This window comes from Telmatherina bonti (genome assembly GCF_933228915.1).
Source record: "Telmatherina bonti genome assembly, chromosome: 9".
Lineage (NCBI taxonomy): Eukaryota > Metazoa > Chordata > Actinopteri > Atheriniformes > Telmatherinidae > Telmatherina > Telmatherina bonti.
Window position 1 is genome coordinate 4,178,718 of NC_136627.1, and position 71,748 is coordinate 4,250,465.

A 71,748-nucleotide genomic window follows, 5' to 3' on the forward strand; every position below is an offset into this window, starting at 1 on the left:
TATTTCCGGAGAGGGTGGCTGGAAGATGTTCAGGCCTGTTAGAGAGCATGACGCAGCACTGGTGTGTGTGTGTGTGTGTGTGTGTGTGTGTGTGTGTGTGTGTGTGTGTGTGTGTGTGTCTCGGTTTAAAGGGTTAAGCAGGGGGAGTTTAGGGCAGCAGACAGCCTTTTGTCCGGGACCCGGCGCCTGTCGCCTGCCTGCCGGCCACAGCCTCCACACCGCCCCGCTTCCTAATTAGAGAGCCCACCCTCCTCCTCCTCCTCCTCCTCCTCCTCTTCCTCCCCTTCGTCTTCATTTTCTTTTCTTTCTACCGCGACAATCAGAAAACTCTCATTCTATAACGGGGACCATTGTTGCCACTCTGTTATCTTCAATTAACCAGGAGAGAGACTCGACCTCGCGCTCTGGGAGAAAAAGTATTTGTCTAAATCAATCAGTCAATGAGTGATCAATAGGCTCCCGTGGAGGCCCCGTGGATCATGACTAATGAGTGGTGACGGCGTGGGCTAAAAAGACCAAGATTATTCACAACTTGTTGAAATGATCAGTGCGGCTCTGCGTTGTTGTTGAAGCGGATTGTAGGCCAACAGCAAACAGCATCTCCCTGCGTGGACAGTGTGAAGCCTTCATGATGGATCTCCTGGTCTGCAGGACTCTGCTGGATCTGGTCACACACACACACACACACACACACACACACACACACACCCCGCGGCCTCTGGGTGGAAGGTTACTTATGTAACTACAGGCGTGGAAACATTTACTGCCTCCATTCAGATTCACACTTTAAATAGTTTCAAATAATTCAAATAATTTATTTTATTTACATTTCCGCGTTATGATACCAAAAAATACATGTACAAATATTACGTACAAATATTATAGAACTGCATTTTGTATTATTTACTTTTTTCCGACACAAAGATGCAAAAAAAATTCTGTTATTTTTTATTAGTTAACATGAAAAAATAGCTCCACGTGCAATCACCTGGCCATATATATATATATATATACACACACACACATACATATATATATATATATATATATATATATATATATATATATATATATATATATATATATATATATATATATATATTTAAGTTTTTTATAAACTTATCATTACTTTTGTTGAACTATTAAATTATTACATAAATTAAAAGATCAGTTAAACCAGCAAACATCCTGCTGAATCTGATTCCCTCTCTGCTGTAAAAAGCTCAACAAACCATTTTTATTACAGTATGAAACTTCTGGGAAACATCCTACAAGCATGGTGTCTACTGTCTATTATTATGCTCTCTCTCGCTCTCTCTCTCTCTCTCTCTCTGCGCGTGACAGCGCAGGCTGCCTATTGGCTGCTCGGCTCAGGTGCAGCCATGACACTGGTCCACAGCCGAGCAGGAAGGATCCAATCACGGAGCGCGTTTGTCCTTCGGGACGTGCAGGGAGGAGAAAGCAGAAACCCACAGCTGTACCTCTCTCCAATACTCACAGGAGTCTGAAACTAGATCAGAAACAAGTTTCCAGACTATATGTAAATAAATTAGCTGAAGAATTTCAGAGTTAAATGGTGAGAGCAGAAAATCCACAGCAACACCTGATAAACTGTGTGATAATGGAGTTCAGGGGGTGTCACAAGCTCCCAGCTGCTCTTTTCCACCTGCAGAACATCTTTTAGTCATCATCAATGATCACAGAGGAGAGAATGAGGCTTCCAGAAGAGCCAGAACAGCATGCAACAAGTCCTCAGAGTGAGTGGATCCTGGAGGGGGGCAGGACTGCAGCATGTCAGCAGGCTTCCGTACCGGTCGCCCCCTCCTGGACACAGAGGCAGGAAAACACTGAAACAGTTCAGGATTTCTCTCTTTTTAATATAAATAAAGTGAATAAAAAGGAACAGAAATCTGTTTCATAGTTTTCCTCACATTGGTTTGTAAGTTTTTCTGACTATGAAACCAGCCTGAAGCTGATGAAGCAGAACAACAAGGTGCTTTATGTGCAGAAATAACCAGCTTTGACCTTTTCTTACTGAAACAGTTATTTTGCATTTGTTTGATTTTTATCTGGTCAAATCAGGTTGCATGTTTAGGATGCACAGCAGATCAACACCCTTCTGAAGTTCATATTTCCCTTTCTTGTGTTTGGTGTTTTCATCCGCGTGCATTTCAGGCACGAGGCATCTGTTTCAGCTATTGTCAAAGCCATACTGATGTTGTCCGCTGCAGATGGGTCCTCTCAGCACTGACCACTAGGTGGCAGGCTAACCCACTCTACAATATTATACATGAGATAAATAAATCATGTCCACATCTCAGGTAAAGGCTTACCTTTCCTGATATCAGGAACCATGAATTAATATTCTGTTGTTAATCTGAAACCATGTAACAGAAAATGTGAACAGAACAGAAGAATATTTTGCATCACACACAGTTTTAAAGGAAAATAGTCTCAAACCATTATTAAAGACAAATCAAACTGTGAAGTCCAGTTTTCATTGCTGTTGATATAAATATTATATTAAACACGTGACCAACTACATGACATAACATGACAGGAAGCAACCATCTGGAAACAATGCATAAAATTAGTCTATTAGACCAGTTGATGAAACAGTAAAAACAACATGATGTTCATACTGTTGCATGCAAACAGATCCCTTTGAGCATCAGCAAACAGATGAGCAGAAACTGACATGCAAGCTCAACTTTTATTCCAGTAAACATTAACATGTACAAGGAGAACAAATCCCATGTGTGAAGACATGTTTTCAGTGTGTGGAGCTCCACGCTGAGGTGATAAAGAGTCACCTCGGTCGGGTCAGGATGCTGAGAGTAAACCCAGAAACACACAACCTCATTTCAAACACACACACTGCTGCTGAGATAACCTGTCAGCTGCTTCAGTGTTGTGTCTTCTGACTGGAGATGATTGATCAGTTGATCATATCTCCATGACTACGGCTAAGATGAGCGTCATCATACTGTACTCAGCATGGACAATAACCCCCGACTGAGGCCTGGAGAATGGGGCGGGGTTGGACGTCCAATGGGTGGGGTTGGATGTCAGTTAGGCGTGGTTAGGGTTAGAGTTTGGGTGGGGTTAATCCAATCAACATGTCGAGGGGTCGGGGTTGGACGTCCAACCCCTGGACCAATATCCAGCCCCGCCTCATTCTCCAAGCTGTAGCCAAGAACCTCTCAACATGGAGGATCCCTCAGGTTGTTTCTGACTTTCTGGGGAAGGACCAAGCAGCAGCATCCGGCGGTTAAAAGTGAAGCCGATGCAAAGTGAATAAAACTGCAGTTCCCCCTTCATCCACTAGGGGCTCCAAAACAGAGCAAATCCCCATAGACTCCCATGTTAAAAAGACCAACTTCACAGCAGAAATAAACATGTTTACAGCAGAAATAAACATGTTTACAGCAGAAATAGGGCTGCACGATGACACAGTGGTTAGCACTGTGGCCTCACAGCAAGGTGGTCACTGGTTTGATCCTTGGCTGGGGAGGGGTTTGGTCAGTGGACTTTCTGTGTGGAGTTTGCATGTTCTCCCTGTGTATGCGTGGGTTCTCTCCAGGTTCTCCAGCTTCCTCCCACCATCCAAAGACATGCATGTTAGGTTAATTGGTTCCTCTAAATTTGCCCATAGGAGTGAGTGTGCATGTGTGCATTGTTTGTCTCTGTGTGGCCCTGCGATGGACTGGCGAGCTGTCCAGGGTGTACCCTGCCTGTCGCCCAAAAGCCAGCTGGGATAGGCTCCAGCTCCAGGTTCAGAAAATGAAGAATGAATACAGCAGAAATAAACATGTTTACAGCAGAAATAAACATGTTTACAGCAGGAATAAACATGTTTACAGCAGAAATACACACGTTTACATCAGGAATAAACATGTTTACAGCAGAAATAAACATGTTTACAGCAGGAATAAACATGTTTACAGCAGGAATAAACATGTTTACAGCAGAAATAAACGTGTTTACAGCAGGAATAAACATGTTTACAGCAGAAATAAACGTGTTTACAGCAGGAATAAACATGTTTACAGCAGAAATAAACGTGTTTACAGCAGGAATAAACATGTTTACAGCAGGAATAAACGTGTTTACAGCAGGAATAAACATGTTTACAGCAGAAATAAACATGTTTGCAGCAGAAATAAACATGTTTACAGCCTGGTTCAAAAATCCATTTTAGGTTTAATATGTCAGGTTTACCTTCATGACAGCTGTGGGGGAAGTGAATTTTTTTCTAACTCGCCCGTTTAAAAGTAATTTAATCTCGAAGTTCTGCATATTTAGGGGCGTGTCATTTTGATTGACAGGTACCCGATCTCCCGCTTCAAGTCAGAAGAACGTAGAACAACCGCGGTTTTTAGCCGGTTAACAACGTGACTTAGCTTTAGCCCGCTTACCTCCGTTAGCTGGTTAGCTCCTGTTATCTCCGGGTTAGCTCAGTTAGCTCTTAGCCACAGAAAGCTCGGAGTTCACTCGATGTCAATCATCCACCATGACGCTCACAGCCCCCCTCTCAGCTCCACCTCTTTGCCCATATTTGTATTTTCCGGGTGAGACGACACGCATGCCCCTGCCAAGATGGTGATGGTAGGAACCGCCCACCGAGCTTCAATTCAGCTCTTCAGAAACCTACGGGTGACGTCACGGAGGCTCCTCCCATCTTTTTATAAACAGTCTATGGGAGGGACGGTCCACTGGCACCGTGTACCTGAGGATAAGTTCTTGAATATTCTTACATGCATGTTTCCTGAAGCGTTAGTCGTGGCAGCTGGTGAACAACCTGTTTTAACTCTACAGCTGCCATCATCACATCATGTGAGGTTTTAACATGTTGTCGCAACATCTTATTTGAAATCTTTTAGTCAGGCGTCGTCTCGCCATCCATTAGTTATGCAGCCATATGGACATCCCATGATGCACTGAGCTCTTCCTCTTCATCTCTCTGCTCCTCATCCTCCATGTAGAATCATTAATATATTTCTCCTCTCCATGCAGGTCTTCCTGTATAAAAGCTGCAGTGCATGCTGGTCTCTCTGTCCTCTCCACCACAACCAGTCCAGTTAGATGACCATCCTCCCTGAGCCGGTTCTGCTGCAGGTTTTTCCTTCCCACTGTCACCGCATGCAGCTCAGGATGGTGGACTGGATCCAAGTCCAGATTTGATCAATCTGTTGGTTTCTAATAACTAGGTTTTTTATTACTTACAGGCTTGAACTGATGTGTCTGTAAAGTGTCCTGAGACAACGCTGTCGTGAAGTGGCGCTGTACAAATAAAGCCGGATTGAACTGAATATATTCTACATCTCCAACTTCAGCCTTAATGGCCCAAGATTCAAACTATCATTTAACTTTTGTTTGTTTGTTTTTCTTTCATTGTTTAACTGACGAGTTACCGGCGGCCAGGATGAAGTGGTTCCCTTCTCAGGTGATGTAATGTTGTCTTCATCTCATTTGGTTTATGATAATGAAGTCATGCATACATGTAGGTGTATCTGACAGGTTAGTAGCCTGTTCAAGCCCTTAAATGCAACTTCTAAAAGTTTCCCGTAAAAAGAACAAACCCTGCATGTGTTGGTGGAGAAACATAAAGATTACAGATCGGAGTCCTGGGAGACTCCTCCTCAGTATCCCAGCTGTTCCTACACTGCAAAAACTCAGCCTTAAAAAACAAGAAAAAAATATACAAAAATTAGGTAAATGTTGCTTAAAATAAGACTTGTCAAGACTTCCCAAAACAAGTAAAAATACTCTTAAAACAAGAGGAATTCTCTGGCATAAAATCTAAGAATTATCTTACCTTTAGAAAAATAAGCATGTGTCTACTCAATTTAAGATTTTGAATCTTAGATTTCAGTTTTTGCAGTGTAGGACCGATCTCCTCTGGACGGAGATTCAAATCAATTCAGTTCAATTCAACTTTATTTATATAGCGTCAAATCATGGCAATGCCATCTCAAGACACTTTACAGACAGAGAAAGAATAGAATGAAAGCCAATTCATAACAGCCTATATAAGGAAACCAACTCAATCTCCCATCCTGAGCAAGCACACTGGCGACAGTGGGAAGGAAAAAACTCCCTTTTAACAGGAAGGAAACCTCCGGCAGAACCCGGCTCAGGACAGGCAGCCATCTGCCTCTGCTGTGTAGAGGTCTGATGTTTCACCAGGTATCTGTTGGAGCCACTTCTCCAGTGTGGGGGACACGGCCCCCAGTGCTCCCATCACTATGGTACTACTGCTGCTTTCACCCTCCAGACCTTCTCCAGGTCTTCCTTGAGGTCTTGGTACTTCTCCAGTTTCTCCTTTTTCCTGATATTTCCATCATTGGGGATGGATCCATCGATCACTGCGGCTTTCCTCTGCTGCTTCTCCATGATCACTATGTCTGCTTGGTTGGCCACCACCATTTTATCTGTCTGGATCTGGAAGTCCCAGAGGATCTTAGTTCCCAACAAAGCAGGGATCCTTGCTGGAGAGGTAGACCTGGTCCTCTGTGTCTCCTGCCATGATTAGAGCCTCTGTGCTGTCCTTTAGTCCAGGTAATCAATCCAGCAGAGCACAGGTTTGTCTGTCTGGTTTTGCAGTGTCAGGCGACCGTTCTGTCAACCAGCAGCTGGAGTTTGGCTCCTCTGGTTCCTTTAGCAAAGCCTTCTGTGTTTCTGTGTCACTGATCCATGTGATAATGGCGCCAACAACCTCTCAGAGCACCATGCAGACATTCATACACATTCATACATCAGTGATGCCGACACAGCAGGGAAAGTGCCTTGTCCAAAAACACAACAGAAGAGCCACCGCTGCCCCCCCTACATGCCCATTTACCCCGGCCACTACAACGCTGCTTCATGCAAAACTATTTATTAAAACAAAAGCTAACAGCAGTGATGTCTGAACGTGTACGACTCCCTAAAAGTAGGAGATGTGCAGCTTTCTGCATGCTAGGAATGAACCTACAATCCATTACTACCTTTATAGGTGGACTTAGTTGGACTTTCTCTAAACTTCTGAATGTACATGTACACTTCATATATTTATCACACAATATGCTCTAACAAGATGACATTAGTCCAGTCCTGGAGATCTACCATCCTGCAACCCTTCTGCACCTGAATCATGTGATCGGCTTGTTACCGGGCCTCTGCAGAGCAGGAAGACGTGCGCACGAGGAAATCCAGACGTCTGGTTCAGAAGTGTTGGAGAAGAGAGGCATCTAACGTTGCAGGAGGGTAGCTCAGGACTGGACTGGGACAGTGCTGAGCTAGTTCCTCATCCTCTCCACATGCAGACATCATCAGACTGAGACCACCGAACACATGACAAGTTTCTGACACATTGAACCATGTTGGCAGATTTTGCTTCTGCACATCGAGATGAAGGAGTTACCATCATATTATCCTACTTAAAGTCCAACATTCATGATAAAATATCAGCGTAGCTTCAGCCTTTCACGTTTTCTGTAAATCCCACCAGAAAGTTGAACATCTGTAACGTTTTGTGACTCCAGACCCAGCCAGCTGCAGGGTGCAAGCAGCTGGTCAGCGCTGGCACCAGGTTTTCAGACAACAGGAGATGTAACAGGGCCGAAGGTGGGCTTGTTTAGTTTCAGATCAGCGTGGTCGTCATTACCAGGGACTTTTTGTTTTTCTGATCTGTGAGCCACACAGAGACAGAGGAGAACTTCAGATACAGTTTCCAAAGATGATGGCAGCTGTAGGCGGCGTCAGGCCAGATCCAGATGTAAGGTGACACCTTCTCACCTCTCCTTCAGCTTAGATGGGATGAGACCAGGGTGCGATTTGTTGGGGGGGATGAGGGGGATTTACCCCCCTCTACTGCTGATGTTCCCCCCTCTGGTCATTCATTTTTTATCCCGGGGTGCGGGGGGGGGGGGGGGGGGGGGGGGGGGGTGTCATATAAAAGGCTATATAGACGGGGAAAAGGTCAAAGAAAGCGGAGATCCCTCCCCACACCAGACTGTTCTGTTAAGTTTAGGTAAGGGCATTAAAAAATAATCTTTTAAAATTTTGGGAACATTATACTGACTTTTAGCTTTATTTTCCAGATTTTTCTTCCAGTTTGGAATGAGGAAACCCGTGTGAAAGATAACGTGTTGCCAGTTATTTTATAAATAAAAGATGCTTTAAAATTTTTTAAAATGTCCCCCCCTCTGGTTTTTTCCTAAATCCCACACTGGATGAGACGATGACGTCTTGCTCTGCTGCGCTTTAATGTTGTTGCTTGTGCTGAATCCTTTGCAGACATGAAACTTTTTAAGCCGGAGCCTGTGATGTGTGAAGCGTTTCACACAAACTGCTCATGTTCATGTTTTACTTGCACTGCTGTCACGGAGCACACGTATGTCCGCTTCATGTTTTCTTCACATCTCTTCCTTGTTTTGAGTTACTATTTACCTCTTTTTGTTTGTTTATTTAGGAACATTTTTGTGCAACTGTGTCAGATTTCAGCCTGTTGTTCCTGAGCAGGTTGATGTCACTTAAATGCATAAAATAACATCATGTACACTTAATACATATAGTTGTACCTTTACCTTTATAACATGCAGTAGACCAGTTGATAAAATAAGTAGAAATGGTGTTTAAAGTTTAAATAAAGCTTTCTCTGAAAACCAGGCAGTCTGGAACGTCCTCTGACTGGTTTGGTTCTTCATGTTTCCGTGTTTTCGGCCAGTTTTTCTCAGTTCAGGTTGTTTAAGTTTCGCTTTTCGCTGTTTCTACAGGCGACTGCTTTGATCAGGCTTTTATATTTTCTATTTATAATTAGAGTTTTGTGTTTGATAAAAACCCAGTTTTTGCTTGTTGCTTCACCGCTTGGTCCCTGACAAATGCTGCCACCTTCTCCACACATGTGGCGCTACAGGAGCACAAACCTGCTCTCCATTTGCATGTTCATAGACGTGCACGTCATCTTCAAGCAGACGAGGGTTCAGATTCAGACATGAAGCATCTTTTTCACCTGATATACAGCAGGTGTTTGCACAGATAGGAAGCCATGATGAGCTCCCAGAATCGTGCATGTGACCCGCAGTTTGCCATATGTCTGAGCATATGAAGAAAACCACCTGTGGAAACTAAACACCAGATAAAATGAGACAAACTCAATGAAATAAAGCCAAAAAAAGCAGCAAGCAGTGAACTGAACGGACATATTTACTGTGTAAAGGGGATGGGGTCAACTGTGTCCCCGCCAAAGGCTCAAAGGCTCTGCGGTAGATGACACAAACGTTTGTGACAGGCCAGAAGAGCTTCCAACGCTTCGCCCACCGCCGGACTGACCCGGTGACTCCGCATGGCCGAGTCAAACCTTCCTTCAAACGGTGGCGAAAAGTTTTAATGCTGAATCAGGACCTGATGAAAGAGCGTGTAAATGCAACACGCCGTGAAATATGCTGTTATTAACTGAACAAGGAAAGGTTCAGAGTGAGTGTTTTAAAGCAAAGTGCATCTTTCCTTCAGCATTTATAAAAGCAGAAGTTTGGTCCGTTTTACGATGAGAGACGACGGTTTTTCACATGTGAACAGTTTCTAATATTCCCAGTAGAGGAATCACAGTGAAGGCAAATAGGAAGTACATCTCAGACTCTACTGGAGTCAGATAAACTTAATGAGATTTCAGTTAGAAAAATTATTTTTATTTAGCTTTTTTTCTGAAGTTTTGACTGGAAAACCCCCCGAAAAACCAGTTTCCAACCCCCATTACTGTCTTCTTCTATGGTGCATTACTGATCCCATCAAATGAAGCTGCTACTGCAGGTTTGCAGCTTGTTTGTCCATTCAGAGACACCGTAGTAAAAACGGCGGCAGCTGCATGTCTGTGGAGCCACGGTGAGCAGAAACAAATGCTTCATTCTGACAGAATAAAAACATTACAGCTCTTTAAAGTTGTTAGAAACCAAATGAAAACCAGTTTTTAATGATTTCTGTTATTGAACTTTGATTTTTTTTTTCCAAACTGAAGTTTTAATGAACTAAAATGTTGTAAAGAAGCTTCCTGTTTCAGGAGCTTCTGAAGCTGCAGGAACATGAAGTAAACTTAGTTTTTTCTGCATTTTGCCTTTGTTTTGCTTTAAATAAACAATGTGTATGTGTTTAAAGAAACCCAGTAAAGTAACTGAATATTTGATAAATAAATAAAGAGAATTCAGGAGCTGAATTTGAACCGCAGAGCTGGAGTTGTTGGAGTCAGCAGCGCTCTGACAACTCGTCTTCCTCATGCAGTGATTTTCTGTCATAAACACAGAAAAACTGCAGAACATCACAGATACAGCTGACAAACTGAAACACATTTCTCTGGCTTGATTTAATCACAGCACTTCCTGGAAAAGTAAAGTGCATTAATCTGTGAAAAATAAGTGGATTACAGTCGGAACACGGGTCCAGCTTCGGCCTCCAGCTTCGGAGTAAAAAACAGCGGGAAAGGGAATTCTTCTGGTCTGAAAGACGGTCAGGAGGAGCTGTGTGCAGCCTCACATCCGACCAGCGCGGAGGTCAAAGGGCAGATCCGTCAGCGCTGGAAGATTCATCCCTGGAAGGAAGCGCAGCAGAGGGGCAGCCTCACAGGCGCTCGTACCTTCTGAGAGTCGCTCGGGGAAGAAAGGATGCATTCACCTCACAAGTTACTTTCTCTGTGTAAGAAGTCGCACAACTTGCCTCTGATTTAGTCCTTGTTAGTAAAGAAGTTCAGATAAAGGGCAGCACAGACATGGTGATGTATGGAACTGGGTTAGTGGAACCAGTTCAGCCCAGTCGGCCTGTTTAAGCCCTGGAAATATTACTACAATTAAATACAAAACAGCAGGACGATACTGTTTAAATTCATGTTTAGGCCCATTATGTTCACAAAAACACAACTAAAATGTATTTTAGTGTAAATCTTGACACATATGCAGAAGAAATGATTTATCTAAAATGAGACCCAGACAAACTTTTGTCGTTCTATAAAAAGAGAAGCGATTAAATGAAAACATTTTAAACCATGATATCCAAAATCACTCCTAAATGTTGACCTGTTGGCTGCTGTTTCAATTCCTTTAAATTTAGTATATTTTGTATTTTTTTAAAATTATTTCTAATTTATTTTAGGGGAAAAAAATAACAGAGAAGTCTTTTTTCTGCTCCGTGTGATTGCAGTTTATTCAGGCATAAAACAGACATTTCTGACGTCCTCACATACCAGGAACATGCAAGCCTCTTACCGTGGAGCTGTTCTTCATTTATATCTACTTAGCAGTTTTTCTGAAAATATGGATTAAGGCTTAAATCTATGCAGAAGAAGGAGGAAAATGTTTTGCTTTGTGTTAATTCATGCAGGGATGTTATTATGGCCAGAGATGAGGATTCACAAGACGACTGCTGGATATTTTCTGCTTGACAACAACAAAGTCTGAGCACCAGAAGAGAAGAAAAACCTTTTCAAACACATCTTAGATGACTGCTAACAAGTCACTCACACCCAATAAAAGCAGAGATATAGTGGAGTGCAGCATGACAAATGAGCGCCAGCAGCAGAGTGGAGCTGGCGGCGCACCACTGGGATGAACTGGTTCCTAAAATCCCACTGCTCCTTTTAACTTTAATAAGCTCTCAGACAAGCAGGGAAAAGGAAAACAGAGGGGCTTGTTGTTGTCATGGATGTCTGTATTTTATGAGTTTGTTTCAGATGTATCTTACAGTGACTCGGGTGACGCCAGGGGGGGTTTCAGGGACACCACAACCTGAACCTCTCAGGGAAGAAACCGGAAATACCAACATGCCTGATGAGGAAAATGCTGAACGAAGGTGACGAATGTGGCACGAAATGACGAGGAACTCAGTTCAGCTGAAGCTCAGCTTCCTCCTGAATGGAAGTTTTGATCTACATCTGCTGTAGATACCACATAAAAGGCAGCTCAGAAAGTCCAAATGCATCCCTTGTGCAGTGTGCACGTGACGAAGCCATTTCTTCTCCAACACACAGATAAAACAGTCTGAAGCTGCGGTGTACTGATGAGCTGGGAAGGAAGGGGAAGGCTGGGGATTTGGAAGGGGCTGTCATGGGAGATCCGAGCTGCAACTCGGCCTGTGAAGTCTGCAGGATAACCAGGTCCCATGTCTGCCCTGTCACATGTTCAGGGATCAGGGACTGGAAGGGCTGCAGTGTGTACGTGAGTGTAACTAAGACTATGGGCTTGACCAGATCCTGAACTGAGCAGCACATGATGCCTACATACCGCCAGCCAGGCAGCCTCTAAAGTCCAGCTGAAATCAGCAATTAACCCTGACACTAATATCATCAAGCTGCGCTCCCAATTAAATGGTCACAGTGCAAACATGGCGCCCACTTCAAAGAGTGCGGGGGCTTACCTAGGAGAAAACAAAAGGGCATGACACTTAAATACGAGCTCTGTGAAACCTGGGAGACGCCAGAGCTGATGAGGCGGAGCCGAGAGAAGGAGGCCAGATAAACAGGAGCGCTTTTATAGAAGCTGTAAAAGCAGAAAGACTCCTGGCTTCCTTTTATTCACCTAGAAGGAGATAAAGTCTCTTATTTCTGCACAAAAACCATCTTAAAGTTCTCACCAAGAAAACAGCACGTAAAATTATCTTTTATTTATTTATTTTCCTTTCAGCTACAGTGATATTATTTTAACTGTTTATTGAAAAATGAATTATTTGGTCAAAGTATGGATTATAAAACAGCCAAAGATGCCAGGCTGCTTCAGTTCCACCTAATTTATTTTATTATCAGCAAACTGTCTAAATTAAAAACCATTTAGATGAAATAAAATCAGCAGAAAGTAAATACTGACTTAATTAAAAGCAGCATAAAGTAGAAAAATATTACTGCTACTCATGTACTAATATACTCAATAGAAAAATAATACTTCGCTGTAAGAAAATCACCACAATCTTATAATAAAATTAAATAATCAAAACACCTTAAAAAGATGCTAAATAATCGGTTTTCTTGTTTGTATTCTTCAGTGATAAACTTTAAAGTTTTTTTTTTTTGTTCTAATACATAACAGGTTGTGTTTCTAAAAACAAACAAAAGCAGAAAGATATTTTATTATTTTATAATTATTACATAGAAAACTTTTCCACCGTTTATGGACATAAAGCATTTATTTAAATGGAACTTTTAGGCACTAAATCATTCGACTGACTGGTCAGATTCAGTGTTGGTGTGTGAGAAACTGTCTGTGCAGCTTCTGCACATCTGCTGCTCCATGAACCCTGCAGAGCCGTGAATAAAAAGAAGAACTATCTCCAGGCACGGTTTACAATGAAAACGACTGACCACACAGTGACGCTGGCTCGGCCGCTTGTTCCCCCCCGCTGTAAGCGGGGGAAACACCCAGACAGCCTCCCTGCGTGTCGAAGCCATGTTTGTGACTGCATTTAAATGCCTTTGTGGAAACCCAAACCACCACTCTTCCATTAATTGGCCACAGAGGATTTAGGGCTTGATCTAATGTGACCACAGCGCTTAATCCCTGCACATAACTAAGACGTTTTCTGTGACATATTCCAAACAAGACTATTACACAACACATCCTGCATTTACACAAATAAAGACTGGACCAACCACTTCCTACCAAACCATAACTGTCATCTAGAAAGTTTTTCCACTGAAGCTGCATCACTTCTCAGAGATTTTCTATCATTTTTACAGGACTTGCATGTTTTACAAGAATATAAATATTCAGACATGCAGCAGGATATTTTCTCTGAGTATCCTGATCTCACTCTGAAAAAGCTGCACAAAATCTACCCAAAAGGATCTTTTCCAAAAAGGCTCCAGCCAGCAGTCTTAAAAAAGCCATGAATTTTACTGTAACTTCTGCCGAGTTCAGCCGTCAACACGTCATCTGAGCTGCAAATAATGAGAAAGAAAAGCTGCCGTCAGCTTCAAATAAAGATGATTTGTAAAACCTACGCTTGAGTTGTGACAGGAAACCACTCAGACATGAGAAGACTGAAGCAAAAGTAGTCATTAATAATATCCACAAAGCAGCGTTAAAGGGCTTTCTTCCTCTCACACACACCGACCCGTAACAATGCAGGGTCAAAATGATGCATCCTTTCCACAGCTGCATGCAGACACTGCTGCTCTGCTGCAACGAGCTGCCGGAAAGCAAAACAACTGGAGAAACTCACACTCTTCAGAATAAGTCCATAACTCTGAAATCTAGATAATAATGAGTAATCCTGAGAAGGCTGATTTAATTTGTTTTCCTCTTTAACCCAACATGCAGTTCCTGAGACATGTGGCATCACTTCATGGTACAAACTTTGCTCAGAAACTTGTTGAACACAAAAGGATTTTTGTCTTCTGTCCCTGAATGGACACCAGAAAGATTACATTATAAAAATATTTACATGTCATGTGGTAATAAATTATAAATATCCACCCAAAGATTTGGTCTTTTTATATTTTACAGTTTTTTAAAGGGATAAATAAAAACTCATATTTAATTAACTGGACATTCCTAAACATATTTAATTGAGTTCTTATGGGTTAATGAGTAACCTGAAGTTTTTAAAAAAAAACAAAACTTTTTATAATGACAATTGTACTACAAATAACAAGTCATATTCACATTTCTCATATTAGATATAATTAGATACAATATATTAGCATAATTATAATAAATACAATAAAGCACCTGTATTAATGCAGTAAAATAAAACAACACAGCACCATCGTGACATCATGACGTCTGACAGAATAACGTAATGGAAGAAAACGTAAACCCTGGCCAGGGGTGTATCTAGGAAATTTCCACCGGGGGCCAAGAAACCAGTTGGTGTGGGACGGCCAGGAATGAAGTTTGATAAATAGCTGATTGATCCTGCAAACACAAAATTCTGCATCTCAGAGGAGAAAATAGATTTAAATATTACTTATGATTCAGATTAAACACACATACAGACCAATGATGAAGTTAACGCTTGTTGAGAAGTTCTTGTTCTGGGTCGGAATTATGGATCTGCTTTTAACAGGTTAGCTACCAAACCCTCAACCCGCCCCCCCCCCCCGCTTATATTTCTCACACAATTATCCACAGAACTGACTCCACAGACACATCTGGAACATCTGTCTTCTTTCATTTGTTAGAAAACAGCTTTATATTTTACAACAATATTCAACTCAACACAGTTTTATTTAGTCCATTATCGTGCACATAAAAGCAATGCAACATGGTTTACAGGGACACAAATCAAAGATACGCAACAACTGAAATTACAATATTAAAAATATCAATAATAAAAGCAAATTGCTAATAATAAATAATATAGACTGTGATTTAAAAAAAAAAAAAAAAAAAAAAAAGCGGGGACGCTACAACCAGCAACTTTCCCTGAATAGCATGCTAGTGCTAGCGCTAGTGCTAGTGTTTAACGCCGAGTCGTTTCTGTGTTTAATAACCTCAGTTTTTAAAATGACTTCACATATAAATAAGCTAAATGTTGAAAAGGTTTTTTTTTTTTATCTGCAAACAATGTGAGAATTTTTTTTTTAAAAAATTTCCTTTAAAACCAACACAAATTTAGAATTTACAACAATTTAAAGATTAAAACTGGTGGGAATTTCAGGACATCATGTCATATCATGGCTACCTTTATCCTGCAGGGTTATTTTTACAACACGAATGCGTCTTTATTCTTCTACAGGGTGATTTTACAGACATGAAACCAAAGCTGCAGCTGGATGTCGAAGAGCCTCTGCTGCAGCATGCAAACCTACAACGTGCGACAGAAAGGGACTTACATTCTGGACAATCTGCAAGCAGAACGTTTACATTATGCGGCTGTTTCATCCAGAGACCCCCGCCTGTTTTAACAGGAAAACGTGCTCCGCTCTGTTCGCCATATCCTGCTGGACACTTAGAAAATGGCCTGTTTACAGATTTGTGGGAGAAAAAGCTGCTGAGAGCAGAAAGAGTGAGCAGAAACGGTAACATGTGCTGCAAAGGCGAAACAATAACCTGAGATATGCTGAGAGGCTCTGCAGAGGCGAGAGAAGCTGCTGGTGTTTGCAGGTGACACTAACACGTGCACAGACATGCTGGAAAATCTCAACTTAAAGCAATCTTTAGGATGCACATCTGTCAAACTAAACAGGAAAAGGTTATTGATCAGATCCTCCATACGTGTGATGCTCAGCAGTGGAGGTCGGCCATGAGGCGAGACGTAGCTCCACCTTGTCTCCAGCTACTGTAACGCTCAACATTGGCCAGGAGGAGTGAAAATGACCAATGACTGATAAGACATAAAGTGGTGTTGAAGAGCTGGGAGGGCTGTCTCCAGCTTCTAAAAAAACACCAGCCTCCGCCATTTTAAATGCAGAAGAAACCAGAGCAGACTGCAGGAAAAATGCAGGGCTGCTCGCCAGGCACCCCCCTCCCCCCAAATTCCCCACCTCCTCCGAGTTGCACGAAAACAGAGTTTTGTTTGGGAGAATAAAGAGCAGAATAAATCCAGCTTCCCCTGAATCTCATCACCTCATCACGTCGGAGTTTAAAACACGCAGCTTCAGATTTCTGGATGAAATGATCTGCAGGTTGTTTTCCAGCAAAAAGCTGACAGAAACCCTGAAACCAGTCTGGTCCCTGAAGCAGCACGCTGACCTGCTTTCCTGCTGGATCATGCAACACGTGCACAGCAGCGAGCTTTCCTACCGTTGCCATGGAGCTGAAGCTGCTTCTCTTTTCATTAAGTATGAATATGTCAGGACTGATTTGGATGTTTAGGGTTGAACATCACGCACCACGTGTTCCCAAAACGAGAAGACGCCTGAAAACACGTTGAGAGAAAAGCTACTCCGACCAAACCTGCTGCTGTGGGTCCGCTTTTAGCAAATGGAAGCCCCATTTTCCGGCTGAAACCTCCTCCTGCCCCCACCACGTGACAGTGGGAGTGTGTGTGGAGGTTCAATTCCCCAGCAACAATCTCAGCTCAATTCTAACTGCTATAAAGAAAAATGTAACTGTGTGGGTTTTTTTGTTGTTGCAGAGAGGGGCAGCAGGACCAAGGACTGTCCCACCCCCCCAGAGGAGACGGAGGGAGCCAGAGGTCTGGACTGCAGGGAGCGGAGCGCTTCAGCAGGTAGGAACTGACTCCAGTTCTAACCAGGAAAATCTCATTTGGTTTGTTTGAGAAGCATTTATGTCACCAGAGAGACTTTTAGTATAAAAATAAGAATTATTTTGATTTAAAAAAAAAAAAAAAATCTTTTCTTCTGTTTTTCCTGAAAGAAAAAGCAGTAAAAACAACAGATTTGCCAGCATGTCCCACAGCCTGCTGGGAACTTTGGCATCGCTCAGTCAGTCCAGGAAATAATGTCTGGGAAACATGGAAGCATATGAGTTTTATATCACACACCGTCTCACCCAGGGGCTGGGGGGGGGGGAGAATAACTGAACTGATTGTCTAATTGGCTCTGACGGAATAAGGGCGTTTTTACTGACAGAAATGCAGCCACAACATGCTGAAAGCTGCTGCAGACTTTCTGTGGCTTCAGCCAAACATGGAGGCTTGTGAAGATCCAGCCAGCAGGAAGATGATGGAAGCACGCGCAGCATCACGAGCCTGGGTGGCATGTTGGGGTGGCATGGCGCGGAGGGTGTGTGGTTAGAGGGAACAACCTGCAGCTACTGAGAGAAAACTCGGAGTTCAGAGTCTGTCAGAAACCAGGCAAAGCTGCGTGCATGTGCACGCGCAGGCGCAACTGAGCGACAAATGGTGTCCACTTGTTGCGCACATGTCACCAAGCAGATATTTTAAGTCAAGCTGGCATCTGATTTATAGACTCACGCTTCATTTAGTGCAAAAATACCCGCAAACAGCGCGTGGCGCGGCGTGGCGTGGCGCGGAGCGGCCTTCTTCCCAGTCTCCACATCTGCTGGGATGGAGCTGAGTTCAGGCCTGCTGACACCAGATTATCCGTTTCCCTTTCAGGTAAGTCCACATTCAGACCGTCCCGTGCCCGTGGGGGGTGACGTGATCCTAATAAACCACGCGGCGGGAAAACTGCGTCATTTCCACCAACAAATCCCCACAAAATAATTAAACCACGGATTAATTTTTACAAATAATAACCGAGTTTGTGTTTTAACATGACGAAGAAAATAAATAAATCAACCGAAGTTTAAGTTGAACTCATTAAAAATAAGATGGAATAAAAACGCATCGAAATATGGAAAATTTACTGGTGGAGCAGACAGACATATAGACATATAGATAGACATATAGACAGACAGACATATAGACATATAGATAGACATATAGACAGACAGACATATAGACATATAGATAGACATATAGACAGACAGACATATAGGCACATTGATAGACATATAGACAGACAGACATATAGACATATAGATAGACATATAGACAGACAGACATATAGACATATAGATAGACATATAGACAGACAGACATATAGGCACATTGATAGACATATAGACAGACAGACATATAGACATATAGATAGACATATAGACAGACAGACATATAGACATATAGATAGACATATAGACAGACAGACATATAGGCACATTGATAGACATATAGACAGACAGACATATAGACACATTGATAGACATATAGACAGACAGACATATAGACACATTGATAGACATATAGACAGACAGACATATAGGCACATTGATAGACATATAGACAGACAGACATATAGGCACATTGATAGACATATAGACAGACATACTTATAGACATATAGATAGATAGACATATAGACAGACATTTAGACATATAGATAGACATATAGACAGACATATAGACATATAGACAGACATATAGATAGACATATAGACAGACATATAGGCAGACATACTTATAGACATATAGACAGACATATAGACATACTTATAGACATATAGACAGACAGACATATAGACATATAAAACATTTGGGTCACAATTACCTCAACCTCATCAGATCAATTTGTTTATGTGCAGTTAAAACAGTTAGTTAGTTAGTTAGTTAGTTAGTTAATTAGTTAGTTAGTTATATCTACTAAACCATCCCTTAATAAAAAGAGTTTGTTACAGAATGAGTATTTCCTCCCCGCAGAGCGTGCGAGGCCTGATGGTGTTTACCTCCAGCTCAGGTGAAAATGAAGACAACTAACCAAGTTAAAGGGGATCAAATGAATTAACTAGCAGGGCTGGTTAGTGATTCGTAAGGTGTGAAAAGTGATGAGAAGAGCCTCATGGCCCTCCCGGTAAACCGGAACACGGGGAGGACAGATCTCTCTCTCTCTCTCCGTTGCTTTCACACATGGAGGAGGCTCGGTGTGTGTGCGCGCGCGTGTGTGTGTGTGATTTTAAGAAAACACTCCAGTGAGTTCCCCCTCAGAGCTCAGAGAGCGTGCACTGCACAGGCGCAGAAGGCAGCCCGACACTGGAGAGGCTGAAAGGCGCTTTGGGGACCGGAACGCACCGACACGCGGAGCCTTCCAGCGGGGAAGGGCCCCTGCTGCAGCCACAGACCCCCGCCGGAGAGCCGGGTCCCTGCAGCCAGGTGCAGCCGCCGTGGGACGGGGAAACACCCGCTGTGTGCAGGCCGAGGGACACGCGCGATGCGCGGGATGGATCTAAGCAGATGATAGGTGACTGCGTGTGAGGTAGGCGCGTGCCCGCCGCTGATTAGCTGAACTGCAAATTGATTATCTGCTGATGATCAGCTTTGGTTGCTTTAGTTAATAGAATGCGAGAAGAAGAGGAACCAATCAGCTGTGAGCATCAGGCTGGATGTGACGTTGTTTGCACGCGCTGTTGTTGTTGTTTATCTGCTGCAAAATAACAACAAAAATGCCACAAATATCTGCTTTAATTCAGTTTATTACGCAGATTTATTATTATTATTATTATTATTATTATTATTATTATTATTATTATTATTATTATTATCTGGGCCAAATTACAGTGATTTTAACATAGTTTTACTAGTATTTAATTTGCACAAATAGTTTCTATTTTTAATTTAACTAATGGAATAAAAGAATATCAGGCGACTAGTTAAATAATAAGATGTAAATAATCTGTAACTGGTTGATTATTAATGCAAAACTTTTACACAAGAAATGAGATGAGGCTTTTTTTTTTTACAGATGTTCAGCTTGAAACTACAGAAACTACCGCACAACAACAACAACAAAAGGTTTTAATGCTTTATTTTATTTTATTTTATTTTAATTTACTTCATTTTATTTTATTTTAATTTACTTCATTTTATTTTATTTTAATTTACTTCATTTTATTTTATTTTATTTTATTTTATTTTAAGAAAACTCATTAATAAAACAAACTGATCAGGTTGATGAAAAATTAAATTATCAAAGACTTTTTTCATCTTTAAATTTCTTTTGTTTTATATATTGGACACACACACACACACACACACACACTGTCGCTCTCTCACACACACACACAGAAATAAAAAACAAGTGAAAGGCCCTCGAGCTGCAGCCATGAAACGGCGTCAGATGAGACTGTATTACACGGTTATCACACATCACACATTTACAGACAACATTTTTTTTGCTCTCATCTCCGGATTTGGACTTTTGTCCATTTAACCTTCGCGCTGCTTTTTCTGCAGGAATCTGGGATTTATTTTAGGTCTGAACAAACCGTGTGGACGGGAAGAAGTCTGTGGATTTACATGAATCAGTCTCTTGAATCTGAATGTTTTTTCATGGTGGAAATGCTCAGATTTACCTGTTGGATTCCTCCACAGAAGCTTTTTATACCACATATTTATTAGTCTGCAAAGACACGTTTCCTCCTTTTCAGGTATTTTCTGTTATTATGAGACCAGGCGTTTTCATCATTTTACACATTTAACCCACAACCTGCCGCTGTTTCACGGTTCCAGCATCCTTCAAGACACACGTTTGGTGTAAACGTGTAATTTTCAGGCTGGATGTCCGCAGCGTCTGAAACAAAACCAGGGTTTAGGCTCACATTTAAACAGGATCAGTGAAAGGCCGGAGGATTCACACTGTAAAAAACGCCTGTTTTTCTCTCAGTCCTTATCTTTATTAGCTTTCAGAAACGTCTCCACCAGTTTACACCAGTTTACACTGGACGCCGCCTCTCCACTTTCATGGCTAAGAGAGGAGCTGCTCTGTGTTTACATCAGCCGTCTGCAGCTCGGAGGAAAAAACACGTAGCAACAGGTTTTCTGCAGACTTCCCAAGCAACATGTTCAGCTTCACAAGAAGGTGATAATGTCAAAGGAGAGTGGCGCTAACTGAGAGTTAATCTGAACGCTAGCGAAGGAAACGCGTCCAGAAAGAGGAATTATAGCTGGAAATGTGTTGGAAGAGGAGGAAGAAGTCCTCTGACAGATAAACATATCTGCAGCGCTGGAGGCGTTCGTATGGGAGGTGAGGAAGCAGCGTGAGACGGTCTGCAGAGATTCTGGAGGTGTGAAGGAAACACACACTTCATGACGGGGGTGCAACCACCTTCCATTTGTACTGGTTAGGGTTTACTGGTTTACTGGTTTAGCTTTGCTCCGCTCCGGCAAACATTTCTAATGTCATGTTATTTTTAACACGAATGTAAAAGAAAATCTGATTTTTTCTTTCTGTCTTTTAATAATATCAGCAGATTTTATGCATTTAAGCATTTTTTCACATCTTCACTGTAAATAAAGAGTTAAAATGTTCAAACTAACCAAGTTATTTTCCACTTTGAGCCCTTTTCCAGAGTTTTTCTTACAAACAACCGGTGGCTGGACGCTCCAATGCAAACAAATGACCCGTTTCCGCGACGACGCAGATTTACTTTTATTACAAACACACGTTGATACACAATAATCACTGCTTTTTTCACATTCAGACTTTTTTCTCTTTAATTTAAAATTAGCTACATTTTCTTTTAGATTTAAAACACTTTAGAAAATAGATTTTTGCAGCAGCAGATATTTCCAGTGAGAGTGAAGGCTTTATATATAATATTTATTAAGACATTATAAATCTGGAACAGTACATGTGAGATCAACACTGTGTCACATCAGGAAACGTCGTTCATCATGAATGAAAAATGAAAAAAAAGGAACGAAATCTTCTGAAATTTTATTGATAAAAAGTAAAATGAGTAATATTTTACAGTGATGACTGGTTCAGTGGTGGGACGTCAGCTCAGGAATAAAAGTTCCTAATGGGTCGAGCAGACGCAGACTGGGGACCAGACTGTTAACCAGACTGTTAACCAGACTGTTAACCAGACTGGGGACCAGACTGGCGACCAGACTGGGAACCAGACTGTTAACCAGACTGGTAACCAGACTGTTAACCAGACTGGGGACCAGACTGGTAACCAGACTGGGAACCAGACTGTTAACCAGACTGGTAACCAGACTGTTAACCAGACTGGGGACCAGACTGGTAACCAGACTGGGAACCAGACTGTTAACCAGACTGGTAACCAGACTGGGGACCAGACTGGTAACCAGACTGGGAACCAGACTGTTAACCAGACTGGTAACCAGACTGGGGACCAGACTGTTAACCAGACTGTTAACCAGACTGTTAACCAGACTGGGGATCAGACTGTTAACCAGACTGGGAACCAGACTGTTAACCAGACTGGGGACCAGACTGGCGACCAGACTGGTAACCAGACTGGGGACCAGACTGTTAACCAGACTGGGGACCAGACTGGCGACCAGACTGGTAACCAGACTGGCGACCAGACTGGGGACCAGACTGGTAACCAGACTGGTAACCAGACTGGTAACCAGACTGGGGACCAGACTGGTAACCAGACTGGGAACCAGACTGTTAACCAGACTGGTAACCAGACTGGGGACCAGACTGTTAACCAGACTGTTAACCAGACTGTTAACCAGACTGGGGATCAGACTGTTAACCAGACTGGGAACCAGACTGTTAACCAGACTGGGGACCAGACTGGCGACCAGACTGGTAACCAGACTGGGGACCAGACTGTTAACCAGACTGGTAACCAGTCTGGGGACCAGACTGTTAACCAGACTGGGGACCAGTCTGGGGACCAGACTGTTAACCAGACTGGTAACCAGACTGGGGGCCAGACTGTTAACCAGACTGGGGACCAGACTGGCGACCAGACTGTTAACCAGACTGTTAACCAGACTGGGGACCAGACTGGCGACCAGACTGGTAACCAGACTGTTAACCAGACTGGGGACCAGACTGGTAACCAGACTGGTAACCAGTCTGGGGACCAGACTGGGAACCAGACTGTTAACCAGACTGTTAACCAGACTGGTAACCAGACTGAGGACCAGACTGGCGACCAGACTGGTAACCAGACTGTTAACCAGACTGGTAACCAGACTGGGAACCAGACTGGCGACCAGACTGGTAACCAGACTGGGGACCAGAAAGTTAACCAGACTGGGGACCAGACTGGTAACCAGACTGGGGACCAGACTGGGGAGCAGACTGGTAACCAGACTGTTAACCAGACTGTTAACCAGACTGGCGACCAGACTGGTAACCAGACTGTTAACCAGACTGGCGACCAGACTGGTAACCAGACTGTTAACCAGACTGGCGACCAGACTGGTAACCAGACTGGGGACCAGACTGGCGACCAGACTGGTAACCAGACTGTTAACCAGACTGTTAACCAGACTGGGGACCAGACTGGTAACCAGACTGGTAACCAGACTGTTAACCAGACTGGCGACCAGACTGGTAACCAGACTGGTAACCAGACTGTTAACCAGACTGGCGACCAGACAGTTAACCAGACTGGCGACCAGACAGTTAACCAGACTGGCGACCAGACTGGGAACCAGACTGGCGACCAGACTGGTAACCAGACTGGTAACCAGACTGGTGACCAGACTGGGGCCAGACTGGTCTGAAAATGGTCACATGATTTCGCCCTCTCTCAGCTCCGTGACGAGACTGACAGCTGAGTATTTCTCTAATCCTGCAGAGATGCTGCAGGAGAAGGCTACAGCGGTGACCGGGGGACATGTGAGCCGGGTCCATGCTGACGGGGAGACGGATCTCCTTCCAGACCAGTCACAGCTTGGTCTGCCCACAGCTCCCACAGCTCCCAGTTCTACTGGGCCTGACCAGGTACTGGTTGTTTAGAGTGCAAGCAGCACCAGAACCAACAGAACTAAAATCCAGCTTTTAATAAACCGTAGAAACTGTTTAAAACTGTTTAAATGGTAAAACTGGAGCGTTTTTATTGTTTAGTGATGATTGTGGTTTTTACACATTTCTCTCCAGAACATCGAGAACATCAAGGTTGTCCTGCATGAGAGGGATCTGTGGAGGCGGTTCCACGAGGCCGGCACCGAGATGATCATTACCAAAGCTGGAAGGTAGGAAAACCGGACCAGAACTTCTCAGTCAGCCTCAGCGCTTATATCCGCTACACCGCTTCACTTGCTTCAACGAATGCTTTCATAGTAGGAAGATGTGTTTCAGCAGGCAGAACGCCACCGATCAGACCTAAACGACCACTTCAAGGTCGACGTTTGGTTTCTGTTCTGTTCAGCTGTGGAGACAAGGCGCGATTATCTAACGGGCATTATGGGGTCCACGCCCACCTGGGGCCCATGTGGGGAAGACATCAGCAGTTTGGACATAAAACAAAATGTACATAAAAGCCAGATAGTTCCACCACAGTGTCCAGTGTGTTGCTACTGGGACCACTGGCTGAGAGATGTTAGAAATGTCGTTTCGCAGCGTATTATTCACGCTTTCCACAATGTTGCTGTGGGGAAGGGGCCCCTGGAGCACTCTGGGCCCAGGGACCTGTAAACTTTTAACTGAACGCAGCAGGAAGTCAGTGTGGAACGTGGGATGAACTGATGTCCCTGAACGCAGCAGGAGGTCAGTGTGGAACGTGGGATGAACTGATGTCCCTGAACGCAGCAGGAGGTCAGTGTGGAACGTGGGATGAACTGATGTCCCTGAACGCAGCAGGAGGTCAGTGTGGAACGTGGGATGAACTGATGTCCCTGAACGCAGCAGGAGGTCAGTGTGGAACGTGGGATGAACTGATGTCCCTGAACGCAGCAGGAAGTCAGTGTGGAACGTGGGATGAACTGATGTCCCTGAACGCAGCAGGAAGTCAGTGTGGAACGTGGGATGAACTGATGTCCCTGAACGCAGCAGGAGGTCAGTGTGGAACGTGGGATGAACTGATGTCCCTGAACGCAGCAGGAGGTCAGTGTGGAACGTGGGATGAACTGATGTCCCTGAACGCAGCAGGAAGTCAGTGTGGAACGTGGGATGAACTGATGTCCCTGAACGCAGCAGGAGGTCAGTGTGGAACGTGGGATGAACTGATGTCCCTGAACGCAGCAGGAGGTCAGTGTGGAACGTGGGATGAACTGATGTCCCTGAACGCAGCAGGAGGTCAGTGTGGAACGTGGGATGAACTGATGTCCCTGAACGCAGCAGGAGGTCAGTGTGGAACGTGGGATGAACTGATGTCCCTGAACGCAGCAGGAAGTCAGTGTGGAACGTGGGATGAACTGATGTCCCTGAACGCAGCAGGAAGTCAGTGTGGAACGTGGGATGAACTGATGTCCCTGAACGCAGCAGGAAGTCAGTGTGGAACGTGGGATGAACTGATGTCCCTGAACGCAGCAGGAAGTCAGTGTGGAACGTGGGATGAACTGATGTCCCTGAACGCAGCAGGAGGTCAGTGTGGAACGTGGGATGAACTGATGTCCCTGAACGCAGCAGGAAGTCAGTGTGGAACGTGGGATGAACTGATGTCCCTGAACGCAGCAGGAAGTCAGTGTGGAACGTGGGATGAACTGATGTCCCTGAACGCAGCAGGAAGTCAGTGTGGAACGTGGGATGAACTGATGTCCCTGAACGCAGCAGGAAGTCAGTGTGGAACGTGGGATGAACTGATGTCCCTGAACGCAGCAGGAGGTCAGTGTGGAACGTGGGATGAACTGATGTCCCTGAACGCAGCAGGAGGTCAGTGTGGAACGTGGGATGAACTGATGTCCCTGAACGCAGCAGGAAGTCAGTGTGGAACGTGCGATGAACTGATGTCCCTGAACGCAGCAGGAAGTCAGTGTGGAACGTGGGATGAACTGATGTCCCTGAACGCAGCAGGAAGTCAGTGTGGAACGTGGGATGAACTGATGTCCCTGAACGCAGCAGGAAGTCAGTGTGGAACGTGGGATGAACTGATGTCCCTGAACGCAGCAGGAGGTCAGTGTGGAACGTGGGATGAACTGATGTCCCTGAACGCAGCAGGAGGTCAGTGTGGAACGTGGGATGAACTGATGTCCCTGAACGCAGCAGGAAGTCAGTGTGTTTTCAGCTTATTTATTTGTTTAAATAAACTCAGAGGAAAACTGCCTTTAACAATAAAGTGAGTTTACTGAAGATGAATTGAACTTTTGTAGAAGTTAAATTAACCGGATAAACATTAGTTTGCTGTAAATTCTGGACAAAAATGTTCATTTCCAGCCTGCAGGAGGATTTCTAGTCCAGTTTGCTTAAAGCACGTGATGACGTGGAGTCCCTGAACGCAGCAGGAGGTCAGTGTGAACATGGAATGAACTGATGTTCCTGAACGCAGCAGGAAGTTGGTCTGGACGTGCTTTTAGCTGAAATAATGTGAGCGCAGACGTCTCTGTGGATAACTGGTTTTAGATCACAGGGAGGAGCAGGAACTGGTGAGAAGTCACATGACGCCCAACATTCATCATAAATCCTTCATCATCATCATCATCATCATACAGTGGCTGGGAAGTGCAAAACAAATTAAAATTTTAAAAAAACATTTCAAAATTCAAAACAAAAATTACATTTTAAAAACCAATTGCCAATATAAAAAAAAACAAATTTCAATTTCAAAAACATAAAAACGTAAAAGTTTAAATTAATAGAAAAAAATTTCATTAAAAAAACAAACAAAACAAGTTTAAATTGAGAAAAAAATTAAATAAAAGAAAAAACGTTTTAGGAAACAAATATACATTTTGAAAAACAAATCTACATATAAAAAAACATTTTTACATTTTTAGGAAACAAATATACATTTTAGAAAAAAAATAAAATTAAGAAAACAAATTCCTATTTGAGGAAACAGATTTATATTTCAGGAAAGACTTTTTAAAGCGTTGAGACAATTTACTGCAACTGGCAGAACACTTTTACAAATCCTGAAAGAAATGAAGAAAAGGCAGATTTACGTGGAAAGGAAGGGACTTAAACACTGGAAGTCGTACAGTAGCGACATCATTTCGTTGTAGAGAACAAGATTGTGTCGTCTGCTCATGTGAGGGAAGTTGGTAGTGTAGTGTTTAATCACAGGACTACTGTACAGCTGTTCAGGGGTTTAATTTCTGCTTTTCCATTTTGACAAATCATGCCAGATTGTTGTGCTTCTTCTTCTTCTTCCTGTCACAAATAAAGTTTCAGCTAAATGACTTTAATCATTTTTCATATTTGCATTTCTGGTTTGTGAAACTTTTATTATATTTGTGATGTTTGAGTCCAGGTTGGAAGAGTAAGTTAAGTGTTTTATTCAGGACTTAGTCCAATGTGCTCCACATGCCAAAAACATCAGAAAATGAGCCTAATTTGCATTTTGACAAAACAAATTAGGGACATTTTATAACGTTTTTGGCATAAAGGTGTAAATTGCCGTTGGTTGGTTCCATAAAAAGGGGAAAAGATTCTACTCTACTCTATTCTACATTCATTTAGTCATTTATTTGTTTCCTAAAAATGTAAAAATGTTTTTGAAAATATAAATTTGTTTTTTTAAATTGTATATTTGTTTCCTAAAAAGGGAATTTTTTTTTTAATCAAAATTAGTTTTTTTTTTATTTAAACTTGATTTTCAAATTAAATTTTTTAAATTGTGATTTGGTTTTCAAAATGTGATTTTGTTTTTGAAATTTGAAATTTGTTTTTAGAAATTTAGAAATTTTAATTTGTTTTGTACTTCCCAGCCACCCAGCCATCATCATCATCATCATCATTATTCCAAAAGCTAAACTGTATCTTACGTCTAGAACAAGGATCCCCAACCCTGGTCCTCGAGGACCGGAGTCCTGCAGGTTTTCCAAGTGTTCCTGCTGCAACGCACCTGATTCCTGCTCAGACAAGCTCTACACACACTGATTTGAACCAAGTGCGTTGCAGCAGGCACACTTGGAAAACCTGCAGGACGCCGGTCCTCGAGGACCAGGGTTGGGGATCCCTGGTGTAGAACATGTCGTTGAGACACTGAAACCCTGCTGCAAGGTGGATTGTTGCTGATGTGAGGTTAATGTGGAGACCAGAACATGTTTCTGGTTTGGTCCCAGCAGGAGATCTGGAGCGGATCATCACGGCTTTTTAACTTTTTATCCCTGCAGAAAAACTTTTTATTATTCATCATGAGAGGAAGAAGGAAAAGGAAAGTAAATGAGAGTTAGATTCTAATTTTTTGCTGAAATCTTTTAAAACATTTTAGTTTAATTTGAATTAATGATCAGCTACATAAATAAAATGAGGAAAAAGTTCCTTTAAAAAGTACTTTGTGATTTCATCACTGAGCTTCCAAAGTAAAAGTTTCATACAACGAAAAACCTCATTTTTCATGTGCTCATCTTCATGTGTTCAGCTAAAGTACATTAGTCTTACGCAAACTTCATAAGACTTATTTAATATGATCAACTAATTTAATTTAATTTAATTTAATTTAATTTAATTTAATTTAATTTAATTTAATTTAATTTAATTTAATCACTGTGGGGCGTGTGGACTAAAAGAGAAATGGCTTCCTACTTATTCCTCTGTATGTTTACAGAAATTATACAATTATTTCCCACAATAATAATGATGATATAAGAAATTTGATCATTAATACCAGACTTCAGACACTCCAGCTTTACCCTGAGTGACGTTATTCTCACTGAAGTGTCGCATGTTTCAGTCGTTTTCGGTCACATATTAAAAGTTTATCCTGCAAAAGAACAAAAAACCAAAAACAAATCAGAATTTCTGAATATAAAACTGCAGAGAACGGGACTTGGAAAGGTCCGCAGAGAACTTTATCGCTCCTCAGCCGGGAATATTAACGTGGCAGAGTCCCTGCTGCATATCTGAAACCACAACTGGCTGCTTGGCCTGCTGGAGTTAATGCGTCCTGCGGATTATGCCGTGACGTCTCTGGACATTAACCAGAGGACGCTCACATCGACCTCTGCCTCTCATTCCTCATCAGATGTTGTTTTTCTTCTTCCAGTGAAAGAAAAAATGAAAACGGCAAAGGTCACCACATTTTTTCCTTAATGCTTCATAACCATAAGAGATGGGCTTTCCCTTGTCCAGCTGATAAAGTGGCTTCTGAATCCTTAAAGCCCTCTGAAGGGCGGTGTGGTGGTGGAGCTGTGCTGGGAAACCTGTCTGCAGACAGGCGCTGAAAGGGAGAAAAGCCGGATTCATCCTGCAGGGTATCGGCTCTGAAAGGGAAAAGGATATCAGCAGCAGACTGTGTCACACAGACAGGGAAGTCCTGCCTCTTTATTCCGTCTGAAGAGGCAAAAAAACAAGAAGAGAAAATGTAAAAGAAGCAGTGACTGTGTGTGACAGGAGACCCCACAACCAGCCCAGTCCTCTCCCAGGCAGCCCAGTGGAGGATTGTTACGGCGTAATCCTCCCTCTTCCCCATACCCAGCGCCTCACTCGGCCTCTTTGTACACAGCCCGTCAAGACAGCCGCAGCGGCAGGTTGATAAGAGGAATCAGACGCCCGCCGCCGGCCTCCGTCTGCAAGCTGCAGCGCTTCATCATCCATCCCCCACCCTCAGCACTTCGTTTGATCTGCCACTGGCCCTGCAGATTCCCAGAGTGGGGTGGATCAGGAGAGGACCTACACATGTGGGATTGTTTGGAGGAACAGCTGGCTGGGCACAGAAACACACACAGCCTGACACTGATATCAGACACACACTCGCCAGCCGCCATTTCTCATGCTCACCAAATGTATACGGAGTGGGAGTACGAGTGTGACGTGTGTTTAACGCTGGTTGTTTACATCTTTCCTCTCATGTGTCTGAGACTGGACCGCAGAGAGGTAATTCTCGTCCACTAGAGACACCGTCTCATTTTACTGGCAGTAAGCGCACTTCGGTGTGTGCAGACGACGTAGAAGACTTCGTTGTCTTTGCAGTCTGTGGACTTGGAGGTATGCAGACCCTGAATGGAGACACAACTATGTATCGGAATAAACACAGACAACAGAGCTGTCTGAGACCATGTCCACATGTGTCCGGGCATTTTTAAAAACCAAATATCTTCCCCCCTCCAGCCAGTAAAAAAGAATAAGTCCACACAACGTCGTTTTTCAATAACAAATCCATCCACACCTGTCTGCATAACCACGTTGTGAAGCACATTCATCAGCATATCACACCTTTTGGTGGCAGTAGCGCCTTAAATCCCATCCAATCAGAATAACCTTCCATGTTACGATGTTACGTCCTCAAAACAGGAAGCATGCCTCTAACGTCATCTGGTTAGGTGGTGGAAAATAAATGTCCTTAATGTCGTCCTTAGCTGTTGGTTTATGTACAGCGGTATCTGAGCTTGTATTAACAACAAACACCAGCGCCTGGACAACAGATAACGGCATCAGAGTTTTGACCACGCTGGTGTAAATGTGTCCAGTAAGCTGTGTGCCGACGCTTTTATTTTGAAAAGGTCAGACCGGAAGTCTGCGCCGTGTTGTTGGTGAAAGTTTGACGGTGCTAATTAATAATAAAAGACGGCAGCTGTGCCAGTTCTGCAGAACTTCTTCGTGTTTCTGTTTTATATATTATAAAAGTACTGCGATGGACCGGCCAGCTGTCCAGGGTGTACCCTGCCTGTCGCCCAAAGCCAGCTGGGATAGGCTCCAGCTTCCCCGCGACCCTGAATTGGAATAAGCGGTTCAGAAAATGAATGAATGAATGATATTATAAAAGTAAAGGTACATAACCAAGACCCTCGGTTACGTAAACAAAGGCTGCATACGTGACGCCATGGTGACGTTTAAAAACCCAAAGCCTCCACTTACATATGTCCACATGCAGACGTGCAAACGGAGTATTCACACATCTTCACTTTAGTGGGAGGTTTTTTAAACCATCTTTTTTTATGCAGAAATCTGTGTCTTGGTGTGGATGACACGCCGAATAGGAGGAAAACATCTTTGTTTTGTGAGATACCTGCGACATGTGGACAAGGCATAACTCTCTGGGAAGTCCCAGCCATAAATGCACAAAAGGAGACAGGACTCTACAGACAAACATGCAACTAAATGGGGAAATTTAAAGGAATAATATAAGAGAATAAAAACAACAAAAATGAAGTCAAATCTAAGTCCACATTTAGACCTGGGTATCTGGTGCCATTAAATCCAGTATGGCTCTCTTTGTTTGAGGCGTTTGACTCTGTTCCCACCCCTGGCATCAGAGCTAATGGCTTCAATGCATTTTAGTCTCATTGTTTCATCACTAGCATGTTGGGCTTCCATATCGTGTCTGGCCATGGGGTTGTTCAAATTTCTAGATCGGATTGCATATCTATGTTCAGCTACTCTATCACACAGTCCTCTTTTGGTCAGACCCACATAGAAACAACCACAAGAGCCTTCCAGTCTACACAACATGAGTGGTATGGGAATTTATGAAACTGGTGATGAGGTTTTTGTTGCTGAACGTGTCTGAAAGTCTCTGTTTTCACCATGATTACAGTTAAAGCAGAAAAAGCCTGTTGGGTTGGCGGAGCCAAGTTCAGAAGCAGGAAAATAACTTCTGACTAGTTTGTCTCCAATAGTTTATTTATGGAACACCTCCCGTAAGGACTGATCACTCTCATCGCCTACGGTTACATGATGTTTCTTATTTCAGAATTAATAATTCGGAATTAACATATTCTCCTACAAGTTTACATGAAGATAATAATTCCGAATGAATGTTTACATGAAACACGTCTTACTTAATTCCTCTTTAGAGCGGCGGGTTGGGAGGGGTTCTGATTGGACAGAGGGTGCACATGACGTATGACGTGTACCGGAAATAAACAAAGTTGTCTCCCTGCTTCTCGTCTTTTCAGTCCTAACTTATAAAAACTACATAATAAGAACCAGTTTCACCGTTATTTTTATTATAAATGTGAAGTAGCAGCTCAACACCAGCATATTACTTCACTTTCTGCAGCAGCTGAGAAGGAGAAGAAAGACAGACCACCAAACACGGGAGGTAAAACAACGCGCGTCATCGGGACAGGACAAGGTAACGAGCATGCTCAGAACGACCGGAGTTAACTTAGAGCGGAACGAAGGTTTACATGACAGAGGAATTAAATAGTTTGGGAATAAAATGGGAATAAACCAGACACTTACATCGGAATTATGTTTAATTTCAAACAGAAATTAGCATTAGGAGTTAAGTGTTTACATGGTCGTTTTTCATCAGTTTAAAGTGAAATTAACTTTTATTCGGAATTAAAACTCACATGTAAACGCACCGATTAATGTCCCAGTTTTTCTTGATTAATTTTTAATCTGCAGAGCTTATTTGGGGTAATGTGTAACAAAATGCTCCTGTTTTGGTTTCGGGCTGGGCAATTTCTTCCTTTCAAGTGACCGAACTTGATCATGAGTAAGGATGTTTTGTTGGTTGGTATCCTCTTTGTCTGAAGCGTTGCTGCAGGTCCATAGACTGAGTATGGAAATCCTGGTCAGAGTCACATATGCGCCTCAGTCTCTGAATTTGTCCATAAAAGATGTTACTGATGAGTCATGGTGGATGAAAACTGTCGGCATGCGATGTCAGGTAAAGCCATCTGGGATTTTTCTGAAAACTGATGCATGTAAATGGAAGACAGACGTCTTCCAGAGTTTCTGTCCCACCGAGACGAGACAGACGTCTTCCAGAGTTTCTGTCCCACCGAGACGAGACAGACGTCTTCCAGAGTTTCTGTCCCACCGAGACGAGACAGACGTCTTCCAGAGTTTCTGTCCCACAGCGAGGAGACAGACGTCTTCCAGAGTTTCTGTCCCACAGCGAGGAGACAGACGTCTTCCAGAGTTTCTGTCCCACAGAGACAGACGTCTTCCAGAGTTTCTGTCCCACCGAGACGAGACAGACGTCTTCCAGAGTTTCTGTCCCACCGAGACGAGACAGACGTCTTCCAGAGTTTCTGTCCCACCGAGACGAGACAGACGTCTTCCAGAGTGTCTGTCCCACAGAGACGAGACAGACGTCTTCCAGAGTTTCTGTCCCACCGAGACGAGACAGACGTCTTCCAGAGTTTCTGTCCCATGATGACGAGACAGACGTCTTCCAGAGTTTCTGTCCCACCGAGACGAGACAGACGTCTTCCAGAGTTTCTGTCCCATGATGACGAGACAGACGTCTTCCAGAGTTTCTGTCCCACAGAGACAGACGTCTTCCAGAGTTTCTGTCCCACAGAGACGAGACAGACGTCTTCCAGAGTTTCTGTCCCACCGAGATGAGACAGACGTCTTCCAGAGTTTCTGTCCCACAGAGATGAGACAGACGTCTTCCAGAGTTTCTGTCCCACAGAGACGAGACGGACGTCTTCCAGAGTTTCTGTCCCACAGAGACAGACGTCTTCCAGAGTTTCTGTCCCACAGAGACGGACGTCTTCCAGAGTTTCTGTCCCACAGAGATGAGACAGACGTCTTCCAGAGTTTCTGTCCCACAGAGATGAGACAGACGTCTTCCAGAGTTTCTGTCCCACAGAGATGAGACAGACGTCTTCCAGAGTTTCTGTCCCACAGAGACGAGACAGACGTCTTCCAGAGTTTCTGTCCCACAGAGACGAGACGGACGTCCTCCAGAGTTTCTGTCCCACAGAGACGAGACGGACGTCTTCCAGAGTTTCTGTCCCACTGAGACGGACGTCTTCCAGAGTTTCTGTCCCACAGAGATGAGACAGACGTCTTCCAGAGTTTCTGTCCCACAGAGATGAGACAGACGTCTTCCAGAGTTTCTGTCCCACAGAGATGAGACGGACGTCTTCCAGAGTTTCTGTCCCACAGAGACGAGACGGACGTCTTCCAGAGTTTCTGTCCCACAGAGACAGACGTCTTCCAGAGTTTCTGTCCCACAGAGACGAGACAGACGTCTTCCAGAGTTTCTGTCCCACTGAGACAGACGTCTTCCAGAGTTTCTGTCCCACCGAGACGAGACGGACGTCTTCCAGAGTTTCTGTCCCACCGAGACGAGACGGACGTCTTCCAGAGTTTCTGTCCCACAGAGACGAGACAGACGTCTTCCAGAGTTTCTGTCCCACAGAGACGAGACAGACGTCTTCCAGAGTTTCTGTCCCACAGAGACGAGACGGACGTCTTCCAGAGTTTCTGTCCCACAGAGACAGACGTCTTCCAGAGTTTCTGTCCCACAGAGACAGACGTCTTCCAGAGTTTCTGTCCCACAGAGACGAGACGGACGTCTTCCAGAGTTTCTGTCCCACAGAGATGAGACAGACGTCTTCCAGAGTTTCTGTCCCACAGAGACGAGACAGACGTCTTCCAGAGTTTCTGTCCCAAAGAGACGAGACAGACGTCTTCCAGAGTTTCTGTCCCACAGAGACAGACGTCTTCCAGAGTTTCTGTCCCACAGAGACGAGACGGACGTCTTCCAGAGTTTCTGTCCCACAGAGACGAGACAGACGTCTTCCAGAGTTTCTGTCCCACAGAGACAGACGTCTTCCAGAGTTTCTGTCCCACAGAGACGAGACGGACGTCTTCCAGAGTTTCTGTCTCACAGAGACAGACGTCTTCCAGAGTTTCTGTCCCACAGAGACGAGACGGACGTCTTCCAGAGTTTCTGTCCCACAGAGACAGACGTCTTCCAGAGTTTCTGTTCCACAGAGACGAGACAGACGTCTTCCAGAGTTTCTGTCCCACAGAGACAGACGTCTTCCAGAGTTTCTGTCCCACAGAGATGAGACAGACGTCTTCCATAGTTTCTGTCCCACAGAGACAGACGTCTTCCAGAGTTTCTGTCCCACAGAGACGAGACGGACGTCTTCCAGAGTTTCTGTCTCACAGAGACAGACGTCTTCCAGAGTTTCTGTCCCACAGAGACGAGACGGACGTCTTCCAGAGTTTCTGTCCCACAGAGACAGACGTCTTCCAGAGTTTCTGTTCCACAGAGACGAGACAGACGTCTTCCAGAGTTTCTGTCCCACAGAGACAGACGTCTTCCAGAGTTTCTGTCCCACAGAGATGAGACAGACGTCTTCCATAGTTTCTGTCTCACAGAGACAGACGTCTTCCAGAGTTTCTGTCTCACAGAGACGAGACAGACGTCTTCCAGAGTTTCTGTCCCACAGAGACGAGACAGACGTCTTCCAGAGTTTCTGTCCCACAGAGACGAGACAGACGTCTTCCAGAGTTTCTGTCCCACAGAGACGAGACAGACGTCTTCCAGAGTTTCTGTCCCACAGAGACGAGACAGACGTCTTCCAGAGTTTCTGTCCCACAGAGACGAGACAGACGTCTTCCAGAGTTTCTGTCCCACAGAGACAGACGTCTTCCAGAGTTTCTGTCCCACAGAGACAGACGTCTTCCAGAGTTTCTGTCCCACAGAGACGAGACGGACGTCTTCCAGAGTTTCTGTCCCACAGAGACGAGACAGACGTCTTCCAGAGTTTCTGTCCCACAGAGACGAGACGGACGTCTTCCAGAGGTTCTGTCCCACAGAGACGGACGTCTTCCAGAGTTTCTGTCCCACAGAGATGAGACAGACGTCTTCCAGAGTTTCTGTCCCACAGAGACGAGACAGACGTCTTCCAGAGTTTCTGTCCCACAGAGATGAGACAGACGTCTTCCAGAGTTTCTGTCCCACAGAGACGAGACAGACGTCTTCCAGAGTTTCTGTCCCACAGAGACGAGACAGACGTCTCCCAGAGTTTCTGTCCCACAGAGACAGACGTCTTCCAGAGTTTCTGTCCCACAGAGACGAGACGGACGTCTTCCAGAGTTTCTGTCTCACAGAGACGAGACAGACGTCTTCCAGAGTTTCTGTCCCACAGAGATGAGACAGACGTCTGTGTAACCAGCAGAGTCTCTGCTTTCATGTGACGCCTTGTTTGTGTGGAGAAATGATCAGACAGTGATGTTCTCATGTTTTCTGTTTGGGGTTTGAACTGTGTTTGGTTTGGATGCTGATGCTGGTGGAGTCTTTTAGCTTTTATGTTGCTACGCTACATGTTAGCATTGCTGCTATGCTACATGTTAGCATTTCTGCTATGCTACATGTTAGCATTATGCTACATGTTAGCATTTCTGCTATGCTACATGTTAGCATTTCTGCCATGCTACATGTTAGCATTTCTGCTATGCTACATGTTAGCATAGCTACTTCCTGATGTCTGCTAACATCTTCTGGACTTCATGCTGAATCCTGTGCAGGGGTTGGTGTGGTCCCTCCTGCTCCTGGTTCTGGTTCTGATGGAGGAAGATTCAGTTGTTATTTAATCATTTGGATGAACTGGTTTATGTGAACACAGTTCTTGTAAACTGGATTAATGTGTATCATACAATGAAACGGTTTTAACCGGGCCACAACTGGACTACAGCAAACAGGAGTGAACTGAACTGTACTGGTCACGGCGTCTTGAGATGATTTTGTCATGGATTTAAGCTGAATTTGTTTTAAATTCGATCAACTTAAAAACTTTTTTGAAAAAGGAACTACTTTTATGAATAATCATCTTAAATAGTATTTACTACAAAGTTTATTACCAGTATTTATTGCTAGTATTTACCAGCAGATACTTGTTATATTTGCTCCACAGCCATTTAAATTGTCCAAACAGCTGCAAATCTTTTCTACTCGATGGATGAGTTAAAATATTTCTATAAATAATGTCAATCAACTTTTTTGTTTCATTGAAAAGACAATGATTGTAGTTTTTTTTAGTATCTTAACATGATTAATGTGGAGATTTGACTTTGTATAAATAGAAAGATTAAACCAAAGAAATGTTTATAAGCTCCAAATCCAATGCTTAAAGCTGGGTTCGGTAATGTTAGCTAGCAGGATGGGAAAGTGGCGCCCTGTCCTGGCTCCTCCCCCTCTGGTTTTGCTGCTTGCCTGATCCAAGCCTTTTTATAAGAATTAAACAACTGCATCCGAACGTTTGGATTGGTCAGAGTTTTTACAGATTTACAGTAAACTGAGGGGTCTAACTATATTTCTTATTGTTCATGATTACAGAATGTATAGACTACTATCAGGACGAGGAACCGCTTCACCCAGAGGGACATGTCTCTGACCTGACAACATGACCTTTAAGATTTACCACTTTTCAGAGATGTTACTGTTTTGTACAAAGCACAATTTTTTAACCATTGGTGGGAAAAAAATCATTCCTGTGTTTTTTATTGTTGTTTCTTGGTTTTTTTCAACACATTTCTTCCATGTGACAAACTGAAATAATGTGTTGAGGTACATTTCTGGTTGTAACTGGATGCACATCTTTTCCTTTTGGAAAAGATGTGCATCCTCGGTCTGGATACTGAACAGCAGGCTGACTCTGATCAGTGTGTGAATGTGTGTGTCATAGATAGCTCTTAGGACGTGCTGTATGAGCGTGCACGTGATCGGATGAATGTGTAAAAGGGCTTTAAATGGTGAAAAAGAGTAAATGGCTGCATAAATACACTGTCCATTTGCTTTTTCATGAGATAAAAGGCTTTCTGGGATTTGATCACACGTTTCTATGGAAAATATAATGAAACAGTGTTAAAATAACTTCAGGCTTCACGAGGCTGAGCTGCTCTTAAACTCAGCAACAAAAGACCCCCACCCCACCCCACCCTGCGTAGTTGTGACCATATTACACAAATCCACGGGCCACATGTCTTCCAGGCTTCCATCTGCTCTGTTTGTGGTGTAAGTGGAGCCGGAGATGAGCAGAGGTCTGTTTTGAATGTTCCCCTAAGATTAACCTGTCTTTCAGTGAGGATGATAGCAGGACTGATCTGTCCCATTGATTGGATTTGAAGCCTGAGAGAGAGATTTGAATTACCTGCCCTCAATCCCCCTTCCCTCCTCCGTCTGACACGAGGAAATATTTACAGTAACATGATCGGCGATTTGAGCCTTTGAAGATCAACATTCGCACCGTTCCGAGCAGCCGGCACAAAGATCGGGGTTTTCATATTTCCCCGTCCACCCAGATCAGCATGCAGGGCTGTAGTGGGAGAGTGTCATCACTGAACACGCCGCCATGCGCGCTCCCCGTGGAGAAACTGCAGGCCTTTCTGACTCTCCCCTTCTAAGCAACGAGGAGCCAGCTGTTTAAGCTGTCCGATCCGGGGTGCCATTAAAAACCACTTAGGGCTTTATAAGAGGCAGCGGAGCCCCCAGTGAAATTCCCTTTGGTGCGGATGGGATGAAAAAGTTTTCTGTTTCCCAGAACAGGTCAGGAAAGGTAGCTCCCTCTGTGTGTTTTATAGCCTGGATGCTATATTAGCATATTCTGTCTTTTAGAAGCCGAAACATTCAAAAGAAAAGACGTTTCCACACTTTTTATGGTGTTTCACAAGCTGTGTGAGGACCTCACTCTGCTCCTAAAAAGAGATGACCGATACCAGATTATTCTGACAGAAAGGTAAAGAAACATGTGGCAGTGTGTGTAGATGTATGTCATCCGTTTAATAGTTAGGTAATGTTTAGTTTAGGTTTCAGAGAAGGCAGCTTCTCGCCCTACTTGTCTCTCAGCCCTTGATCTTTAAGGGACCTTGCTTGTTCCAATCCCTTAAGAACATCAGCAAGCTGCACTCTGTTAACTAATCGGATCTGTAGCTGCACTATCTGTGAAGATAATAGACACGTCACACACAAACACACGTTTTTGTTCCTTTTTTTTTAAAAACTTCCCTGAAGATCCTTTTCCCAGAAACCCGTTCAGAGCACATCGTGTCTTTCCGTCAGCGGGTAACATCTACTTAGTAGAAAAAAGCCAAAAGAGGTTTTCCTTTATGGGATCCACATGCAGGTTTAGATAAACTCTTTCTGAAATTCACAAACTTTCATTTTTAGATATAAACCTGAATGAACTGCAATGCAGGATCAGTGTAAAACACAAGGACGTGGCGGTGACTACAAGACCGAGTGCTCGGTCCTTCTAAGAAGATAAAACACTGTTTACATGACCAATAACAACACGTAACTGTTTACATGTACTTCCTTCAACAGGAGGATGTTTCCTGGCTACAAGGTTAAAGTGACTGGCATGAACCCAAAGACCAAATACATCCTTCTGATTGACATCGTCCCCGCTGATGACCATCGCTACAAGTTCTGTGACAACAAGTGGTAAGTTAGGAGGATGCTGAAAGTCTTTCTGCAGCATTCATCACAAAGATTTCAGCTTTTATAGAACAAATGTTGGCTGGAAGAACCTTCGGGAAATGAAGATATTCCTCTCATTTATAGGTTATACGCTCATGTTTCTGTATGAATAATGATTTTACCCATGAGTCTGATCTGATCCCAGTATGGAAAGGATCTTTGTGGGGGGGGGACTGACTGGTCAGTGAATATGTGAAGGTATCAGGCTGAATTCCCTTAATCTGGTCAAGATCCCATCAAAATGCAAATAAAGTCACCAAACTATCTGAAAGAGTTCAGTTGACATCTATATTTGGCTTTGAATGTGTTTCTCCTCATCCAGGCTTCTGTAGGTTCAGGCCGCTGAATCCACACCATTAATCCTATACAGGCAGGTAGCTCCTCCCATCACCACGTTGTATCTGCACGGCCTGTTTGAGCTGGTTTCGTATGCTGCTTCCTCTTTCTGGGTCATCATTGGAATGAGAAGTTGCTCTAAATTGATTATACTTGGTAAAATAAAGGTTAAAAAATAAATAAATAGACATTTTATAGCAATATAAATATAAGCAATATAACTAATAAGTGTCTGAGTTTATGAGTAGTTAAACTGGACCTCCACCGTCACTAATGCAGACACATGTTAACATGGAAATGACTAGTTAGAGGAGTTTCTGCTACACAGGTGTAGTTTCCCCATACCTGGGATTAATCTGGGGAAAAAACGATAATTTATGCACATTTCCACCTCTGTGCCGACAGATTTAGGAACTCAGCTCCACAGTTTGATGCGTCTCACCTCTGTATGGTAACGCTAAAAAAAAGAGCAAGAAAAAAGCATCAATGCGTCGGCGAGTTATGTCTTCTTCTCTGGCGTGGGTTCAGGTTCGCTGAATATGTCACTGCTCTCAGTGTGACTGTCTGCAGGTCATTAATCAATCAATAAATCAATCAATCTTCTTTTATAAAGCATTTTTCAGATAATGAAATATTACTGCAAAGTGCTTTAAATTAATTAGCAAAAAAGGAAAAAAAACATTATTACTTATCAATTCCTGTCGGTGAAACCCGCCTAAACACAACACAGCAAACACATTAAATGATGTAACAAGAGGCGCCGTCCCACCACATTAACCGGCGGGGAGCTAAAACACTGGAAAAATAACAGATATTAGGACTAAATAAAAATTTAGGAGAATAAAAACATCATGTATAAAAGTTATGTGTATTTCAAAACTTAAAAAACAATTATAACCTCAAAAATGATCCAAAGCTTCACTGGAAAGGTCCGTTTTAAGCTTAAAGATCAGTGATGTAACACTTCCAGCCAAGCTCCTGCAGCTGGTCAGAACCGGAACCAGGACCAATCCGCCAAAAACCTCCATCAGAACCGGAACCAGGACCAATCCGCCAAAAACCTCCATCAGAACCAGAACCAGGACCAATCCGCCAAAAACCTCCATCAGAACCGGAACCAGGACCAATCCGCCAAAAACCTCCATCAGAGCCGGAACCAGGACCAACCTCCATCTGCCAAAAACCTCCAGAACCAGGACCAATCCGCCAAAAACCTCCATCAGAACCGGAACCAGGACCAATCCGCCAAAAACCTCCATCAGAACCGGAAACAGGACCAATCCACCAAAAACCTCCATCAGAACCGGAACCAGGACCAATCCGCCAAAAACCTCCATCAGAACCGGAACCAGGACCAATCCACCAAAAACCTCCATCAGAACCGGAACCAGGACCAATCCGCCAAAAACCTCCATCAGAACCAGAACCAGGACCAATCCGCCAAAAACCTCCATCAGAGCCGGAACCAGGACCAATCCGCCAAAAACCTCCATCAGAACCGGAAACAGGACCAATCCACCAAAAACCTCCATCAGAACCGGAACCAGGACCAATCCGCCAAAAACCTCCATCAGAACTGGAACCAGGACCAATCCGCCAAAAACCTCCATCAGAACCGGAACCAGGACCAATCCGCCAAAAACCTCCATCAGAACCGGAACCAGGACCAACCTCCATCCTCCAAAAACCTCCATCAGAACCGGAACCAGGACCAACCTCCATCTGCCAAAAACCTCCATCAGAACCAGAACCAGGACCAATCCGCCAAAAACCTCCATCAGAACCGGAACCAGGACCAACCTCCATCTGTCTGGACCGTTTAGGGGTGGAGAGGACGGGAAGGAGTCAACAGAAAGCAGGTCCAAGTCCAGGCCAGAAAAAAGATCAGCAGTGTACATTTTCTCATCTGCACGTCATTCCCGAACGTCTGACACACACACACACACACACACACACACACACACACACACACACACACACACACACACACACACACACACACACTGTTTCCATGTTTCCACACGTCTTCCTGCTACTATCTACCTGCTCTCCTCACTGCAGCACCTCCACCTCAGCTGCATCCCAAACATCTTCCTGGCTTTATTCCAGCCATAGAGGATCATTATTTTCCTGCTTTTCTCATCACTTGTTGATCTTTGGCTGCTCCTGATTGGACGTTACCGTCAGTTTAAGCTCTCTGATTGGTGGAAAGTCTGACAGGAAGTGTCTTCATCATCATGTCCAGGTGGAAATAGAGGTCTCTTAGCAACATGGTAGTGATGGTGATGAAGATGTGATAAATAATGGTGGATTTACCATCTAGAGCAGAGGTGTCCAGCTCCGGTCCTCGAGGGCCAGAATCCTGCAGGTTTTCTATGTATCCCTGCTCAGACACACCTGATTCAAATTAATTAGTAGTAGAGCTTAATCAGTTGTGCACGTCATTGGCTGTTTGATCCATTTAGTGGAAGCTAGATGTGTTGGAACAGGAATACATGGGAAACCTGCAGGACAGTGGCCCTCGAGGACCGACTTTGGACACCCCTGATCTAGAGTCTCTGAATAAACACTACATGTTGTGTCTGGATTGTAAACCTCCTGGACGGATAGAAACGCTGGAAAACCTCCGTAGACCAGCTGGAGGGTCACATGACCATCACAGTTCCACACTGCTGGTCCTGAGACACAGCTGATGATGTACATGATATCGCTCGGGGTTGCTGAAGTGGTTTTTAAGGTTTAAAGATTGTAAAGTTGTCTGTCTACATCAGTTTTATTCTTCATGTTCCTTTAAATCTGTGTTTCAGGATGGTGGCTGGAAAGGCTGAGCCGGCCATGCCAGGCAGACTCTACGTTCATCCAGATTCGCCCGCCACCGGCGCGCACTGGATGAGGCAGCTGGTATCATTTCAGAAGCTGAAGCTAACAAACAATCACCTGGACCCTTTTGGCCATGTAAGTACCAACCCAGAGCACCACCTTAACAAGGTATTTAGTTAGTAGAAACTACAGTACCTGGCTGGAAAGAGCCAAGCTGGCTGAGACGATAAGCGTTGCTTATCTACTCAGAGCGTGCACCTGAAATGTCAAGAAAACTGGATAAAAAAAATAGATAAACCACAGAATGACTGAAAAATTTAAGCAAAAACAGTAAAAGCGGCTGCACGGTGGCACAGTGGTTAGCACTGTGGCCTCACAGCAAGAGGGTCACTGGTTCGATCCTTGGCTGGGGGGAGGGGTTTGGTCAGTGGCCTTTCTGTGTGGAGTTTGCATGTTCTCCCTGTGTCTGCGTGGGTTCTCTCCAGGTTCTCTCCGGCTTCCTCCCACCATCCAAAGACATGCATACTAGGTTAATTGGTCACTCTAAATTGCCCATTGGAGTGAGTGTGAGTGGTTGTGTGTCTCTGTGTGGCCCTGCGATGGACTGGCAAGCTGTCCAGGGTGTACCCTGCCTGTCACCCAAAGCCAGCTGGGATAGGCTCCAACTTCCCCACAACCCTGATGGATTAGGTGGTTCAGAAAATGAATGAATGAATAGTAAAAGTGGATTTCACATCATTTTCATGCTGCTTGTGCATTAACCATGAAAATGTGGTTGACATGCAGATGATACTGGTTTATTCCATCGCTGCTGCTTCTGTCTGGCAGCGCGCCGCAGAGCGCTATTTCACGACAGGATTTCTGCAGACCAGATCACACCTACAGCCCTGTCATATTCTGGGTTTGTCGTTTTGGACGGGAGGCAGAAAACAGGTTTCATGAATAATAAGATAAATAATAAATCACCAAACTGTATTGATCTGCAGGTCCGATCAGGGAAGAAGCAGTTTGTTGCTGTTCCAGGGTTGTGCAGTGTGTTTGGTGACGCTGACATGAGGTCAAGCATGCCTCAACATGAAACACATTCACAGTAATTATTAGGGCTGGGAAAATCACATCCAAAATCAAATATCGGGATTTTTTTGCTTCACAATTTAAAATGAATTTTTTTTGTTAAAAAATCGATTTTTTTCAAATCAATAAAAAATATCCATTATAATTTTTTTGGTCATTTTTATTGTTTTTATTGATATTTTTACTTGTCTTCTAGGGCATTATAGCAGCAGGATGATGGTCTGGCTACTGGTTTGTTTTGTCTTGATTGAAATAATACGAGTAAAACAAAGTTTTGTACTTGTTTGTTTTGTTTTTAATCTACAAAAATCAGCAATATCGAGGAAACATGAGAATCGCAATTTCAATTGAACTGACACCCAAAAAATCTGAATCGAATTGAATCGGGATGGAAGCATATCGTCACAGCCCTAGTAATTATAAAGCTGCTACATGAAGTGACATGTGCCTGTTTTCATTCTTATAAGACTATTATTTACAGTTATGTTCTAGTTATGATGCTTATCAGCCCTGTCTCGCCGCGTCTGTTGGGGCAGACATCTCAGCTAATGTCAGAAAAATCAAAGTGAGGAAGAATAACCTGTAGAATATCTGGATGGCTGAAATAAGACCATGAAGCTGTTTTTATCCCGTCCTGATTGAAGGATGGAGGGGGAGTGAGGGAGTAGAGAGAGAGAATGGAGAAGAGTGTGACTGTGGCAGCACTCCCCAGGGGAACTCTGGGATAGCTTGTCTGAAGCCATCCCATCAATGGGCGGGCTCATTAGGTTCATAACCCCTCAGATCAGTGGTGGAGCCTGCTGTCGGACTGAGTTGCGAGCCTGGTCGGTGATAAGGGTGAATAATGAGGGCAGGGCGAGTTAGCGGCCAAGCGGGGTCCAGATGACACCCTGACTGAGAGGTGTGGCGGCGCAGGGCCTCTCAAAGCCGGGTGAAGGAAATCCTCTTTACAACTAATTATGCTCATCACACAGTTGCTACGGTTACATGCGAGTTTTAATTCCTCTGTAATTCCGAAAAAAAAAAAGTTAATTCCACTTCAAACTGACGAAAAATGACCACGTAAACAGCTAATTCCCAACGCAAAAGTCTATTCGGGATTAAACTTAATGGTTGGTTTACTCGCATTTTAAATCCGAACTGTTTAATTCCTCTGTGGTGTAAACCTTCGTTCCGCTCTAAGTTAATTCCGATCGTTCTGCGCATGCTTGTTGCCCATGGCGCGCGTTGTTTTGCCTCCCGTCTCTGCTGGTCTGTTTTCCCACTCCATCTCAGCTGCTGAAACAAAGTCAAGTAGTATACTCGTTATAATTTAATCTTATAATTTTGACTTTAAAATTATAATAAAAATAGCAGTGAAATGGTTCTTATTATGTGGTTTTTACAAGTTACGACTGAAAAGACGAGAAGCAGGGAGCCAACTTTGTTTATTTCCTGTAGACGTAAATACGTCACATCCACCCTCTGTCCAATCACAACCCTTCCCAACCCGCCGCTCCAAGGCAGAATTAAGTAAGACGCGTTTCATGTAAACGTTCATTCCAAAATATTATTTCCATGTAAACTCGTAGGAGCATAACGTTACTTCGGAATTATTTAATTCCGAATAAAAACACTTCATGTACGGTTCCTTCATGTAACCGTGACAACCAAACAAAAGTTTAGGTGAGAGGAATTAAACAGTTCGGATTTAAAATACGCGTAAACCAGCCACTTAGTTTGGAATTAAGGTTATTTCCAAATTTACTTTTGCGTTAGGAATTGGGTGTTTACAAAGTCACTTTTCACCAGTTTAAAGCAGATATTCAGAATAAGAGGAATTAAAATCCCATCTAAACGTGGCCAAACGTGTTCTGCTCCAGTCAGGCAGACATTCGGAATTAATATTTCCATAAACTCGTAGGAGAATATGTTAATTCGGAATTATTTCATGGCAAATTATTAATTCAGAATTAAAAAGCATCATGTAACCGGAAGCCATGTTCCTCTGAACCGAACGCGTGAGATGGCGTCACTGCAGATGCTAATGTGTGATGTTGATTAGATGGTCCGGCTGCTGCGGGGATGACCCGCCAAGTTACAGGTTAGGTGACAACGAGACAGGTAGGAGCTACAGTTCAGGTTTTATTCTTCATTTAACTGAGCAGATAATGTTTATATTAAAAATAAATCTCTTGGAGTTTTGACAGATGACAAGATGAACTGGAAATCGTTTAATAAATCTATAAATGCTACTTCAGTTTTTTAGGTCCTGGATCAGAAATCTCTCCATGTTCCACTTTATTTAACACCATACTGAAGTCTAAACAGAAGTTTGTTGCATCTATTATTTATTCCCCCAAAAATAAAGCAAGACACATCAACACAGGTGATGAGATTCTTCACCAGGAAATATTCAGAAAGTTATTCATGAAGAAGATCAATAATAAATCACTAATAATCATTGAAGAAGCCATAGTTGAGAAAGATCCAGAAAACAACTTTGGATTTGCGTCTGAGGGTGAAAATCATGGAATAGTCTGATTATAAACGATGTCCAGACACATCAGTGTAAAACAGATATGATCTTTAAGAGTTTATGTTTTAAGAGGAGGATTTACGGTTAAAAGGACTCATATCTGTTTATTTCTCTGATATAAAATAAACATTTTCCATCTAAGTAATGAATCATTCTGGAAAATATGAAACATGATTTTAGATGCTTTTAATTTGGTTGCCTTGCTTATCTGTAAGCAGTTCATGAATAAATCTAAACAGTGGACGTGTATATAAGTATGTATCGGCTTGTGTGTGTGATATTTATTCATTCATTTAAAAAGACTCCACTATGTTAACTCCCAGTTTTAAGAACCGCAGCGGTTTGCAGGATGAAACGGAGCTTTTCCTGCTGTTGCACGTGACGCTCCAGCAGCTCGTGTCCTGTGCTCAGCAGCAGCAGCATTATGATGGACTGGTGTGGAAAACCGATGCTAGCCGTTGGTCGCTACCGCTAGCCGAAGGGAAAACACATCTGATTGGTTTTGAAATTGGTAAAAATGTTGAATCTTAAAGAGCAAAATGCTTCAGCTCTTATTAAGTCATTTTGTTCATTTTCCCCCTTTTTCTTTTACTCTGTATTTACCTTCTGATATTAAAGTCATTAAATTGAAGTGAATATTGAGGCATGTACCCAGAAAAGTGTTGTTAGCTGTGCAGCAGTAGGATTCATATCCCAGTAGAGAGCCTGAACTGGTATTTATAACCAGTCACCCCCTTTCTATGTATTTGATGTCGTCACGGTTTGTCTCCAACCTTCCTGTCGTCGCCGTGACTGGAAAGCACTCGGATTGATCCGAAGCATCTTTCAGGGAACTAAATGACTCCCGTCTGCATGCTCATGTGGAGATGAAAGGAAATCTTCCCTGATCACTGCTTACTGACAGCCATCCACCGTCTCTGGCATCACTCTCAGACAGAACAGCAGACAGAGGTCAAGCGCCAGCCTCCGGTGACCAGCCAATGGCTTCTTTGTGTCTCCAGCCTTCCTCAGCAACAGGAGCATGGAGCCGTTGTGTGTCCAGCCCGGGCCTAGCAGCCCATGGCCTCTGCAACCTTTGCCTCTCTTTGGGAGCCCCCTTGAGGAGGAGGAGGCTCCTCAGGAGAGTGTCAGGCATGTTGGGGAGGAATGCAGGGGGGCAGAGCTTGATGTTTATCGTGGCTGACAGAGCTGGACTGAGGATGACCCTGCTGCACCGCTGCTAACGCCTCGCTGGGCACAGAATCGGGCTGCAGTGAGCAGAGTGATGTTAGCGAGCTGACCTGCAGCCACCCAGCAGCCTAAACACGGTGCACGCTCAACACATGCCACCTGCTATACTGATACACAACACGCAGATCCCACGTCTGGTGTGATGGAGATGATGGAGGCGCAGGAAGCGCTCATTGATCTAATTGATCGCAGTAAGTTTACACATGAAGGGTCCGGCTTCAGAGAGGCATCATGCTGCAGATGTGTGCTTCTCTGACAGAGTCGCTAAATAACGGAGAGAAATACCTGCAGAATATACTAACCTTAAAGAAATCCAGCCTGTAGTTCATCCTCACATCCAGTTTATAATGAAAAACTGTAGAAGTAGAACCTTTTAATGGCAGATATATTTTAGTGCTAAACTTATAAAACTTTGCATTTAACCTAGTTTACTGGAAAACTCACATGGAAGTGAGTCACCCTTAATGTTATTGATTTCCCTGAGACTTAGTACAAGTTGATACTAATGCATTTCTGGAAAGGTCTGTTAAAGTTATGCAACTGCCATTAACCCCCCCATAACACCCCATGTTGAGACCATGCTTAGTTTTAAGCTTTCATGAGTTTCTCACCATAAAAGCTGCATTCATGGCTGAGTCCTGTCTTTTTATAAAACTGAACTGAAGGTAAAGTATTACTTATTTTAGTGGGGACGAATCCTCCCGTCTGGTGTTTCTCAGACATGCTTCATTTATGAAATGGTGCAGAATAAATCCAGGATATTACAAGCCAACTGACCTCACTACATCCCAGTACAATCCCAGTAACATGTAAATAGAGGAAAGAAAAGCAACTGCAGGTAGATTATTCAGATGCTCACATTTAATAAACAATCCTTTTATTTACTATCTGCTTTACTGTCCTTTTACTACGACAAACCTGAAATTCTTTGAGCAAAATCGTTTCATGAATATTTCGTCTCAGTTTATTGTTTTTATGTGTATTCTGACTGTTAATGGATCTACAGAGCCCCGAAACATCTGATCCTGGGTGTCGTGGCAACGTAACTTAAACATGATAGACCTGTTCTGGCTACTCTTGCAGGACGTGAGGTTTCTGACTCGTGACAAAAATGAAGCAAACGGATACAAAAATGATCACTGTTTATTAAACAAGCAATAAAAAAGAAAAAAGAAAAAACTTACATGTTGCGTCCACAAAACGACAGCAACTACTTTAACAAACAAAAATATAAAAATTATTTTCTTCTGTTTACGGTCAGAAAAACTGTAGCTCCTCGTCCTGCTGCATTTACAAAACCACTGGACATGCAGCGCACTCTCTTCACGGTCCTAATGCAGGACGTTAAAAGGAGCCTGAAACAGTCAATTTAACTATAACATATAAAGACAAAAATGTTATTAAAACTATTCAAAACCTTGCAAAATTTTCCATAGCAGGATAAATAATACATTACTTATAACAATAAAAAATGGTTCCATTATAATGTTATGTACAAAAACATACAAAATAAGCATAACTTATCTGGACCTAAAAATCACATTGTCAACAGAGTTCATTTTCCAGATCGAACATTTACTTTAAAAGTACCTTTATTTACATTTCCACATGTGTATTACTCCTGACCACTCATAATACAAAACGGTCACATCTGTGAGGTCAGAAAAATAGAAAAGATAGAACAACTCATCCTCCTGCCTGAGAAACTCTTTCAGCATCAACATATAAACATAAATAATACAAACGCCATCCATACAGCCAAACGTTCTGGCATCAATGTGACCCAAATGTGCATTTTTATGTGGCACAAATGTGTGTTTGACTTGCAGCGTTGACATGTGAGCGTAGCCGTTTCCTCATCACCGAGGAAACGGCCTGTGTCCAGGTGGGCTCTCCGTTTTAGAACCACTTCTGGTCCACAAAGAACTTGATGTAATCCAGGCTAACAATGACATCTGGACCACATGGCGCCCAAAGGAGATTCGCCATAGCAGGCTGGCAACCGACATCTGGCCAACATCTGGCCCACACAACTCCTGCTGGTGCCATCACTGAGCCATAAGTAGCCCAGATTCAGCCCAAGCATGTCTGCTGCCTCGGTGGCGGAGGAATTCATTATTGCAGTAACTTTTTATAATAAAAGGAAGTTATTGCCCTGCAAAGTTTATAGCAATAGCAAATATGGGAAATATCAATAAAAATATAAAAACCTGCATATTTACACGTCTAATGTAAAATTGTAAATGTTTCAATAAATTACTGACAGAAACATTTATAATACAAAGAGTGAAATACAAGTTTAATACTGTCATTGTACACCTAACATTTTCTTCCTGTACCCAGATCATCCTAAACTCCATGCACAAGTACCAGCCCAGGCTTCACATAGTCAAAGCGGATGAAAACAACGCCTTCGGATCAAAGAACACCGCCTACTGTACTCACGTCTTTCATGAGACTGCCTTCATTTCTGTAACCTCTTATCAGAACCACAAGGTATGCCAGCTGAACGCCGAAAATTCCCTCCAGATACGGAAACGTGACACTCCTCCTCATGCTTTGTATTTCTGAGTTGCAATCCAAAGATATTTTATGTCACAAATGGAAATGTAAATTTGAGGGGTTTGGAGGTGAATATTTATTTATCTAATGAAATCTATTTCTTAGATCACTCAGCTGAAGATAGAAAACAATCCATTTGCTAAAGGATTCAGAGGAAGTGAAGATGGAGATCTGCGTGTGTCAAAGCTACAGGGGTATGAAACTAAAAGTTTTCAGTCATTTGACATTTATACACACCAGTGTTTCTCAATCCTGTTCCTCAGGGACCACCGCCCTGCATGTCTTAGAGGCAACCCTACTTAACAGCTAACACACCTGACTCAAAGGCTCATTGGCAGACTTACAATGTACTTGATGAGCGGTTTAATTAACCTGAATCAGGTGTGCTGGAGTTGGAAGGAACAGAAAAAAGCAGGGCAGTGGTCCATGAGGACCAGGACTGAGAAACGCTGATATACACCCATCGTCCACTTTATCAGGTCCACCCTCTAGTCCTGGTTCTAACCCCATATTCCTCCAGAACTGCCTTCATACTTGACCTCATAGATCCATCAAGGTGGGAATATTCTTCAGAGGTTTTGCTATATACTGACATGAAGAATCACACAGTTGCTGCACATCATGATGAGAATCTCCCGTTCCACCACATCATGATGAGAATCTGCCGTTCCACCTCATCACCATGAGAATCTCCCGTTCCACCTCATCACCATGAGAATCTCCCGTTCCACCTCATCACCATGAGAATCTCCCGTTCCACCTCATCATGATGAGAATCTCCCGTTCCACCTCATCACCATGAGAATCTCCCGTTCCACCTCATCATGATGAGAATCTGCCGCTCCACCACATCATGATGAGAATCTCCCGTTCCACCTCATCATGATGAGAATCTCCCGTTCCACCTCATCACCATGAGAATCTCCCGTTCCACCACATCATGATGAGAATCTCCCGTTCCACCTCATCATGATGAGAATCTGCCGTTCCACCTCATCACCATGAGAATCTCCCGTTCCACTTCATCACCATGAGAATCTCCTGTTCCACCACATCATGATGAGAATCTCCCGTTCCACCTCATCATGATGAGAATCTCCCGTTCCACCTCATCATGATGAGAATCTCCCGTTCCACCTCATCACCATGAGAATCTCCCGTTCCACCTCATCATGATGAGAATCTCCCGTTCCACCTCATCACGATGAGAATCTCCCGTTCCACCTCATCATGATGAGAATCTCCCGTTCCACCTCATCATGATGAGAATCTCCCGTTCCACCTCATCACCATGAGAATCTCCCGTTCCACCACATCATGATGAGAATCTCCCGTTCCACCTCATCATGATGAGAATCTCCCGTTCCACCTCATCATGATGAGAATCTCCCGTTCCACCTCATCATGATGAGAATCTCCCGTTCCACCTCATCACCATGAGAATCTCCCGTTCCACCACATCATGATGAGAATCTCCCGTTCCACCACATCATGATGAGAATCTCCCGTTCCACCTCATCATGATGAGAATCTCCCGTTCCACCTCATCACCATGAGAATCTCCCGTTCCACCTCATCACCATGAGAATCTCCCGTTCCACCTCATCACCATGAGAATCTGCCGTTCCACCTCATCATCATGAGAATCTGCCGTTCCACCTCATCACCATGAGAATCTCCCGTTCCACCTCATCACCATGAGAATCTGCCGTTCCACCTCATCATCATGAGAATCTGCCGTTCCACCTCATCACCATGAGAATCTCCCGTTCCACCTCATCACCATGAGAATCTGCCGTTCCACCTCATCACCATGAGAATCTCCCGTTCCACCTCATCACCATGAGAATCTCCCGTTCCACTTCATCACCATGAGAATCTCCCGTTCCACTTCATCACCATGAGAATCTCCCGTTCCACCTCATCATGATGAGAATCTCCCGTTCCACCTCATCACCATGAGAATCCGCCGTTCCACCTCATCACCATGAGAATCTCCCGTTCCACCTCATCACCATGAGAATCTCCCGTTCCACCTCATCACCATGAGAATCTCCCGTTCCACCTCATCATGATGAGAATCTCCCGTTCCACCTCATCACCATGAGAATCTCCCGTTCCACCTCATCATGATGAGAATCTGCCGCTCCACCACATCATGATGAGAATCTCCCGTTCCACCTCATCATGATGAGAATCTCCCGTTCCACCTCATCACCATGAGAATCTCCCGTTCCACCACATCATGATGAGAATCTCCCGTTCCACCTCATCATGATGAGAATCTGCCGTTCCACCTCATCACCATGAGAATCTCCCGTTCCACTTCATCACCATGAGAATCTCCTGTTCCACCACATCATGATGAGAATCTCCCGTTCCACCTCATCATGATGAGAATCTCCCGTTCCACCTCATCATGATGAGAATCTCCCGTTCCACCTCATCACCATGAGAATCTCCCGTTCCACCTCATCATGATGAGAATCTCCCGTTCCACCTCATCACGATGAGAATCTCCCGTTCCACCTCATCATGATGAGAATCTCCCGTTCCACCTCATCATGATGAGAATCTCCCGTTCCACCTCATCACCATGAGAATCTCCCGTTCCACCACATCATGATGAGAATCTCCCGTTCCACCTCATCATGATGAGAATCTCCCGTTCCACCTCATCATGATGAGAATCTCCCGTTCCACCTCATCATGATGAGAATCTCCCGTTCCACCTCATCACCATGAGAATCTCCCGTTCCACCACATCATGATGAGAATCTCCCGTTCCACCACATCATGATGAGAATCTCCCGTTCCACCTCATCATGATGAGAATCTCCCGTTCCACCTCATCACCATGAGAATCTCCCGTTCCACCTCATCACCATGAGAATCTCCCGTTCCACCTCATCACCATGAGAATCTGCCGTTCCACCTCATCATCATGAGAATCTGCCGTTCCACCTCATCACCATGAGAATCTCCCGTTCCACCTCATCACCATGAGAATCTGCCGTTCCACCTCATCATCATGAGAATCTGCCGTTCCACCTCATCACCATGAGAATCTCCCGTTCCACCTCATCACCATGAGAATCTGCCGTTCCACCTCATCACCATGAGAATCTCCCGTTCCACCTCATCACCATGAGAATCTCCCGTTCCACTTCATCACCATGAGAATCTCCCGTTCCACTTCATCACCATGAGAATCTCCCGTTCCACCTCATCATGATGAGAATCTCCCGTTCCACCTCATCACCATGAGAATCTGCCGTTCCACCTCATCACCATGAGAATCTCCCGTTCCACCTCATCACCATGAGAATCTCCCGTTCCACCTCATCACCATGAGCATCTCCCGTTCCACTTCATCACCATGAGAATCTCCCGTTCCACGTCATCACCATGAGAATCTCCCGTTCCCCCTCATCATGATGAGAATCTCCCGTTCCACCTCATCATCATGAGAATCTGCCGTTCCACCTCATCATGATGAGAATCTCCCGTTCCACCACATCATGATGAGAATCTCCCGTTCCACCTCATCATGATGAGAATCTCCCGTTCCACCTCATCACCATGAGAATCTCCCGTTCCACCTCATCACCATGAGAATCTCCCGTTCCACCTCATCACCATGAGAATCTGCCGTTCCACCTCATCATCATGAGAATCTGCCGTTCCACCTCATCACCATGAGAATCTCCCGTTCCACCTCATCACCATGAGAATCTGCCGTTCCACCTCATCATCATGAGAATCTGCCGTTCCACCTCATCACCATGAGAATCTCCCGTTCCACCTCATCACCATGAGAATCTGCCGTTCCACCTCATCACCATGAGAATCTCCCGTTCCACCTCATCACCATGAGAATCTCCCGTTCCACTTCATCACCATGAGAATCTCCCGTTCCACTTCATCACCATGAGAATCTCCCGTTCCACCTCATCATGATGAGAATCTCCCGTTCCACCTCATCACCATGAGAATCTGCCGTTCCACCTCATCACCATGAGAATCTCCCGTTCCACCTCATCACCATGAGAATCTCCCGTTCCACCTCATCACCATGAGCATCTCCCGTTCCACTTCATCACCATGAGAATCTCCCGTTCCACGTCATCACCATGAGAATCTCCCGTTCCCCCTCATCATGATGAGAATCTCCCGTTCCACCTCATCATCATGAGAATCTGCCGTTCCACCTCATCACCATGAGAATCTGCCGTTCCACCTCATCACCATGAGAATCTCCCGTTCCCCCTCATCAAGATGAGAATCTCCCGTTCCACCTCATCACCATGAGAATCTCCCGTTCCACCTCATCACCATGAGAATCTGCCGTTCCACCTCATCACCATGAGAATCTCCCGTTCCACCTCATCACCGTGAGAATCTCCCGTTCCACCTCATCACCGTGAGAATCTCCCGTTCCACCTCATCACCGTGAGAATCTCCCGTTCCACCTCATCACCATGAGAATCTCCCGTTCCACCACATCATGATGAGAATCTCCCGTTCCACCACATCATGATGAGAATCTCCCGTTCCACCTCATCATGATGAGAATCTGCCGTTCCACCTCATCACCATGAGAATCTCCCGTTCCACTTCATCACCATGAGAATCTCCTGTTCCACCACATCATGATGAGAATCTCCCGTTCCACCTCATCATGATGAGAATCTCCCGTTCCACCTCATCATGATGAGAATCTCCCGTTCCACCTCATCACCATGAGAATCTCCCGTTCCACCACATCATGATGAGAATCTGCCGCTCCACCTCATCATGATGAGAATCTCCCGTTCCACCTCATCATGATGAGAATCTCCCGTTCCACCTCATCACCATGAGAATCTCCCGTTCCACCTCATCATGATGAGAATCTGCCGCTCCACCACATCATGATGAGAATCTCCTGTTCCACCACATCATGATGAGAATCTCCCGTTCCACCACATCATGATGAGAATCTCCCGTTCCACCTCATCATGATGAGAATCTCCCGTTCCACCTCATCACCATGAGAATCTCCCGTTCCACCACATCATGATGAGAATCTCCCGTTCCACCACATCATGATGAGAATCTCCCGTTCCACCTCATCATGATGAGAATCTCCCGTTCCGCCTCATCACCATGAGAATCTCCCGTTCCACCACATCATGATGAGAATCTCCCGTTCCGCCTCATCACCGTGAGAATCTCCCGTTCCACCTCATCATGATGAGAATCTCCCGTTCCACCACATCATGATGAGAATCTGCCGTTCCACCACATCACGATGAGAATCTCCCGTTCCACCACATCATGATGAGAATCTGCCGTTCCACCACATCATGATGAGAATCTGCCGCTCCACCTCATCACAGTGAGAATCTCCCGTTCCACCTCATCACCATGAGAATCTGCCGTTCCACCACATCATGATGAGAATCTCCCGTTCCACCTCATCACCATGAGAATCTCCCGTTCCACTTCATCACCATGAGAATCTCCCGTTCCACTTCATCACCATGAGAATCTCCCGTTCCACCACATCACGATGAGAATCTCCCGTTCCACCTCATCACCATGAGAATCTGCCGTTCCACCTCATCATCATGAGAATCTGCCGTTCCACCACATCATGATGAGAATCTCCCGTTCCACCTCATCATCATGAGAATCTGCCGTTCCACCTCATCACCATGAGAATCTCTCGTTCCACCTCATCACCATGAGAATCTGCCGTTCCACCTCATCACCATGAGAATCTCCCGTTCCACCTCATCATGATGAGAATCTCCCGTTCCACCTTATCACCATGAGAATCTCCCGTTTCACCTCATCACCATGAGAATCTCCCGTTCCACCTCATCACCATGAGAATCTGCCGTTCCACTTCATCACCATGAGAATCTCTCGTTCCACTTCATCACCATGAGAATCTCCCGTTCCACTTCATCACCATGAGAATCTCCCGTTCCACTTCATCACCATGAGAATCTCCCGTTAGACCTCATCACCATGAGAATCTCCCGTTCCACCTCATCACCATGAGAATCTGCCGTTCCACCTCATCATCATGAGAATCTGCCGTTCCACCTCATCACCATGAGAATCTCCCGTTCCACCTCATCACCATGAGAATCTGCCGTTCCACCTCATCACCATGAGAATCTCCCGTTCCACCTCATCACCATGAGAATCTGCCGTTCCACCTCATCACCATGAGAATCTCCCGTTCCACCTCATCACCATGAGAATCTCCCGTTCCACTTCATCACCATGAGAATCTCCCGTTCCACTTCATCACCATGAGAATCTGCCGTTCCACTTCATCACCATGAGAATCTCCCGTTCCACTTCATCACCATGAGAATCTCCCGTTAGACCTCATCACCATGAGAATCTCCTGTTCCACCTCATCACCATGAGAATCTCCCGTTCCACCTCATCACCATGAGAATCTGCCGTTCCACCTCATCATCATGAGAATCTGCCGTTCCACCTCATCACCATGAGAATCTCCCGTTCCACCTCATCACCATGAGAATCTGCCGTTCCACCTCATCATCATGAGAATCTGCCGTTCCACCTCATCACCATGAGAATCTCCCGTTCCACCTCATCACCATGAGAATCTGCCGTTCCACCTCATCACCATGAGAATCTCCCGTTCCACCTCATCACCATGAGAATCTCCCGTTCCACTTCATCACCATGAGAATCTCCCGTTCCACTTCATCACCATGAGAATCTCCCGTTCCACCTCATCATGATGAGAATCTCCCGTTCCACCTCATCACCATGAGAATCTGCCGTTCCACCTCATCACCATGAGAATCTCCCGTTCCACCTCATCACCATGAGAATCTCCCGTTCCACCTCATCACCATGAGCATCTCCCGTTCCACTTCATCACCATGAGAATCTCCCGTTCCACGTCATCACCATGAGAATCTCCCGTTCCCCCTCATCATGATGAGAATCTCCCGTTCCACCTCATCATCATGAGAATCTGCCGTTCCACCTCATCACCATGAGAATCTGCCGTTCCACCTCATCACCATGAGAATCTCCCGTTCCCCCTCATCATGATGAGAATCTCCCGTTCCACCTCATCACCATGAGAATCTCCCGTTCCACCTCATCACCATGAGAATCTGCCGTTCCACCTCATCACCATGAGAATCTCCCGTTCCACCTCATCACCGTGAGAATCTCCCGTTCCACCTCATCACCGTGAGAATCTCCCGTTCCACCTCATCACCGTGAGAATCTCCCGTTCCACCTCATCATGATGAGAATCTGCCGTTCCACCTCATCACCATGAGAATCTCCCGTTCCACCTCATCACCGTGAGAATCTCCCGTTCCACCTCATCACCGTGAGAATCTCCCGTTCCACCTCATCACCATGAGAATCTCTCGTTCCACCTCATCATGATGAGAATCTCCCGTTCCACTCCATCACCATGAGAATCTCCCGTTTCACCTCATCACCATGAGAATCTCCCGTTCCACCTCATCACCATGAGAATCTGCCGTTCCACTTCATCACCATGAGAATCTCTCGTTCCACTTCATCACCATGAGAATCTCCCGTTCCACTTCATCACCATGAGAATCTCCCGTTCCACTTCATCACCATGAGAATCTCCCGTTACACCTCATCACCATGAGAATCTCCCGTTCCACCTCATCACCATGAGAATCTCCCGTTCCACCTCATCACCATGAGAATCTCCCGTTCCACCTCATCACCATGAGAATCTGCCGTTCCACCTCATCACCATGAGAATCTCCCATTCCACCTCATCACCATGAGAATCTCCCGTTCCACCTCATCACCATGAGCATCTCCCGTTCCACTTCATCACCATGAGAATCTCCCGTTCCACTTCATCACCATGAGAATCTCCCGTTCCCCCTCATCATGATGAGAATCTCCCGTTCCACCTCATCACCATGAGAATCTGCCGTTCCTCCTCATCACCATGAGAATCTCCTGTTCCACCTCATCACCATGAGAATCTCCCGTTCCACCTCATCACCATGAGCATCTCCCGTTCCACTTCATCACCATGAGAATCTCCCGTTCCACTTCATCACCATGAGAATCTCCCGTTCCCCCTCATCATGATGAGAATCTCCCGTTCCACCTCATCACCATGAGAATCTGCCGTTCCACCTCATCACCATGAGAATCTGCCGTTCCACCTCATCACCATGAGAATCTCCCGTTCCCCCTCATCATGATGAGAATCTCCCATTCCACCTCATCACCATGAGAATCTGCCGTTCCACCTCATCACCATGAGAATCTCCCGTTCCACCTCATCACCATGAGAATCTCCCGTTCCACCTCATCACCATGAGCATCTCCCGTTCCACTTCATCACCATGAGAATCTCCCGTTCCACTTCATCACCATGAGAATCTCCCGTTCCCCCTCATCATGATGAGAATCTCCCGTTCCACCTCATCACCATGAGAATCTGCCGTTCCACCTCATCACCATGAGAATCTCCCGTTCCCCCTCATCATGATGAGAATCTCCCGTTCCACCTCATCACCATGAGAATCTGCCGTTCCACCTCATCACCATGAGAATCTCCCGTTCCACCTCATCACCATGAGAATCTGCCATTCCACCTCATCACCATGAGAATCTGCCGTTCCACCTCATCATCATGAGAATCTGCCGTTCCACCTCATCACCATGAGAATCTCCCGTTCCACCTCATCACCATGAGAATCTGCCGTTCCACCTCATCACCATGAGAATCTGCCGTTCCACCTCATCACCATGAGAATCTCCCGTTCCACCTCATCACCATGAGAATCTCCCGTTCCACCTCATCACCATGAGAATCTGCCGTTCCACCTCATCACCATGAGAATCTCCCGTTCCACCTCATCACCATGAGAATCTGCCGTTCCACCTCATCACCATGAGAATCTCCCGTTCCACCTCATCACCATGAGAATCTCCCGTTCCACCTCATCACCTTGAGAATCTGCCGTTCCACCTCATCATGATGAGAATCCCAGTAAATGGCAAGACACTTCTCCCTCATTGCCTCCAGTGTCAGCATTGCTGGCATATGAGTGTGAATGAACGGTTGATGATTAGAGATGACTGCCGCACATTGGCTGCAACATTTCTGTCAGCCTGCCTCAGGGTTGCAGTGGCTACATATGTATCTTACCAGCTGTGAATGAATAATAGATCCAATGGCTTAGGCTTAAAAAGTGCTTGAGAAATTTTATCCCTTAACATAAAGTTGAACAAGTGGACCTGATAAAGTGTGTAATTGGCAGATTAACATCTTATTTAAAAAAAAAAACCCCAAAGAATTCTGCCTCAATTTTGTGGTAAAATTGAGTGTTTCTGCACAGGAAAGACTATCCAGTCATTTCAAAGAACATGGTTCGCCAGCGAATCATTTCCTCACACAGTCACCTAGCAGGGAAACTTCGAGCTGGCGTTTTAACAGGGCACCCTCAAGTCCTGTCCTCCTATCAGTATGAGACCGGAGTTCCTTTGTCCAACTCTGAAACCCAAGATCCCATGTCAAACCACTTCCCTCCGAGCAGAGATCCCAGCCTCATGTATCACTGCTTCAAACACAGAGGTATGTTCTTAGTTCTTAGTTTGAGTTATTTTCCATCAATAAAAGCATTGATCATATCCCTCTGCAGATAATTCCCGACACTTGGAGCTTGGATGTAAGCGGCCATACCTGGAAACATCATCCATGATGTCTGAGGAGCATTACTTTCGTTCACCTCCTTCTTATGAGTCGCCTCTACTTTCTCATCCATACTGCACTGAGGGCATTGCCTCTAGAAAGGCGTGTATGTACGGCAGCATGGAGGCCGAGTCTGGATCAGGGCCGGTGGACTCTGACGACCTTACAAACTCTCCTTCGGTTAACTGCAACATGTGGGCGACAATGCAGCCCTTTCCTCGATATAGCGTCGACGGTGTTTCCTACCAGCCCTTCACTGCTCATTTCACCAGCTCTGCTCCCGTCACCCCTGTGGTGCCACACCCCACATCATCGGTGGTGCCACGACCACAGGCTGACCTGGGGGTCTACAACTCAGCTACGATCCAGAGGAGCCTGCCAGTTGTACCACCGTCGCCTTCCTCTACATCTGGCTCTTCAGCTGTCTCCAGCTCCAGAGATCGGTCAGGTCTTCCATCTCCTTACCACAAGAAGCCGGGAACAGCCTATTCCACACAAGGCTCTATATCCATACGGGATTCCTCTTACCAGTACCAAGTGGGACCGGCTAGTACAGGGAGTCACTGGTCTGACAGCTAATCTGGAAGTAGTTTTGTCCAACTTACAGGTTCAAAATTATTTCAGGTTTCCAAAACCCAGACAGGGCTATGGATGTGGATACGCTATGCTATGCTGCCCAATGTCTCTCCTAATGTTTGAGGTGAACGGTTACCAGCCAGATCTTCGTATATGTTGACGTTGACGTGGTCCCAGATGTAGTGAGGTGCTTATCTAAAATAAATATTGGCTTTTATTAGTACTTGAATGTCAAAAGGAGGAGAAAGCTAGCGTGTCTGCAAGCTAACCTGGCAAGAAAAATGAGGAAAACGATGAGCAGGAGGCCAAAGTAAACTTAATAAGGGAAAATGTTCAGTTACAGAATGGGGGCGGAGCTAGAGGGGTCGCAGGGTTGCATCTGCTACCTCTGAAATCTAGTTGGACAGTTTATGACAGGTCAATAGCACAGAAACATCTTTCTGGAACTGAATGGATCACCAGTATCCCTCCACCAGTTTGAAGTTTTTTTTTCCTAATTAGTCATAAAAATATCTCCATCTGAAGGGATTTTGTCCCTGTGCAGGTACAGCTGTTATCTAAGGCTGTTAATTTGAAGCATTAAGCTACGTAGCGATGCTAATCTTGTTCTTTGCTAGCATTAGCTTTAAGCTAATGTGGCGAAACCATGCCATATTTAGTTTTCAGTAAATGTGTTTAGGGACGCACATAAATTCAGTTCATCCAGATTTTGACATTGAAGCTGAAAATAAACTATAAAGATGCTCAAATAAGTGCTTAGCACTGACTAAGCTAGCACAATGTGATCCAGTTTCATTTAAACATGAGGCTAGCAAGGATGCTAAGTGGTTATAAAGTAGCTACAGCATGAAAATGTCCCCTGTAACCAGTCTGATTCTGCAGAGGAAGATAAAAGAATGAAGAGAAATTTGATATTTCTAACTGTTTAGTAAAGAGGTAGGATGTAGATTAGGAGAAAAACCCCAGACCCAGTGTCAGCAGCCCCACAGCTCCCAACACGACGGAATCTACCACCAGCACCAGACAGTGGACCAGAACTGATCGCTCTACTTTTACCCCAAATCAATTAATCTAGCTCCGCCGCTGATCTAAGAAAGCCATAGACGAGAATGTGAATGCAACGATCCAGAAAAAAAAAAGGTTAATTAAATTGTCAGTAACCCCCCACACACCCCCCCAACAAAAAAAAAAAAAAAAAAGACCGATACCACCTGCAACCACCTGCAAGCCGCCAGGCTCACTTTACGGTTGTAATTCCACGTCTTACAATAACAAAATGAGATTATGTCACTGCTACATTTTGGGCTCTGGACCAATCACAAACCATTTTAGAGAGGTAATCCGTGATTGTCATAATCTCCTTGTGTCAGTGCCGAGCTCAAAGCTTCATTATGGGAAGTGATGAGTTCAGGGTCTTGCGATCCAAACATCAACACTACACGTGTTTCAGACTTATATTAAGCCTATTTCATGAGGGCTGACAAACCAGAATAGACACATTTGGTGGATTGTTCCTGGTACCGGTGTGGCTGCCTGATGAGAAAGCCATTAATGAGTCGGATCAGGGAATTAGGGATTAAGGGATTTGTTGACAATAAATATGCAGAATAAAGCTTTTAAAAGAGAAAACAGGCGTAAAACCTCCCTTTAGACTTGATTATTCACAATGTGCCAAATGAGATTTACATTTTTACAAATAGTCCTACAACAGCCACAAGTTCCCTCTCCAAACCTGTCATCTCAGTCTTTAAGCACAGTCTGCTACTTAAATAAAGCGGAAAGTATTATGATTTGATGCAAGAGTAAAACTGAGCCAGATTCACTCCAAACACTCCGACCAGTTTTAAGAGGATGGGATTGGATGGGAATAAAAAAAAAAATCCCCTGTTAAGGTAACGGGGAAAAGAAATCCTGCCACCAAATGACAAAATCCTCCAAGGCTTCAACAACAAAGCAGACTGAACGGCTGTGTGGCTGCAGGGGTGAGGAGGACGATGACAGGGTGAAGAAAAGTTGGAATATTTGTATTATGTGTTTGTGATTTGTCAAACGCTGATGCTTTGTCCCTTTATTGCTTATAAATTGGAGACTTTTGAATATAGTGAATATTTTTGCACACATGATAAATAAACGTGGTCATGTCTAACTGGTTTCCATATTTATTCCCATTACATTTTGTCATAATTTCTTTGTTAAATTGAATCTTTATTTAAACAGGAAAACTGGATGTTTGTTGGACTATTTTGCCCTTTCAGGTAATTTTCTACATGTTCAGGCCATCATGGTTGTGTTACCTCATGCAGGAGTATGTCCTGTGAAAAAGGTATACCTCTTGAAAAGTGCTGAAATTCCTGTTTCAGTTTTTCTGAAGTGACAACAGGACAAATTTACAACCCTTTCAGGTCATTTTGACAAAAATAATATCCCAAAAACGGCAACTAACAAGCAAAAGAAAAAAAATTTTGAGAAAAACATTCATTCTTGAAGTTTTTTATTGATTTTTGGGAGAGTACTTTTCTGTCCTCCAAGGACCTCACAGGGTGGTAAATAAAACGAACCGCATGAGTTGAGATTTATAAACCCTTCTGAAAGAAAACGCAGCATTTATCAGATACAAGTGGAATTATGTTGGTACGACAGAAACTAGAACGTTAACAGACTTCACCGGGTGTTTCAACCGTCTGTAACTCGGCCGAAACGTGGACACATCTAAGAAAACAAGACATGGACTTCATATGTGCTTTCAGACTTATCTGATGTTGACGTTCCTTTCCGGCAACAGGCAATGTTTTTATTGATGCAATAAATATATCATGACAAGATTAATAAACTTTCTTGTTCACATGCAAACTTAGAGAAAAGCAGTGAAGCTTTTAATACATGAGCAGTAAATCACCAAGCTCTGATCAGACGCAGATTTTTAATCATTTAAAATCAAATTACCTGGAAAGTCAGACAGAATTTAAACACTGTGTCTTAGCAAATGCTTGAAAGGCCGATGCATTCTTATTAATGTCTTAATGCTGAACTGACCTTAACTTAGACCTCAGAAGCCCAATTATATAATGTCTTCACAGAACATGATCCTCTTCTGATGTTAGAGGGCAGAAAGTGTCTTTTCAGCATGAGTTTAGTTTAACCTACAGAAGTTTAATGATGCAGAACATTAGGATCTGATAACAGATCTAAAAAGCTGACATTGATGGAGTTGCTGAAATCTGAGAGCTGTTTGTGGTAACTGAACCAGAGAGCTGAGAAAACCGCTGCACATCTGGCCGCAGGTGATCAAATCCTGTCAACACATTTAATTTTTATTTCAGAATCAATACAAGCACATTATTCATCATGATGCAGTATTTATTATATATATATCTATATATAGATATATCTATATATATCTATATATCTATCTATCTATCTATCTATCTAAATATATATATATATATATATATATATATATATATATATATATATTATATCTATAGCTTACATGTCTATTTTCTGGTTTATAAGGAGGATGTACGCCTCATAAACCAACAGATGTGACAAGCGTGAAGTTAATTATCCAGAGTTTTTGGATAAAACTTCTGATTATGCTCAAAACAATTGTTTCCATCCATCCATCCATCATCTATACATCCATCAAACATCGATCCATTCATCCAACCATCCATCTATACATCCATCAAACCATCCATCCATCCATCATCTATACATCCATCAAACCATCCATCCATCCATCATCTATACATCCATCAAACATCGATCCATCCATCCATCTATACATCCATCAAACATCGATCCATCCATCCAACCATCCATCTATACATCCATCCATCAAACATCGATCCATCCATCTATCCATCCATCATCTATACATCCATCCATCCATCATCAATACATCCATCAAACATCGATCCATCCATCTAGCCATCCATCATCTATACATCCATCTATCCATCCATCATCTATACATCCATCCATCATCAATACATCCATCAAACATTGATCCATCCATCCAACCATCCATCATCTATACATCCATCCATCCATCCATCCATCATCCATTCATCCATCCATCCATCCATCCATCCATCCGTCTCCTCCTCACATCAGATATTCTCTGGATCCACAACTCTGCCGAGCAGAACCAGAACCTTGGACCATGAAAACTCAGGGTACAGCATTGAAAGGAACATGGAGACGGCAGGATGGGTCATGTTTCCTTCTCACAGAACTCTCATTGGATGGAGTCAATCAGGTGGTTCCTGCTTCATATCACCACCTCCATCCGTTGCATCACATCAGAGGAGGTCTTTTCACTGAAACATTTCATTAAAACTCTTCAGCTGGGCGTCCTGAAACACTGAGCAGAACCTGAACCTTGCACCAATCCCATCCATGCTGCAATCATGATTAAATGCTCCTCTAGCAGGAAGCTTTCAGTCTGGTTTTAATAGGTTAACAAAAAGATTCTGCAACATTTGTTTTACTAAGTCTTTTTAATAAAAAGCTGTTCTTATTTTACCACCCACAAATCAATATGCCATTAAAAATCAAACAATTGTCCATTTATTCATGTTCAGCAAAGTAAAATAAACTTCAGTAAATATAAATTGAAATTTCACGTGATACACAATTTAATGTAAGCCTGAGTACAAAAAAATTATCCAAATGATCTGGAAAACAGAAACAGAAGTTTGTAACAGAGATTAAAAGAGAAGTAACGACACCGGCAGGGACACTTTCCTTTCGAAGGAAATTTAAAAAAAAACAGTTTAGTTTTAGAGTTTTAGTGAAAATGAAGGTATTAATAGCAAAGTCTAAACTGTTTGAAAAAATAAAGAAACACACTGAAAGTCTTAGAAATATGAATTTATTTTTCTCTCAAAATACATTTGCTATTGCACAAAATTTGCAGAGGTGAAGCTTTTCATACGACTTAAACAAAGCATGTAAATTTACCTTTAAAATAACATGAAACAAAACTTTTAAAATCATTTCTGTTTGCTTCAAAGTTACTCCACAGATGAGGTGGGACACAAGCCAGAGATTTATGCTAATAAAAGTGAAAACAAGATGAAAAATCCTTCTTCTTCTTCTCCTATTTCAGATGTCAACTTTTTAAATGAATGAGAGAGCAGAAGGTGACTCCTGCTGGGGCCAACCATATCTGTAAACAACACAGCACACAAAGATTGATATTTCCCCTTCCTAATCTATCATTTATACAGGCATAATAACAGTTTTAAAGCGCTGAAACGCTGCTCCAAAATCAACATTTTTAAAGTGAGGTACTGCTGACATTAAAGGCAAAGCCAGTGAAGTTTACACCAAAGGTCCCTGACTTCGGTTTAACAGTCCAACATTTCAGTCAAAGCTTTAATGGTGCATTAAAGGGCAGCAAAGGCATATTGAAATTTATGTTATCTGACTTTCCACATAAAACTCCAGTCAATCTCATTATAAAGAAGTCGCGTTTAAGCCCCTTCTGGAGCACAAGTTAACCAAGCTGTGTATGTATCTCCACTCAGAGAACCTGGGCATTAAAGTCCATCTGGAAGTGATTGAGCGGAGATCTGGCTGCTTCCCTCTCTCCTGCATCGCACTGCCCTTCCCTACTGTCGTCCCATAATCCCACCTAACAGCCGTCTGGGCTTGGCCGGTCCATTCTGACACACTGATGGGCTTAAATTGCCCTTCTTGTAAAAAAACGAAAAGGCCACTCCAAAAAGACACTTTAAATATCTAAAGGGGATTTAATATCAAGTCCATTAGGGCTTTTCTGGAGCCCTGTAAATAGTCAATTAGTGGATAATTCTGATTTGATCCACATGTAGAAGGATCTGCCATGCAAAGAGCAGGATAGTCAGACGTTTGTGTGTGTCAGGCTCCACCAAATTACCGCCTGTATGCCACAGATGCAGCGCGACGCTGGTGTTAGCTGAGGGAGACATAATTACCATGCTGAGGTGTTTCAACTTGTTTTTGTTAGACTCTTTCATAAAAATGATTAATTGTGCACTGGGGGCCAGAAGAACACCACACTCAGATGGATTATGTACAGTGGGCACTGCTCAGAGGAGTGGGAGGCTTGAGTACTGGGCCAAAAGGGCACAATGTGGGTTGAAAGCTGTGGTGGAGGGACGGTAACTGTTTGCAGCTGGTTGGCAGCTTCATGGAGAAACGCTGAATCCACTGGATAAAACAAGATCCCAGCTTCTCTAAATGGCTCCAGATCAAAGCGTCTTTAAAAACAAATAATTACTTCAGAAACTTTCTGCATTAGACATTTGAGGAACAAGAGGGCACGGATGATCTCTGTTTCTTTTCTTTTATTGGATAAAACCAGACATTTTTTGGAGCTGACATAAAAACAATCAGCGAACATCCAGAACGAAGGGTCTGTGGACGCCTGGTGCTTGTGTGAAGCAACTTTAATTCAGGGAGGAAATATCAAATACAAAAACATGCAGATGCAGCTGAGGAAAAACTACACGAGGAATAAAGTTAGTGAAAATTACTGAGTAAAAGTAGCACATTAAATGTTTTACTGGAGATTTAAAATCAACTTGAACTGTTAAAAGTAAAGTCCTTGCTGACTGGTATGGTGGTGTGTAACATCATTACATGTGCTGACTGGATGTATATTTTAACATTTGGGCCATTTTAATCACCAACGAGAAAAGCACTTAGAGATCGCAAACCTCCGCCAAGTCCTTTAAAATATTCCTGGATCCAAACGATGATCCGGATCAGCACCAGAATTAAATCAGTTCTTCCTTTTTCACGTTTCCAACAACTCCTGATAATTTAAAGAAAATCCGTCCAAAACTTTTTGAGTTATCTTGAACACAAACAGACAGACAAACAAATGAATGCAAGTAAAAACATGATCTCCTTGGCGGAGGTAATTATCCACATGATGTTACTGGGAACACTGGAAAATCTCTTATCTATTATTTGAAAAGCTAATTGTTGTTGTGTTTATCCTCTAGGAGACGGCTCAGACTTGAGATGTCTGCAAATCAGAATGAAGCATTCTAGGGGAGACCTGGGGAGTTGAATGTTTTAAAACAGCAAAGTGAGAGAATCCAGTTTGGCTGCAGTTAGTGCTGCTGGTGCTGTTAGAGAGCCAACGATGGACGACTCACATCTGTAGTGTGGTTTGCCGTAACTCAGCCACATGACTGCCGCATGACCGCTGCATGCGTCCAAACAATAAACAGCTGTCAATTGTGTCCAGGATGGCTTCTCATATCTGGCCCACACAACACCTGTCATGATGTAAACCAACAACTGGCATCTGGACCACATCTGGCCCACACAACACCTGTCATGATGTAAACCAACAACTGGCATCTGGACCACATCTGGCCCACACAACACCTGTCATGATGTAAACCAACAACTGGCATCTGGACCACATCTGGACCACACAACACCTGTCATGATGTAAACCAACAACTGGCATCTGGACCACATCTGGCCCACACAACACCTGTCATGATGTAAACCAACAACTGGCATCTGGACCACATCTGGCCCACACAACACCTGCCATGATGTAAACCAACAACTGGCATCTGGACCACATCTGGACCACACAACACCTGTCATGATGTAAACCAACAACTGGCATCTGGACCACATCTGGCCCACACAACACCTGCCATGATGTAAACCAACAACTGGCATCTGGACCACATCTGGACCACACAACACCTGTCATGATGTAAACCAACAACTGGCATCTGGACCACATCTGGCCCACACAACACCTGTCATGATGTAAACCAACAACTGGCATCTGGACCACATCTGGACCACACAACACCTGTCATGATGTAAACCAACAACTGGCATCTGGACCACATCTGGCCCACACAACACCTGTCATGATGTAAACCAACAACTGGCATCTGGACCACATCTGGCCCACACAACACCTGTCATGATGTAAACCAACAACTGGCATCTGGACCACATCTGGACCACACAACACCTGTCATGATGTAAACCAACAACTGGCATCTGGACCACATCTGGCCCACACAACACCTGTCATGATGTAAACCAACAACTGGCATCTGGACCACATCTGGCCCACACAACACCTGTCATGATGTAAACCAAGAACTGGCATCTGGACCACATCTGGCCCACACAACACCTGTCATGATGTAAACCAACAACTGGCATCTGGACCACATCTGGCCCACACAACACCTGTCATGATGTAAACCAACAACTGGCATCTGGACCACATCTGGCCCACACAACACCTGTCATGATGTAAACCAACAACTGGCATCTGGACCACATCTGGACCACACAACACCTGTCATGATGTAAACCAAGAACTGGCATCTGGACCACATCTGGCCCACACAACACCTGTCATGATGTAAACCAACAACTGGCATCTGGACCACATCTGGACCACACAACACCTGTCATGATGTAAACCAACAACTGGCATCTGGACCACATCTGGCCCACACAACACCTGTCATGATGTAAACCAACAACTGGCATCTGGACCACATCTGGACCACACAACACCTGTCATGATGTAAACCAAGAACTGGCATCTGGACCACATCTGGCCCACACAACACCTGTCATGATGTAAACCAACAACTGGCATCTGGACCACATCTGGCCCACACAACACCTGTCATGATGTAAACCAAGAACTGGCATCTGGACCACATCTGGCCCACACAACACCTGTCATGATGTAAACCAACAACTGGCATCTGGACCACATCTGGCCCACACAACACCTGTCATGATGTAAACCAACAACTGGCATCTGGACCACATCTGGCCCACACAACACCTGTCATGATGTAAACCAACAACTGGCATCTGGACCACATCTGGACCACACAACACCTGTCATGATGTAAACCAAGAACTGGCATCTGGACCACATCTGGCCCACACAACACCTGTCATGATGTAAACCAAGAACTGGCATCTGGACCACATCTGGCCCACACAACACCTGTCATGATGTAAACCAACAACTGGCATCTGGACCACATCTGGCCCACACAACACCTGTCATGATGTAAACCAACAACTGGCATCTGGACCACATCTGGCCCACACAACACCTGTCATGATGTAAACCAACAACTGGCATCTGGACCACATCTGGACCACACAACACCTGTCATGATGTAAACCAACAACTGGCATCTGGACCACATCTGGCCCACACAACACCTGTCATGATGTAAACCAAGAACTGGCATCTGGACCACATCTGGCCCACACAACACCTGTCATGATGTAAACCAACAACTGGCATCTGGACCACATCTGGAACACACAACACCTGCCATGATGTAAACCAACAACTGGCATCTGGACCACATCTGGCCCACACAACACCTGTCATGATGTAAACCAACAACTGGCATCTGGACCACATCTGGACCACACAACACCTGTCATGATGTAAACCAACAACTGGCATCTGGACCACATCTGGACCACACAACACCTGCCATGATGTAAACCAACAACTGGCATCTGGACCACATCTGGCCCACACAACACCGGCCATGATGTAAACCAACAACTGGCATCTGGACCACATCTGGCCCACACAACACCGGCCATGATGTAAACCAAGAACTGGCATCTGGACCACATCTGGAACACACAACACCTGTCATGATGTAAACCAACAACTGGCATCTGGACCACATCTGGCCCACACAACACCGGCCATGATGTAAACCAACAACTGGCATCTGGACCACATCTGGCCCACACAACACCGGCCATGATGTAAACCAACAACTGGCATCTGGACCACATCTGGACCACACAACACCTGTCATGATGTAAACCAAGAACTGGCATCTGGACCACATCTGGACCACACAACACCTGTCATGATGTAAACCAACAACTGGCATCTGGACCACATCTGGCCCACACAACATCTAAAGAATAAGTAATACTAGATTATTCAGAGGGGCCTTATACCCACAAAGCGTCTTGTGGCAAAGTCAATCTATTCAACACAGCGGAGCAGCCAGACCATCATCCAGCTGTCATCATGCTGGACAGAACAAGACAGGACCAAACACAGTAAGGCAGACATACTGCCACTGGTCCTGGACACATCACCTCCTTGTCTCCAGTGTTGGCACCCCTGGACTATGACTGTTTGGTGGTCAGATAAGCTGCTGGCATCAGTCTGCACCAGGGCAGATGTTACTACAGCTGCAATTTACCACCAGAGTCAGTAAATCATGGATTTAATGTAAAAGACTGGGCGCTACATAAATCTGATCCATAGTTTTATTAGAAATTACATCCATAGAAGCTACCTCAGATCATTATCAACTGCAAAGGTTGTAACTGTGGAATTCTTCTGATTAATTAAAAGTAAAGTCAAATTAAACAGATGTTCTGAAAAACCAGACCAAAAACATGTCTTTTTGTACATGAAGAATCTTTTTGTAAGCCTATTTTGTTTTGTTTTTTTTACTTTTAAAGCCATGAAAGTCAATTGTTTTGCTCTTAAATCTGGATCAGGATCCTGTTCACAAGTTGTCTGAATCTGGTCTTCTGCTCTGTCTGTGGTTTCTTTGGAGACTAACCTTGTGTTTATTCTGTTGGTGTTTCATGGGCCTGTTCTTGTCAACAAATTTACCTTTTATTTCTGGACTTCACCAGCAGGTAAATTGCTTCTTTCCTCGTTCCATCAGACATTAATCATGACCATCCACCTGGGCATTCAGCCATAAGGTGGAATGTGGCTGCAGAGAGTCATCACTTATCCCACCGGCTCCCTGTCTTTAGATGGGGAAGGATTTTAAGCTACTTTGGATTTTATTTAAAAGGAAGAGTACAAAAGATGCCATTAATGGTGTGTTTGAAGTTTGATTAGCACAGATTTCCATGATTAATTGTTTTATGTCAAACACTTGTCTGAGTTGTCTTGTTATACAAATGGACTTGCCTTGCCTGGTCACCAGCTCCCTACCCAACCTGGATCTACATATAAGACACTGCTTTCCATGATGAAAGGACCGACAGTCCCAGAAGCTAGTGGGGTCATTCTGCCAGTGTGACATGACTGCATGATGGGTTCTGAAATGACCTGGTAGGCAGTGAAGCGACAGCAGTCATCTGATTTTTAAGATGTCCTCAAGTGTAAAAATTCAGCTTCGAGTGAAATCTTTTGAACAATGCTCATTTGACAGTTAATTAAGGATTGTTTGTGGACCACAGATTGTTTAAACCAACTGAAAAGCTGAATATTACCAGCAAAAATGCTGTACAAACAATTATAAAACCCAAAGGAAAAACACACAAGAGAAACAGAAGGGGTCCATTAATTAATAAAAATGAATAAATAAATACATTTAAAGTAAAAGCTTCACTAAAAAGGTGGGTCTTGAGCCTCTTTTTCTGGCAGGCTGTTCCAACGGTGAGGACCAT

General features: G+C 43.9%; 1 protein-coding gene across 1 annotated transcript; it reads left to right on the forward strand.

The window, feature by feature from the left end:
• Positions 1–23,991: 23,991 nt before the first annotated feature.
• Positions 23,992–60,279, forward strand: tbx4 (T-box transcription factor 4; the record flags this gene model as incomplete). The annotated part of the gene is made up of 8 exons (XM_079246560.1): positions 23,992–24,135; positions 24,292–24,386; positions 39,257–39,376; positions 42,556–42,703; positions 49,734–49,886; positions 50,058–50,146; positions 59,348–59,583; positions 59,651–60,279. 8 exons carry the CDS (start codon positions 23,992–23,994, stop codon positions 60,277–60,279), a joined length of 1,614 nt encoding a protein of 537 aa, XP_079102686.1.
• Between the last annotated feature and the right edge of the window lie 11,469 nt (positions 60,280–71,748).